General features: G+C 40.9%; 2 protein-coding genes and 1 long non-coding RNA gene across 6 annotated transcripts; 1 reads left to right on the forward strand and 2 right to left on the reverse strand.

Annotated features, from left to right (window-relative positions):
- Positions 1-21,487: 21,487 nt before the first annotated feature.
- Positions 21,488-37,483, reverse strand: kctd1 (potassium channel tetramerization domain containing 1). 2 transcript variants are annotated; one of them, XM_042497961.2, is made up of 5 exons: positions 37,066-37,483; positions 28,896-29,074; positions 27,782-27,926; positions 25,397-25,702; positions 21,488-22,699 (listed from the first exon to the last, which is right to left on the reverse strand). In XM_042497961.2, the coding sequence occupies exons 1-5, from the start codon at positions 37,072-37,074 to the stop codon at positions 22,538-22,540; spliced, it is 801 nt and encodes a 266-aa protein (XP_042353895.1). In that variant the 5' UTR covers positions 37,075-37,483; the 3' UTR covers positions 21,488-22,537. The 2 variants fall into 2 exon arrangements, with proteins under 2 accessions (XP_042353895.1, XP_042353894.1); XM_042497960.2 differs by lacking the exon at positions 37,066-37,483 and adding an exon at positions 29,868-30,709.
- A 6,818-nt stretch (positions 37,484-44,301) lies between these two features.
- On the forward strand, positions 44,302-46,099 carry LOC148188099 (uncharacterized). Its single transcript, XR_015778165.1, has 3 exons — positions 44,302-44,675; positions 44,806-44,853; positions 45,939-46,099. It is a non-coding gene; the product is annotated as an uncharacterized LOC148188099 (long non-coding RNA).
- A 2,597-nt stretch (positions 46,100-48,696) lies between these two features.
- On the reverse strand, positions 48,697-54,139 carry LOC121951353 (aquaporin-4-like). 3 transcript variants are annotated; one of them, XM_042497642.2, is made up of 5 exons: positions 54,033-54,139; positions 53,035-53,452; positions 52,787-52,951; positions 51,494-51,574; positions 48,697-49,877 (listed from the first exon to the last, which is right to left on the reverse strand). In XM_042497642.2, the coding sequence occupies exons 1-5, from the start codon at positions 54,122-54,124 to the stop codon at positions 49,626-49,628; spliced, it is 1,008 nt and encodes a 335-aa protein (XP_042353576.1). In that variant the 5' UTR covers positions 54,125-54,139; the 3' UTR covers positions 48,697-49,625. The 3 variants fall into 3 exon arrangements, with proteins under 3 accessions (XP_042353576.1, XP_042353577.1, XP_087941675.1); XM_042497643.2 differs by having other exon boundaries at positions 53,884-54,091; XM_088085549.1 differs by lacking the exon at positions 54,033-54,139 and having other exon boundaries at positions 53,035-53,565.
- Between the last annotated feature and the right edge of the window lie 6,809 nt (positions 54,140-60,948).

The following is a 60,948-nucleotide window of genomic DNA, read 5'->3' on the forward strand; positions in this document are numbered from 1 at the left end:
ATACTATGCATACATTCACTCTGAATCATTGAATTCATAAGATTGTTTTGGTGGCTCTGTCCTGCATTGTGTCCTCAGTGCTGAAAATGTTATTTATTCTGGCAGCCTGCGTCTGTAACCAAATGTCTCTGGCAGTTAGAAGCGCTCTATCTGAGGGCCGACTCCCTCCCTCCAGTGTAGTGTACCTCCAGTAAATATGTCCTCCCGACAACAAATGTCCCTGCACCTAAAAGGCCCCTCAAAAAACAAGCCTGACTTTTGTGAGGAAAAAAAAAGAATCAGTCCCCTCAGGTGTGTTCCCTCTCGCTCTTCCTCTCTGCACCTGCACAGAGTCTCTCAAGTCCTCCATGTGTCTCTCCACACAATGGAGACAGTGCATCGCCTCTGGCGCCTCTCTCCAGCTGAGAGCCACCTCTCTCCAGAGGACAGGAGAGGAAAACTGCCAGCACTAACAACTGATCCTGGCAGATAAAGGAGCAGATAGCGCGAGCAGAGAGTGCCTTGGACAAACCTCGCCTCGCTCTGGTCTTCAGTGTTGCTCTCTTTAGCTCTGAGCTGATTATGATAACAACTGTTTGGGAAAAATCTGCTGATTATGAGGAGTTTGAGCATAAAAGTGACTAATCACAGAGTGATGGAGGGATGACGTTTATTTGTAGGCCAACACAGAAGTAAACATTGCTCTGGTTCCACGGGTGGATTATGAGAAAATGAGTCCCTGGGCACAGATATGCAGAAGGCCCCACCACCTCTCCTACATAGACTTTGGTTGTTTTTGTCTCTTTGTGGGTTTTTTGCCCCATCTTTGCAGTTATGTTGCGTCTCTGCAGTTTTTTCATTTATTTGTGTTTATTTTGAGTCCTTCTGGTTGATACCTGTTAAATTTAATGAAATTTTGTAGGTGGATGCCAGGGGCCCTCTGACACTTTGGTTTTTACTTCCTGTCTTTGTGTGTTTCTCTGATTAGTTTCACCTGTCTTTTATCAATCTATTTTGTCCTTCCTTGTTAGTCTCCCCTGCACACCTGTTCTGTTTTAGTCTTGCTCCACCCCTGTTCCTGCCACACCTTCATTTGTTAGCCAATCCCTGTGTTTCCCTCCTTTTCCCCGTGCCCACCTACCTCAGCTGTATGTCGCTGCCTTGATTAGCTCCCTGCGCATATATACCTGTGTGTTTCCCTTTGTTCCTTATCAGTTATCTCTGCTGTAATTCCTATTCTGTGATCCTCCCTGTGTTCTCCTGCGTGTTCACTGCTGCCTTCACCCTAATTCTTCGTTGTTATCCAGGTTTGTTTCATTTTAGTTTTTGATTTGTGTTTTGTTTGTACTTTTGGTCACATTGTCATCAGCATTGAAGCTCGCTTTTTGTTTGCATACCTGTACTTTTGTACTTTTTCGTTTCGCATTTGGGTCCCCATCCAATTTCACCCCCTGACAGTGAGGGGTATTTACTGACATGTTTTATGTCATAGAACAAAACATGAAAGTCTCATGAGCTTGTGTTAACCAAAGACCTTATTTCAGGCATCTTACCAAAAACCCATTCCAAAAACCGATTGACTTCAGGACAAGGTATCCAGGAGTGCTAAAATGTTAACTCATTTGCATGTTTTAGGACTCATTCCTTCAGCACTCTTTTATAGTCGCACTTCTTTTAGAATCTTTATTTATTCAGTTTTTTTCAAAACCACATATTTCATACAATTTGCAAACAATGTGCTTTCAGTTACAGATGTTCTACACTGCACAGCATTTGGAAAACCCCCTCATATTGATTCAATTTGTGACCTAAGCCGTATCCGTCACCATCAATCGTATCAGCTTGACCACAAACATTGGGCTGTTTAGGCCTTTTTTTAATGTGCTGTAATGTTGTAGTGCCAGGCAGGATGACCTAGCACCAGATCACTGTACCACTCACGCTCCTGAGGGGAGCTGACTGGAACAGCAGTTAGGCGAGACGACGGTCGCAGGTCGCCCAGGCCACAGCTGGGAAGCCCCAGGCCTAAGAGTTGACCTAATGTGATTAAGTGTACATCCAGCTGCACGGAGGGAGACTGCATGAAAATAACGATACACCTGGAGAATGTTTTTTGTTACTAATGTAAACCATGTTTTATGTCAGAATCCACAAAGATAATTGGCTATTTTACTGTTTTATGAGAGCAGGCTTGGATGGATTTGCATACTTTTTTTCCCCTCCTAATTTCTCTTACTGATCCAGTCCAGTGTGTGTGGTCTATAAGAGCCAAGCTCCCGGTATTTGTCCTGAGAAAGACCTTGATAGGAATGGGGTCTGAGTGAGAGTGCTTATTTTATTCTCTTCCATGCTGCTGCAGGCTATGGCTGTATTAATGCAATGGCAGGGATCTTTGAAGTTGTGACTTTATGAGACAAAAGCTAATTTCCTTTCCTTTGTTCATTATCGAGAGAGACTTCCAGCCGGGCGGAAAGCATGCTGTGCTAATTATTCCATTCATGAGTCGTCTCCAAAGTATGTAATGGATTTCACTGGGCTTTTCACAGGTAAGCAGGGTGATGTGGCATACACACTTCTGTCAACACGCTGGTTTACAGGAATTACACATTTTAAATCCTCACGGGATAAAGGTTGTCATATCCTCGAATGCAACATCCACTGAAAGCAAAATAGAAAATTAACTTAAAGGTCCAGTGTGTAAGATTTAGGGGGATTTAGTGGCATCAAGTGGTAAGTGAGTCGAATTATCCACAGAGGTTTCCTCCTCTCCAAAACAAACAGACCAGGTGATTTAAAACAGTAAACACTGAATAAAGCAGTTACATTATAAATCAAAGTGCGTTATTTGGCATGTCAATGACAGCCCTCTGGCCCAGTACCTAATTATGTTTCTCACCTATTTTCTATTACAACTAAATATATGCTCACTTAATTTCCTAATGTTTCCAGGTTGATAGTTGATCACAAAGTTAACTCGAAATCAGGACTGATACATCGCCACACATTTACTCACGTCTCAACAAATATATCTTCTGCAGACTTATAAGACCAAAACCACTTTGCAACTCATTAAGACCTGAACCCAATTTCACAAATGAGTTTCAGAGTTTGTAGGGCCAAGTTAGGCGTGTGACATAATGGGATTTCCATTTTTCCCTGAACCACAACTTGGCAGAGCATGAAGGGAAATGCAACATTTCACATTCCATCTCTGCAGCGTTACCAGGATGCCACCCACAACACCTGAGCACTCCCAATCACAGAGCGAGAGTGCGCGCGCGTGTGTGTGTGTGTGTGTGTCCCGCCGTAGATGCACGGTATGCATGTATCCTGCCACTCAGAGTCAGATCAGACAAAAACGACAAGGGGTGTAGCGGCGATACAAGTAAAGCTATATACCTCCTCCACTACTGCCTGACACCCCTCCTGCTCCTCCTCCTCCTCCTCCTCTCTCCCTTGCTTTGTTTGTGCTCATTTCATTCCGTGTGCAGCCTCCTGGCAGGCAGGTCAAGGTTTACCCTCGCACCACACACCATTTCCCTCGCACGCCGCCCGGGGGAGGAACACTACAGGCCCGAGGCAAGGGCAAGCCCAAACAGCTCGCACAACATTGCCGCCATCACCACCTCTAACCATACTGATAGGAGGACAGAAATACTGCACTCAGAATCACACAGTTGGATCTCTGTCTTTTCTTTTTTCCTCTCTTTCACCAATTATACCCTCTCCTTTTCTCGTTTTCTCTCTCCCATGCCCTTTATCTTATTGTACATTATTGATTTCTGTCAGTAGTAAGGTATATGTCTATTAACCGACAGATTTAATAGAGCGACAATAGAAAGCTACTCATTTGTTCCCCCCGTAGTGTAAGTGTTCATTTTGAGAGTCTGATACTAACCCTGGCTAGGAGCTAGTGCTGGATTTTTAGCTGTAAATGGAAAACGCCTGTGGGCTTTTCATTTTCTGGGCCCAGACGTTCCCTTCATGGTGTCGGAGCCCTTGTGTTCACAGAGTTCATGTTTTGCTGCGGGGCTTTTTTTTATTTTGTTTTATCTCATAGCTTAGACTAGCAGGGCTTTAACTCCCAGAGGACTCCTGCGTAGCAACAGCAGAGATCAACAAAGTAAGTTTGTTTATGTTGGCTGTGTCCGCATGTTGTCGACTTATACATTTCTCAGTCTCCATTTCCTGCCTCTCCTTGCCCCAGGGGAAAGGAGCCCTCTAATTGGATCTTGTTCTAATTGAGCCTAATACTGGAGCTAACCGGAGTTGGGCCCTGTGGCTAATGAAGAGCTGAATCAAAACTAAGCACTAAAACTTTGACTCTGTGTGTGTGTGTGTGTGTGTGTGTGTATGCCTGCGTTTTTTGCTCCACATTCTATCATGAACGCATCATTACTCTTTTCGGTCTTTTGGTTTTTACCTTATATTGTGTACTGAAAATTCGTATTCTTAGGCAAGGAATAATAGGTTGTGAGTACCAAACACAGAGCAACAATAGTTTGTCAAGTCATCATTTGTGTTTTTTTTTGTTTTTTTTATGCAAATCACCCAATTAAAATTGCCCACGCACACACTTACATTTATGTTTAGCATGTTGCAGATTCTCCACAAGAGAGAGCTACTCAGTTATTGTCAGGCCAGTTTCATTCATGCTGTCCTGTGTCACCAGCAGACGTTAGAACTACAAGTAGACTAGAGCGCTGCTGGGGCCACATATTTCTGTCCAAACCTGGTCCAAGTCCGAGAGTAGTATCCTAGCCTGATCCCACCCCACAGGCATTCTTCTTTTCATGTCTGAACACGACCCGAGCCCGCAGTTAACGTAAGGTGCTGCAGCTGACACACAAAGGCAGAATTTCCTTGTGTCACTTTGACAAAAACACTAACGTCATTTGTTAATATATAACCTGGTCTCACTCCAAAGTCATTAAATATCAATGCTTGGTCAGTGGCCCTCATCGTCAGATAACCACGCACTGAAGCACCCTTTAGTAGCAGCATGAGATACGAAAATGTCCATATTTAGGTGGATTTGTTATGCAAACTCCGGACTCTCACCAGTAAGACTGCTGTTTGTTTCTCGTGTGAAACCAAAAGTCGGTTGAGTCATTTTAAAAACAACGTAGTGTGCTAGTGTGTGTAGCATACAATGCTAGTGACATTACATTACATTTGTGTCAAAATTGTTTACATACATATTTTAAAGCCACACCATGATGTTTTTTCTCAACTCAATTATGTTCTTTTGTTGCCGGAAGCTAAGAAGGTAAACCTAAAAATAAAGGTTTCTTTTTTCTTTTACCTATGTTTAAGATTATTCTAAAACAATTTCCATTAAACAAGCAGAAACTGTAGCCTACATTTCCTGTGAAAACGGAAAAAAAAGTCGAAAACTCGATATATGTAACAAGCATAAACCATCCAAATGTGACGCTGGATGGGTACATAGAGTGTGACAGTTTGATATGTAGGACCAATTAGTATTGTATGAGTTGGGAATGAGAAATATTTGTCCAATCTATCAGGTAACTTAGAGCTCGTATTGGTTATTCACACTCTAATATAGACAAATTGTTGTCACCACCTATAGGCAAAAAACATTATACAATTTTATCAATTGGACAACCTACAGACAATTAGTGTTACAGCTTTTTCTTCTTTTTTAATGGCTGCTATTGTCTCTGTTTTTCCACGTTAACTAAAATAAAATACTAACAAATTATAAAATTGTGTCATACTAACTTCCAATAGACAACAAATACAATACACTGTGCCTAAATAGTAACACAATTCAATTTGCGGCTGTAAAACTCTATATATTAGCTTCTGGACATTTTGGCACATGATTTGGGTGTTGGGACTTAGCATTAAAGTTTTCCTAACATCAAACACACGCACAGACACATACACACACAGGTACACTCACACACAAAGAGCAGATATAAAAAGGAAAAATAAATGTTTAGCACTCATTGCCTGTAGGTGGCATTAATGTCAAAATTGCAGAAGGTATTAATGTCATCGCCTGCGGGCAGGCCTTCTTTATGGAAGACATTTTGAGATGTCACTGTAGGAAAATAACAGGTGTAAATGACGAAATGAATGATGGATGAACTGCATTTAGCTGCTTTGGTTTCAGGGTGCTGGTACTGTGAATGCTGGTTTACTCTCACACTGTCATGAGTCACTGAGATACTTCAGTACAGGGGCAAAGTCCCGCCCCTTCTGGTGGGACCTCATGTCGGGAAAAGAGGTGAAATTTTTAGTCATTTAAGGGTATGCTGTCACCGCCAACTCCAAATTAAGTACATAACATTATTTATGGTGCACAAATTCATATCATATGAACCGTTGTGTGTGCATATTTGTAGGATATCATACAAACTGTTGGATGAAAAATTGGATTTAAAAAAACAGCCATTTTTAATGTTATTTGTAAGATACGTGCTTTTCCTATGATGACACGTCCGAATGTCTGCTGGGAAAAGGCCCTGTGCACATCATGCATACAAAAAAATGCTGTTAGTTTTCTTGCTATTAAGTGGCACAGGTTGGACTGTCACTGCAGCTCTGTAGCTGGATGATATTGTGTGGTTTCTGGTGCTTTGCATCAATGTCACTGTGTGTCCTTGTTCTGAAACTCACCACAACATCAGACACTGTAGCCCTGATGAAAACCCATTTTCAAAGGATTGATTTTTTCACTTATTCTCTTTCCCTCTGTCACACTAAATGCCAATCCATTGGATATAAAATGAAACAAGCCAAGCACATGCTGCAGTTTCAACAGTCGCGTAGACAACAGAGAAATGGAAATGAATGACGCCAGGTTTGCTCCTGGAGGGCGAAAAAAGAAATGACTTCTCTCTTGCCTCCAGTATATGTTTACCTATCTGCAAATCATCTTCGCTCTTCACATAAGAACAGACACATGTATACTAATAGTCAAACAAATAACCAGATAGTTATCTGTGTCCATAATGTGTTATTTAATAACATTCTTTCAACATAGGGACATTCATATCTATTTTTCCAGAGGTTTTGATTTAGTTTGCATCCATACGTCGCAATTCAAATCTTACCTAAGGACCTAGGATGGTTGATTTGGCCTCTTTTTTTGTAACTTCCTGTTTTGAAAGAACCAGACTCTAAACCAAAAACAGGCTCCATATGGGCAGTGTTTTATCAGGGTCAAACACAAAGTAAATCACATACATAAAGCTCAAGCTATCACATGTTTATTGGACACACTGACTGAAAGAAGACTGTTATATTCCCCAATTCATTATTTTCAGAAGTGGAAAGTGTGTATATTAGCAGTAGTAAAAGCAATTTATATTTTTGCAGTTTTTCTGGTATAGTATAAATAGTTTTTAGCCTGTGCAGAATTTGGCACTTATAGACAGCCTAACCACATATGGCTCAACTTAAGTCTTACTTTTTAATTATAAATCTACTTAGCTGTCTTAGTTATTATGATTACAAGTCCATTTTACACCTTCTTTGCATGGATCTTGAAAGTTATTTTGAGAAATATTAGCTGGCAAGAGGTGTTAGCTGCAGGTGATGCTGCTGCAAAGCAAAACTGTTAGCCAGTTGGTACCAGAAATAAACATGGGAATAGAACAGTGTGCACTTGGAGCATTACAGTTCAACTTTCTTGTTTTTTTCAACCGGCATCTCATCTCTACTTTTAAAAAACTCTCACTTGTAAATATTAATGGGAGCTGCCATAACATAGCTGTGGTCAAGCTTTGGCCACACATGCTTTGAATCTTTAGCTTAGCGCAGCACAAAGTGGTATTTGGTAGCTGGAATTATTCAATCTTGATCTCCAGAATTTGATGTCTCTCTAAGCGGTTGCTGTAGTTGGAGGCCTGCAAGGCACAAACCAGTGCTGAGTAGTGTTGGTGACTACCACCAGAGGGGGGCTGGGTGGAGACATAGCACCCCAGGTGGGCCGAGTTGCACCCTCCCTCCGGCGCTCTGCCATGTCTCCAGAAGGAGGAGGGTGCGGTAAATGGTTCCAGAGCAAATATAGCCTTCCAAACCTCCTGCCCCGAGGATGTAGCCTGGAGGCTGAAAGGAAGATTGGAAACAGATGAAAGAAAGAAACTTTGGTGCGGCTCTTGGTGGCTCTGAAAGCATTTTTTGTAGAAGACTCATTTGACAAACCCTTTTTGGGGTATGAACATTTGGGCATGTATAGACCTGAGCGTATACATGGGTGTGTGTGTGTGTGTGTGTTTCATACCCATTCAAGAGTGCGATTGCATTGCCTGAGTAGCCCTCCAGCTCTTGTCTTGTTTGTTGACAGTATTAAACAAATGGTCAGAAAGCCCATTACTCAGGGGGGAGTGAAGTGAAACCGTATGTGCATATGTGTGTGTGTGTATGTGTGTGTGTGTGTATGTGTGTGTATGTGCACGCGTGCACATGCACACTCTGTGTGCTTGGCCCCTCCCTGGCCCTGCAGCTTTCTCTGGGGTTTCTTGTCACCCTGTGTCTTGGAGGTGAGAGGGCGGGTGATAATTGAACACTCCCTGGCACTTTTAACAAATGTATTGAAAGGAGGAATCGAAAAACCTGTTAATGAGATTTCCCACCCCGGGCGGTGCTCTGGGTTATTATTCTTATAATTTTCTTAATCTAATGAGTTACTCAAAGTTTATTTTCAAATGTATTTCTCCCATTCGCCCTATAGGGTTCCTGTTTTATTAGCCTCTGCTCCTCGGTAGCACACAAACTTTATTAATAAATCAATTTACAATGCTTTGGAGGAGGCCCCTATTGAGACTTGAGCAGTTAGGATCTCCAACCAAACAAACAGTAAGACAGGGACTCATAGTGCAGTGTGAGTGATGGAGCACAACGTAAAATCGGACAAATTGATTTTACTTAAAAAAGTCTAGGAAACCAATTGCTTTGAAAAATGTCAGTAAATATAACTATTAATCTTAATTTATGTTTATTTTATATCTAATGGTTAAGTTTACTTATAGTTTAATTATATTAAGTTTTAGCAACTTCAGTCAACCAAGTTTACTGTGCAATATATCTGCAATCTGCTGGTTGCAAACTAGGTAATTGTCTTTGTACTTAACATGTTCTTAAACATGTTAACAAAACACAACTCACAGATCTCCAAACTTCATCATTGGCAAAATCCTCAACTTAAGTCTGACTAACTTGTTTTACTGAAGTTGCTAACACTTAGAAAAGAACAACATAATTTCCCCTGTGATTTTTAAGTTGCAACAACTTTACAACAAAATTAAGTAAATACACTTAACACCTAGATATTAAGTTCACATAAATTAAGATTTATAGTTCCATTCACTGTCCTTTTTCAAGTCAAGATTATTTCAAGTACATTTAGTCAGACTGTCAGATTTTACAGTGCAGCACCCTGTACCAAGGTGCACATCTTTACTTGGCCTTTTTTTATTTTTTTTTTATTTACCTCACAAAATGGCTCCTGGCTTAGGGAATGGACCATGAAAATGGCTGCTCTCTTGTGCCTGCAGCGCTCTATATAGATTGGAGTTTTTCATGTGGCAGTTAGGCTGCTGGGATATCCACCCCAGGGGATGTGCTCTCATTAAGGACAGTAGCTCCCGGCACTTTTTTGCACTGCTTCCTGTGGCCACTGACCTCCTTTTCACCCGTGGGCTTGCAGCTACACCACAGCTCTGCTTCTTGGTCTCCCTGTCACTCCCAACAACGCCCTGGGGGTTATCACATGACTCGAGGAGTGACTCCTGACCTGGCTGCCACCCCCCTCTCCCCAAAAAAAACCCCTCCCCTCCTGTCGGCGAGTTGCTTAGAATGATCACAGAAAGCGTAAGGGTCACATTTGCCCCCACCAAAATGGCGGTTATGTCCTTGGGCTTTTGAAGGAAGAATTTTCCGAGTTGACAGTGTCAAAACATCATGTCAGAGATGGCCGGCCTTATGTGTCATCTTAAAGCTGCAGTATTATTCATGTGGAAAAAGTTTTGAGCATTACAGTGAAACTAAAGCCATCTATCATTTCTACAATAGTCACTGAGAGCAAATTAGTGATAGAGGGCACCTGTCTCATTGGAGCCTTTACCTTGAGTTCAAGCAAATACTTGCTGCTTGAATGGACACAAGCGGCTAATAACATTGCTCCGTCACCATCCTCCCTGAGCCATTTCTGCAGCCATTTCCTCCATGTTGTGGCTCATTTTAGCCACAAGACAAACTAGCTTGCGAGGAGCACCTAAAGGTGATCTACGATCCAGACAAAGGTAGTTAATCATTGATCAAAAAACATTACTGAGGACTTCGGGCATTATAGTTCTGTGCCCGAAGTGTGCAGAGAAATATCAATAAAAATCCCCCTGATCTTTTTTTAATTAAAGGCTAAAAGCCTGATGCTCTCTGTGGCTGTTGTGCTCAAACACAAACTTTAAAGCATCATTGTCCATTTCAGGGGAAAAAATATTCCATTTTTTTATAAGCAAAACATGCACAGTATTAGTAAAGATTTTAAGAGGTAGGCTGTGGGGTGGCCCCACACTGCTGATTGGTGGATTGAGATATCAGACCAGTTCTCATCAGCGCCATCCATACTTATGCCTGCAGGCCAAACAATTTTGTCCTCCACTAGTAAGCAATTAGATTAAACTCAAACACACATACAGAGAGAGAGAGAGCCTCCACAAAACTGTGTTCCCCCTATGCAGCATTCTGCCTTCCTCAGTATGACACTTGCTTCCTCCATATGTGTGAGTTTTGTTAACACAAGGATGCGAGCAGACACACATAGATACACACACACACACCCTGTAGGTATAAGGTTCCAGTTGGTATATCTCTGTCTCTAAGCCCCAGTTTGATGCCCTAGTCTCATGGTATCCAACCCCCACTCTTTTCTGCATCCCCTCAGGCTCCTGTGTGTATGTGTGTATGTGTGTGTGTGTGTAATATGGCTACTGAACCAAGAGGGCATTGTTTCTCTCCAGCGGGGTTTCATAATTGAACGTTCACATTTATGCACTCATTCAAATGAATACTAAAAGTAGAAGTGAAGCACGTAACCATGTTCTACACTTGAATTATCCACGGCCAAATTGAAAGTCAAGATGGAACTCCAGATTATTGTTGTGAGGTATCATGCACGGCGGCTACAACGCGCTAGAAACGTTTTTTGGTGGATGCACACATGCAGCAGATACCGATTGGAGGCTTTCCACAGGAGGTGCAAACTCCAGTCAGCCCGCATCAGGTTGTGTGTTTCTTATAGGCACATGTGTGTGTGTGTGTGTGTGTGTGTGTGTGTGAGTGAAGCAGGGAAGAGAAAAGACAGCGGGCAGCAGGGACAAACCCGTCAGCCACTCAGATCACATCAGGTCTGTCGGGACACATTGGAGCACTGCGAGCCTGATGGGATATGCCCCCCAGGGGTGCGAAGCAGGCCAGATGACATACAGACACAGGGGCAGGCAAAGAAGGAAGGAAGAATAGAGGATGGCACATCCTGCTTTTAATGCACAATATGTTCTAGTAACATGCATGCAATTATGAATGGTAACCGTGACTGCATTATGTACTAATTATACAGTAACACCACAGCATCACTGACGTACAACACGCACACTCCAACACGAGCATATGCATGCATGCTCGGTGAAACCGCCATAAACATGTAGCCTGGATCTCACACCAGATAACCTACATCTTAAACAACATGGCACATATGCTAATGTGAAACGTGAAGGCATGATGTTTATGAGCTGCACATGATGCATATGCTTCTGCGTGTGGGTAAATGCACAGACACGCTTGGGTACATATGTCCGCGGGGGCAAAATGGGAAATAGACACTTCTCTTCATGCCTGTTTTTTAATTGGGGCATTTATTGTTTTGTGGTGGTGTTTACTTCATTAAATTAAGGCACATTTGGGAAAAAAATGCAGCATGTTTCAAGGTTTATATAAGCAAAATTATGCTTTCAGCCATTAAGTTGCAAATTAACATATCTTTATGACTGTGGGATATGCCAGTTGAAGATGCTTTTACATTTTCACACTAATCAACTTGACTTTAACATGTTGGATTTCAGTTTGATTTGCTTTCATCACAAATATTGTTTCCCCCCTCGGCTGTGTGTGTGTGTCTGTGTGTGTGTGTGTGCATGTGTGTGTCTGCACGTGTACTTGAGCGGAGCTGTTTGTGTGTGTGTGTGTGTGTGTGTGTGTGTGTGTGTGTGTGTGTGTGTGTGTGTGTGTGTGTGTGGGTGTGTGTACGCCTGTGTGCTTGTGCTAGTTGTCCATGGCACCTTCATGTCACCCCAACTGTTCTCTTTCTTGGTAAATCACAAAATGTGTGTGTGTGTTTGTGTGTGTGTGTGTGTGTGTGTGTGCGTGTGTGTATGCAAGGAAGGGGGGGTGTTACAAGGACAAAATGAACTAATGTTGAATATTCCGTATTGGTTTTACTGTAATTCTTTTCTAATTCTTAGTTTATTCAATTTCATCTCCTTCAGGCTGGTAGGTATGGAAATGAGGTCTGTTCTTTTTTTTTCTTCTTTTTTTTGCCTGTGTAAATTGCAGCTATCACCTCAAGCCTTTTGAACAAGATTACCCAGATGGCCTTGCGTGGTGTGCCTGAAGTTTTATTTTCCTCCTTTGCCTGCTTTTCCTTCTTGGCTGCAGGGGAAAGGAGAGGGAGCTGGGAAGCCTCCTGAAGACTCTGGGCGAGGCCAGGAGGCAGCAGCTGTGGCAAGGAGAGATCTGGGGGAAGAAGAAGAAGAAGAAGACGAAGTTGGGGAGGGAGCGCTGGGGGGTGGATGAGACTGGTGCAGGAGGCGCTGTGTGCATGTGTGTATGAAAGGAGGGGGCACTAAAATCTAAAGCTGAGAACACCAGCTATTATGAACACTACCCCCTACCTGGCTTGGCTGTCAAGGGGACCAAAATAACCCTTGGAGTACTCAAAGAGGGGGCTGATGGAGTGGATGGGAACAGGAAGAATTTTGGAGGGGGGGGGGGTTGCATTCGTGAACATGTGTTTGGACTGAGGTGTTGTTTGCAGATACAGCACACTGTAAACATGGCATCACCAGTCACATTAGCAATACTTACAATTCAAAATGTCTCGAGTCGCACCCTTAAATACCAGTTTTTTGGGGGGGGTGAAAAGCATGATAAATGGTAACCTCCTGCCCAGGTGATCATTGTTGTGCGAGTGGTGGGATTTGTCATTGGGTTTCCACTCACCGTGCCCTGGACATAATCTGCTGCTGGTTCTCTGCCCCGAGGAAGAATACGATTTTAATACATTAAGGTGGTGCCGAGATAGAGAATTATGCAGAGTTAAAGTGTTCACCTGTTTATTATTCTAACATGCAACAGCCTCCATCCACACTAATCTCCAAAAGAACACACCCCAACTCCCAGATTGCTGATCTTGGCTCGGAGGCAACGGTGAAAGGAGATTCTCACCTGAGATAAGGTGAGGAGAGGAGCGGGAGAAGGAGGAGGAGAAGCATATATCACTTTTAAAATATACTTACAAAAACATGATACTGGAGGAAAAGCTGGTGGGAGACAGTGATCTTCCACTTCTTCATCTAAACACAAGACATGCTACTTATTTAGTATGTGAATATAGTTGTTCACGGTTATATAACAAAACAAATGTCTCAGTGTGGTCAGCCTTTTCCTAAAACTGTTGGATCAAAATCCCTGTGTGTTATTTCAGCAACAGCTTTCTCAGATGCTGCTGCCAAAGAGTCAATAGTAGGCTATCACTGTTTGTTTTCACTCTCTCCATTTGTTTGTTTTGTTAAGGTTTTGCTCTCCATCATAATGAATCACCTTTTTTTCATCTTGTTCTTATTTATTCTCATGGCTGGAGGTAGAATGTGGTGGTTGATGAGGGGCTGAAATGAACTGAGCCTTAGCCTTAGCCCGGGGGCTGGCGCATATCTTAGCATAAGTGATGGCCGACCGGAGGGCTTGAGCCTAGCTGAGAGCGCCCTCAGGACAGCAACTCTGACAGATCATGTATTTATAGGTCTGTTGAAAGACCTCTATTGTGTCCCACATAGCCTCAGAGCATGTCTGTCCTCTGTATTATAAGAAAGCCGCTGGCCTTACCGCTATGATGGATGGGTGGCCCTCGAATGGCAAGCTCCAGAATCATTAGAGCTCTCCTTACATGCAGGTCTACCCATGTGAAAGGCTGGTGCAGGGCGGGGTGCTACCGGTGAGCAATACGGTACAGTTGAGACCTTTTAATCAAGGATAGGTAGCCCTTATTAATTCTCAACTATGAGTGGGAGGGGGAGAGAAAAAGGAGGAATGAAGTGAGAGGAGGGGGCAAGTTTGCTGATGTTTTTTTGCCAAAGGATACATTTGCAATTATCTCAATGGCTGAAAACGCCCTCCAGGCTTTTCCAGCACAGGTTCAAATGTGGTACCTATAGCACTTACAGGCAGCTTCGCTGGTCAGATTTCACTGCTGCTGAAAATTTCACCAAAGCCACACATTCCATCACACCGCCACCGAGCCGTACAGTGTGTGACCACGGAGGTGTAACTGAGCACAGCATATATATTAGGAGATTTTTTTTTGAGAAACTATTAAAAAAAACAGAAAAGAAAAACAGAAACTTACTTGAATATGCTCTGCAGCCCCAAAAAAAAAAAAAAAAAACAGCTTGACTTTTTCTCTGCGCCTAAAGCCTCACAAGCAGAGTGGTGTTTGAGCTGTTTCCCAATCTCATGTTCTTCTGTTACCTCTGGAGTAGAATATAAATGATTCCCTCTCAGTGTACAGTGTATGCCAAGGGGCCTGCAGCGACCATAGTCCGGTCTAAAATTCCTCACTGCAAGCGCACCATAACTCAAGGCCTGACTGATAAATAAACAATAGAAAGTGCAGCGTGTTGCAAAGCACTACCTCAAATCCTCCACTTGGAGCACTGTTACATACTACAGCCCAATCACCATGAGGTGAGAAAAGGGTCTGATGAAGTTTGGCAGATAAAATCTGATAATTTGGACAAAGGAGGTAAGCCAAGTGTAGTCTTTCTGCAGGATACATGTATATAAAACTGTACAAAAAAATGCTGGAAATGCACACTGTCAGGATCTATATTAATTACTCATAAGAGCAGAGATTTATATTTAATGATATAAAGTTAACAGAGTATGTTATTTCCAGCAAATGGGGTGATTCCATGTTCGATTCCCTTTCACTTTTTTGTTTTATTCAATAAGCACTCCATTGATTTTACTTGTCTAAGTCAATTTAGTAGTCATGGAGAGTACTCGCCTAACAGAACAGTTGTATGATGTCAGCTGTGGCTCTGAAGAGGTTTTGTAATGTGGGAGAGAATTACTTCAGTGATATCACTTGAGTAATCACACCTTGGGCGACACATTTCTAGCCACGCTTGCAGCGACAGCAATGTTGGTCAGTGGACTGATCCACCACCCTGATGAAATATGTCAACTGAAATATCTCAACAACAATAGGGTGGGTTGTAATACAATTTGTAGAGACATTTATGGACAGCAAAGAATGAATCCTACACACTATGATTTGCTTTAAGCTGTTTTGTCCTTTTGCAGCATTTTTGTGTAGTACAGCTGTGCTAGTTTTAAGATACAGTTCCCAAATATATAGCCTTATTTCAAGACAATGGTACTAGCATTTGTAAAATATTTCTCCATTTTGACAAAATAACTCTTAAATTTTGTATATCAGATATCTGTAGTTCTTTGGATGAGATATTTTTACCTGTTACAAACAAATCTTAAGAGAAATTTTCCTAACTTTAAGTAATACTTTTCTCATTTTATTGCTTTTTCCCCCTTGTTTTTAGAGTTAACATTTTTGCAGTGCACCCTGTTTTGACCTGGCATCAATATGCGTCTCAGGTGATCTGATCACAACTGGTGTTACGGCCCTCCAACTGTCTTAGAGGCCAACATGGCCAGTCTCATCAGGCAGCTTGCTGACATGTGAGGGTCATTAGAGTGATTAGGCTCACCTGGGCCTTCACAGGCTATAAAAGCTGAGCAAGTTGTTGACTCGTTCTCTCCCCTCCTCCAGCAGACATCCACCCTGCACCTTACTGGATCAGGCAGGAACAGGCTCCTGCTGACTTTTGCAATCCCCTTACTTTTCCTCTCGGTTTTAGGCATAAACTGTACGAAACAATGGACGTAGCTACTGTGATGTCACCCATTGTTTTGTGGACTTCAGTTTTGACGCCTTAAGTTCTGTATTTTGGCTGTCTCCATCTTGGTTTTTGGATCCAGAAGTGACCATATTTGTATGAGAGGGTAGAGGTGTGGAGGAGTGAGGAGTGGATCTGACTCACAGACTGTAGCCACACCTTGTAGACAGCCTGTTACTCAAAGCAGCACCACCCATGAATATTAAACTGTAATATCTCGAAGTGTAGTACTAAACCTCTGGAGCATTCACACATAATAATAAATAATAAAGGTGGTGTGGTGGTACAATTATTGGAGCCCATTCTCACTCCCCACTTGTCAAATACTGCCAGTCATGTCAGTCATATCGCATCAGGCACTGAAAAAGGCATCTTTCGTGATAGTATAATACACACCCAGCAGCAGTAGTTTGTAAGGCTGTTGGCAATACTGTAATATAAAGAGCTACAGAGTCCCTATATGCCGGGCAGGAGTGAAGTTGGGTAGATCCAGCAAACCCAGAACTTTCACCTGGGAGCCCACTATTCACTTCTCGTGTGAATGTTAAGCCAAACCATGATGTTTTTTTAGAAACCTAACCTTGTGCTTTTGTTGCACAAGGAAATAAGCATAAAATGATTTGTTTAACCAACATTTTAAGTGCATTTTGAAAACTTTTAAGGAGCAGAAGCTGTACATTTCCTGTGAAAATGGAAGAGTATTTTGAAAAGACACAAACAGGCGTGAATTGACATGGCATCCCAGAATTTCAACAACAGACGCAGGAGGATACCTTTCGCACATCATATTTAGATGTGAAGGTCCACTAACAAAGCGATGGTGTGTGACAAGTTGGGATGAAAAAACACAAGCTCTTTGGAGTGAAAAGGGATATTGAAACGAGCCGTCCACCTCTTTTGTTTCTTCACTGTCCAGGAAACTGTACTTCTGCTCAAATATCTTGTACGGCCGAACTGACACAACCACCATGGACGTTATCAAAGCGGACTGGGTTACAATCTGTTATACATTAAAAGTGGATTATTACAAGTTGCCTTGGGCTCCTACAAAATAAAAAACTTGGGGGACATTAAGGATTATGTGTTAATGTGGTACTGCAGAAACAAAAGGAACAGGGATTTCTCTTTTTCATGCTGCTTTCTTAAAGAAGTTCAAGCCCGTGATCCCATCAGTGCAGGTGCTGAGCTCCACTTCTTGTATGTAGACAGGCTCTGTTTTACATTAAGACTTCTATAACTCAAGCAAAGCCACTGTGACACATTATTCCACTAGCGAGTGTCCATTTGAGATATTATCCTACCAGCGATTGTCCATCTAAGAACATTTAAAGCCCCAAAGACTGTGCAGGCATTCATCACACAGATGAACTAATTTCTCCACTAGAAATAATGGCGAGAAATATGTGGCCATTATATTATAATAAAGGTATTTATGAGCCTTCAATCTCACAGCCTCACTATGAGATATCTTTGAAAATTTGAAATCAGCTCCTGAGGCTTAGGGAGGGGGAGGAGAGATGGGAGAGAGGGTGAAAGAGAGAGAGACAGAGAGAGAAAGAGAGAGAGAGAGAAATGGCAAGGGAGAGATGTGGGAGTTGTGTTTTGCTTTTTTGCCACGGGTTACATTTATAATTATCTTGCTGGCATAAAATGGCCAAGGGGCTTTTTCAATAAAGGTAGGAGGCACCTACAGTACAGAATATTACCTACAGATCAACACAGAACAAGAGAGAAGGCTGCAGATAGAACAAGACTGAATCCAGAGTACAGAGTACATCATCTAATATGTGTCTTTAGTGAGGACATTCGCTGGGGACAGTGGCCACTGCTTGCACGTTATAGAAGTGAGCACTGTGAGGGCTGATGATTTGAAGACGAGGTGAATGAGTCCATCCACTGACCTTCACTTGTGGTGAGTAAGCAGAGCCCGCGGAGCGAGGGAAAGATGGCCACGTCCACTATCTCCAGGCCCTACGTTGCCTTTTGATGACTGGAAATAATCACTAGAGAGAAAGCGAGTGAGAGAGACATGATCACAGACTCACCACAGAAGAGAGGAGGATCTCAAATTACTTTATTCTCCTCAAAACCCTCTGTCCTCTAAAGGACTGGAAGTCAGCTTCTTAATACCATTCATCTTTTCTCCAACCGGCTGTGTCCGGAGAGGAGGATATCTCTAATTCCTTTTCAAGTCAGTCTGAATCCAGGAAGTGAGAAGAGATAGGGCTGGACAGGGTCTCATTATACTCAGGCTGCCCCACAGGTAACAAACTTAAAAATCACATAGGGTGCACAAAAGTACAGCTGAATTTTAAACTGAATACATGTTCATTCTCTGTCTCACAACACCCTTAACAATCATTTATTTCAAGAAAACATGACTATTTTTTTCATCCTCATCTACAGGGGTTCATGCAATACTGTAGAAAATAATGGACGTAACTACGGTGACACCAACAATTGGTCCGTGGGCTCCGGTTTTGAAGCCTTTAGTTTGTAATTTGGCTATCGCCATCTTTGAATTTTGGAGCCAGAGGTGACCATATCTGGGCGAGACGTTGATGCTGGTGAGGAGCGAGGGTCTGTGGGGACACCTTGAAGACCGCCTGTCACTCAAAGCAACCACCGTTGATTATGTGTAACTTTAAGCCTCAGTAAAATTTAAATGGGTGGAAATTATGAAAATTCCCCCCCATGTACAGCTGTCATGAATGTTGAAATTACTATAGCGACAAAAAACGTTTTTGTACCAGGCTTTTTCTGCTGTAAGTTGGGTATTTAAACATGGGGGTCTATGGGGATTAACCAGCTCCTGGAGCCAGCCTCAAGTGGCCGTTGGAACTGCAGGTTTTCGCACTTCTGTATTGGCTTCATATATCAGCCCTAGAGGAGGCTGTTTGTGTTCATAGAAAAAGAAAAAAACACAGATAAACAGAAGAATCTGATTCTAAAAATCATTAATGGTATGTATCACAGGAAAGAACAAGAAATATATGCTTATTTGCTTTCTTGAATTGAGTTGATAAGACAAGATGATTATCACTTCCATATCTGTGCAATACAATATAAAGCTAGCAGCCTGTTAGCTTAGTTTAGCACAAAGACTGGAAACAGGGTGAACATTAAAAAGAAATCTGCCTACCAACACTTAAAAAATAACTAAAATAACTATTTAACATGTTATGTCTTTGTTTATATGCACACAAACCAAAGTGTAAAAATTACAATACTGTGGCTTTACAGTTTTGTGTCAAGCTATGCTAACTGGCTGCTGGCTGGGACTTTACATTCATAGTAAAGGAACTAGAGAGGCATCAGTGCTCTCATGGCAAGAAAGTTAATAGTAATAGAGTATATTTTCTACAAGTTCATGTATTCCTGTAAAATCTTTGCAAGTTAAAGATATAATATGTAACTTTTCCACATTAAAATGTATAAAAACAACTAGACCAATACTATATTTTTTGTTGAGGTGACTTATATTATCCCAGAAGTTTCAAACAGTGTTCAAAACCAGAGAAATCTACAATTTTCATTAAAGACATGGTCTGTGTCATTTGGTCACCGTCGCCTGTCACCAGTATCATATCCCCTTTGCAAATGCATCAGGGTGGTTGTCTGCCAGAGGCTGTCATAAAGTTGACACGGTCAGAGAGTTCATTTTCCTGTTTATTTTGCTACCACCATTTCCTGTTTTATTTTGTATACTTACCCTTGTTTCTGTCTCCCAGATCCTGCTCCTTGTGTCTCACCCCATCCTAATTTACCTCACCTGCATCTTGTTAACTCCGTTTGTCTGTGTATATAATCCCTGTATGTTCTCCCTCATGTTGGCAGTTTGTTGTGTGTTGCTAGTCTCCTTGTGTATGACCATAGTCTGCCTTTTTGATCTTAGTCTCAAGCCTGCTCCTTGTTTTGATTTGTTTGCCTGAGCCTTTTAATTACCTGTGCATGGACTTGGACTGTCATTAAACCCTGCCTAATCATATCTGCCCCCGTTTGAGCTGTGCATTTTTGAATCCACCATTCTCCACTCCGCTGGTTAAAAGTGTGCTTTTTTTCCCAGTTTTAAGCCACATTTTTGCAATACATTTATTAGATGTTGGTCATTTTTAAGTATATACGTTTTTATTGGATGAAGGATTTTAGTCTTTGAACATCTGGATCATAGTTGTTAGAGAAATAAGTTGAGTAAATGTTAGTGGCAGCTCAATTCTGTGCTGTGCCAAACTGCATTGGAGAATCACTGATTTTTATCATGAAACTGCTTGATTCAGTGTTTTTAACAACATTGTTTTAAATGGGGAAAATACTCACATGATACTGTAGATAATTTGTCTCCTGGTAAAAACCTCATCAATGAACACTGCAGGAATCGTATCCACTAAAAACAGCATTGCTCTGTCTTTTGTTACTGTTTTGATTAAGAGACTCCTACTAAGTGTGTATATTGTACATTTTATGATGGTGGTGTTTTAAATATTTATCAAGTTGTATTTTTTCCATTTGAAATTAACAATACTGACAATTTGCTGAAAACATGGGGGGAAAATGGTACACAATGTGGGTTGAATGTGGGTTGAAAACATTGATCCATGAGTGATACATATTGCCTGTAACACTTGAAAGCCGGGTTGAACTTTTATCTCAAGTCTGCTAACTCTAATAGTTTTAGCTGAGTGTTGATGTGTTTGATGCCTGCTCCATGAATAATTTGATTTTATGATTGAGAGCAAAGCATTGCTGTGTACCACTCACAGTTGCACCTCTAGCCTATGAGAATAACAGTCAGTCAAAAGGGAATCTAGGGCAAAGAGGCCTTGAAGGGGACACATATAGCATAAACCGTAGATAGCCAAAGAAAGTGGAGATTCTGCCAAAAGGGATGAAGACAAGACGACAGGGCTCCGTGTGGGATTTCACTTTGGATTTTGGCCCTGCAGGGATATGTGGAAGCACAACTGACAGGACTTGCGTGGAGAAGTCGGCTCCATTCAATATAACTAAGTAAAGAATGCCCCATGTAGTCACTGATGCACCAGCATAAATCCTCCAAGGTACAATATTGCCTTGGCAAAGTTAGCTTCACCTATCTGGCTGTGGAGAGCTAAAACACTACATAGTGTGAAAGATTTGGTTGCCACTGAGCGCATTCAGGATGCTCGAAAGAATCCTAAGAGGTAGGATGGATGCAGTAAAGTCAAATTTAAGGAATTACCATCTAGCTATGCAGACATGTGAAAGCAGTCCCTTCAGCGATGCAAAAACAGTGAATGGACACCATGACAACTTTAGTTGAGATTTATTTCACATTTTTTTGCTACATTCCTCTTTACTCAAATCTAGGGAGCGTAGGTGGGTCAGTCATCTTAGAAATACTTTATATCCAACTTCATATCAATCTGTGCTACAAGTAAAAGTGGTCTTGGAGTGGGTAGTACAATAAGCTTTAATCTGTTCAGTCATGTCTGAGGCAACAAATTTGCTTTAAAAAGATTCAATGTAAAAAACACAAACACATATACAATGAAAAAATTTACAGGTCATGACTTGGAGGAATATTATGATCCAATTAAATAAGTCCCAAAGTAGCACACAGGGGTTAGTAGTTCATACTCCCCAGTTAGGCAAATGGTGTGACATAATAATTTACTGAAAATTTTTTGAACTGCTGCATATAGGATGGTCTTTGATGGTTAATTTTGATGATACTAATGTCAACAATATTTAATGGAATGATCCAATAAAATAGCTTCCATTAAAGTAAAAAAAAAACAAAACACTTCATTGGTATCACAATATTCAATATCATGTGAAAAAAGATGCTTTGCGGAAACTAACAGTTTATGACAACTGAGGCATTCTGTACTGTAAGCAACACATTAGTGACCTTTTTACAGCGGGGGATGAAAACAGCCAATTTGCCAGTGACACATCAAAATCAAGTCACCGGCGACAAGCTATGCAACATACTACATATGCAATTTAATTTATATGGGTATAATAGAAATCATATTAAACCTAATGTAGGCTCCAAGTTTTAAAACAAACTTTGTTTGGGGATCCAGCGTATATAAATCCTTTTTAAATTGGTTTATGGGGGCTAGACATTCACAAATGTCTTTGCAATCTCAAACTTATCAAATGTCTTGTATCTTCTTATGGCAAAAAAATCTCCTGTTGTACCTCATTTTTATTTTCTAGATGGTTCTTGAGTTTAAGAAAACAAAAACATCAACAAGGAAACGAAGAAAAACAGAGTCCACAGAGCTCTGCAGCGTCAAGCGTTTGGCTGCCACAGAAAAGTCTAGCACCTCCTGCTGCTCGGGAGGTTTCTAGTCCAGCTGCTCCTGCTTTATCCTGTTTGAATTGGATCCTCGCTGACTCGTCCTCCTCAGTTCCCTCCTCAGGACGTACTCGCTGAATTGGGATGAGTCCACGCCTCCGCCGCAGGAGCCGGCGATCTCGAAGCCGCGTTGTTGGAGGCGCTCTAGAACCTAGAATAGGTGGGATGGGATAGAGGGAGGAAGACGTCAGTGGGGAAAGCATCATTACCACCCTTTATTAGCACATATCTTTGATATTTTATGCCACTGATGTGACCTTTAACCTTTTGTTTACTTACTACTTGTCTACGAGTTACATGTTGCCGAGTTAGTGCTAAGTCTAGCATTGGAAACAGCTCTGGGAGTAAGCTGCAACATACGGCCTGTGACGGGAATTTGGATGAGACTTTCACAAAACCAAGAGCCTCTCATTGTGCCTCATGCCTCATTTTCATTGTTTTCTTCTGTACATGTGTGTTTGCCTGCATGTGTGTGTAGTTGTTCCTGATCTCGCAGCCTCGCAGACATCTACAGACCGTGTCCAGGGGGGCTGTAGGATCACATTCCATCGAAGAGGCCCCAGGGAGCTGTGAGGCTTTCTCTCTGCCACTTGGCTCAGTGCGGGCTGCTCAGCAAAACCCCCTCTCCCCATTTCTCCCCAGCCCCCAGGCCCAAGCCTCCGCCAAAACTACAAAGGTCCCCCTACTGCTGGCAGCTCTCTCTGCCCCCCTTCCTTCTCTCAAAACCCCCGCCCTGCCTCCATTAGCCGCAGATACAGCATCCACCGCCGGCGTGCTTTAATAACCAAACAGGATTATGGGCCCTGCCTGGGGACAACCTGCCAGGGAGCATGCTCACTCTCTTGCTTGCTCTCCACGACTCACACACTTCAGAGACGGGTTTGTTTGTGTGTTTTTTGGGAGGGAGATGGAGATTTGACTTCCTCAGATGGAGACACAGTCCAAATCATTGTGAAATCTTTTCAAATATGCCTCTCCTCCATCCTTTATTGATGCGTATCTGAGGATTCTGCCATCAATGAATTAGTGAAATATCAATATGTAATCAGGGAAATACAATATTGCCAAATACAGGCTGAATATTGAAGAGGAATTTAACATGTTTTTATGCATGTAGAAGTTTTCTTTTTAAAGTCTTGTTTTAGCCTAACAAATATAGTTTTGCCTCGAACCTATCACACCTCAGAAAGGATAATAGTGAATCCTTCCATACAGTATACAGAAGGATATCTTTGCAGTGGTGCCCCCAGAAATTTTTCATAGGGGAGGCCAGAGGGCAACAATGAAAATCTTGGAGTGGCACACAAAAACTAAAAGTCATAACTCAATTTCTAGGATTCTATTACACTATTGAAATTTATAAATAGTTGAAACCTGTATCAATATGTGATTTAAGGAATTGTATACACATACATATATACATTGGTTTCTTATTTTACAGTTAATGTTACTAATTATCTGATATGAATAGACTAATAGCAGTGCAATCGACATTTTGAGTTCCACAGCAATCCTATTTTAATGAGTTATGCATGTGTCCATGTTAGACAATTCATTGCTCTTCAAGTAGGCTGGTTATAATGTTCCTTGAAAAGCCAAATATACAGCTTTAATTTGAAGGAGTACATTGATTATAAAGAGCAAGCATTCACTGGAAACAAACCTCAAGATTAGGGGAGACTCATGGGTATCAATACTACTACATACTCTCCATACTCTCATTCAGATATCTTATAAAATATAGCCAAGCATTGGGGCGTTATTTATTCCCCATCCCAACAAGCTATGCTGACATGCTTGGTACCAATGGATGGCCTAGGTCAACATATCAAAAGTGACAAAAGACAGAATTACACCCCCCAGAATTACCCCCCCACTTTGCTTTATTTTGCTGTCGAACCACAAGCCTGTGCAGCCTCAAAAATATTGCTGGTATTAAAGCACTTATGCATCTGGTCTCGGCAGAACTACTATTTGGTAATTGTACTGAGGCTGTGTTATACTGATTTGATCATTGGATACTACAGGCCAAAATATGTGTAGTTTCTTGGCTTTATTTTTATTTTAAATTGAGCATTGATCCAACAATCCTCTAAGACACTCGGGGGAATCATGTTATATCTACTTAAGTGTTCCACTGCATCCTGAATTGCCCACTTCCTCTTTCTTTTTGCCAATTTCCCCCCAGTTTGCACATTCATGTGAGTCTCCAGCATGATTCAAGGTGTCAGCTATTCCTTCACTTAATAGGTTGAAAACCACCATTAACCCATTTGACATCCCTTCTCTGCGGGTTGGCACGAATACCCACTTGAAAGAGAAAGTTTAAAACAATATTATGGATTTAAGTGTAAATGCTTTTCATCCACATGGAACACAGAAAGGCAACTGTGTGCAATGAGAAGACGATATTATGAGCATTGCAAAGGGATGCATGATATTAAAGCTGACCATCTCCCAGCTCCAGAGATGAAGTTGAAATCATTATTCCGGTCAGATCACAGAAAAGTAAAGATGGTGGTAGACTTGTGTAATGATGGCTTGCTAAATTGATGCTTTGATGAACTCATCAAAGAGCTTATTTTTCCTCAAGGCTGTTCTTGTGACTCGATTAGATTAAAAAAAGATAAGATTTTGCAATCAGACATCAGTAAAATTCTAAAAGTCTACAGTGTAACAGCAGATGAAAAAGTTGAATGAACAGATCATCACCTCAGTCAGTTCCTTGGGCATACAACTCAATGTGAAAATATAGAGAAACAGACTTTATCTAACTTTTGAGTGTTTATACTTATAGAGAAATGCTACATAAAACGCTCAGTGTATATGCCCACAGTGTTCCCATTACCTGGACGGAGTTAAGGTGGCAGTAGCCATTGAGTGGGAAGCGGATGACGTGCGTGGAGTCATGGTTCCAGCCAGCATTGACAGAGTTGCACATGACGTCACCAATTTCCGGAAACACGTCTTCAATCAGGGCCTTGTCACCGCTGAGCGTGATCCTCTCGCCCAGGTCAGGTGCAACACGCACCACCAAGCACTCACAAGGGCGCGACACCCGGCCCAGCTCCTGGTCTTGGCGCCAGCGCTCCAGCTCAGCAAGCATGGGCTGCAGCTGGAAGTATCGTGCCTCCTCATACAGCAGACTGTAGTCCTGTAAGAGACGGTAAAGACGGTGTTGACATCTTAGGATATTATGTATATTTTATTATGACTCTGATTTAGTTGAAGTAAACCCAAACTTCACCCAGTTAGATGTGATAATATGCTGTTTCTATGAACGCTAAAATTACTGTGTATTTAAACGTAGTCTGGTAGGTTTTGCGCAGATAATTTTGGGGCTGTTCATGGTTAAACAAAAGGGATTTACTCTTAAACACACAGGTTTATCTATGTAGGGATCCTTTTCATACTGCTGTCAGACACTTGGAACAATATTCTGAGTCTGTCAGCGGCTCAACAAACAAGCACTGTTAGTGGATATGAATTGACCCAACACAAATGCCCTTAGTGGTTACATTGCAGCCTATTCGTAGGTTCCAGCTGCAGCTCTCTTGTTCAATACTGGACCACTTTTAAGAATTTTTGTTCCCATTGGCCACAAAAACATGTTAAAATAGGTCCCAGATCGAAAAACATCCAAGTTACGCTTTAAGCAACGAGTTTTATCATCAGTATCAATTGTTTTTTAAAGAACAGGCATTGGGCTTTCTGTTGGCCTACAGGTTGACAACACTGACCATGAAATGTCTGATCTCTAATTTGCTGTCAACTCGTTACTGTCTCCTGTCTAATAAAGCCTAAGATATGCAAACAATACTTAAAATGGATTACATTAAAAATTTAATTTCAGTACTATTTTAATATTAATCCAGTGACACTTTTTTATACCTGACAAAATTTATGGAGCAAATATCATCACGGTGAATAAATTTGTTACACAAAAACTGTGGGTTTAAAGGTTTACAGACAGTCAAAATGTTGAATATAAAATTACGAAATAAGAGCGTGAGTAGTATGTGACTCACGCTGGGTCATGAGGTCAACACTGGAAAGATTATAATGATTATTATGATTAACAAAACTCTTTCCAACATACTTTGCCAGTTTCATTAATACAATGTTTAGAAAAGGCATTCTAGTTTGAATGTTTTTATTTACAGATACTTAATATCCTAATCATCCATAATCTCTCCTGTTTATTCTATTGTTTTTACATAAAGCTCAGGAATTGCCCCATGCAATCCTACAAAAAACATTTGATGTATATTGCACACAAAAAGAACCCAACTGTAGGTAGGTGGAAGCCTAAATGCAGCTCACAGTGCATATTGCTACACTAGAGAGCAAAATAACCAAAAAACAGAGTAAGCTAATCATTTTACGGTTGTGATTTTCTTTCTAATGTGGATCCAAACCAAAAAAGAAACTCGAAAACCACCGTTCTACATGAACGAGCAATAAACCCAAGCGAAGACACCATTCAGCAGAAATTACAAAAGATCCAGTGTGGAGGAGATATAGAGCGACATGTAACACAGGGTTGCGTGGGGTAGAGGAGCAGATCCTTTACCCGCAGGACTGCAGGGCCTAAATCTCACCACATTCGAGTTTTCTCATGCTCCTCTCGAAATCTACTCAATGTGAATGTGGCCTTAGCGTGAACTTGAGCCTGTCTTTTGTCTTTGCTTATTTTAGCTGACATACTTTCCCCTGATTGAGTCACACTGTGGACAGTCCATCAGATAATGTGGTTATTTGTTTTCTCTCAGGCTAAGTTAAGTAATTACTGACTAAATGACACATAAGAGTAAAAAAAAAAAAAAGGAATGCTAATGTGTCACATACAGTGAGACTCACCCTGGATGGACACTTGGCTTGAGAACACAGAGCGCTGATGAAATCTAGCACATGCAATGTGGTCGAGGGCGCCAGCACATTTATTTATTTGTCTTGATGCAAGCTTATTGTTTTTCTTACATATCTCAAGAGAATCTGAGGCCACTATGAGCTGGAGGGGACCGAACTGCATCTCGTGATGACTAAATGCATTATGATTGAGCTTTGTTTGCCCTGATAGTCTGTCTCCGGCATGGGAACCGTTTTCAGCAATTCAAGGAGGACGGGCGACCAAAGGCATTCCACGGCCTTAGCATGCATTGTGTGTGCGAAGTAGTAGGACTGCTGACTGGCTGATGGGACTTTACAGTTTCTAGGATGGACATCCACTCACTTTGAAGTCGTCTGGGATGAGGAGCTTGGACGTCCTGAGGAAGTTGAGGATGTAGCGGAACATGTGTCCATCCCTGTCAATGAAGTAGTGCTGCTTCAGGCTGTCCAGGACTATAGGCTCTGTGCCATCAAAGAGACGACCAATTCTACCCAGAGAGAAGGGAGGGGTGGGTGAGGCAGAAAGGGAGGGAGGGAGTGGGACAACATGTCAACACTTCCAATCTTAAATTCCTTGATTCTTGCATGCAAAAGCTCATAAAAGTAGTTCTGAACAAATTTTATGCATAATCTTTATACTACTCTTAAGATCGTGTTCCTTGCACCTTGTATAGTCAGAAAGAAAAAGAGAGAAAGAGAGGGCAAAAATTTATACAGTGAAGCAAGAGCATGTGCAAAGGGATGTGACTCACTCATTTTCTCGAGCTCTGAAATGTTTTTCACACCTTCGCACAGACATGCACACATTATGGAGCTCGATACACGCATCAGAGAAAGAAAGAAAGAAAGAAAGAACGGAAGAATGGAAGAAAGAAAGAAAGAAAGAAGGAAAGATTAAAAACAGAGGTGGTCTTAAAAAGGTCAGGGCCAGCTGGTAGCTGGTTGCCTGAGGCAGGGTGCCAGTCACCCTCAGGCCTGAGCTCGCAGCGACAGTGCGGCCTCCCAGCCTCCAGATGGCCCCATGCCCTTTGGCCCTTTAGTGCTGCTGTGACATCTGTCAGAATAACCAAGTTGCTTTTGTCTGTGCACTGCATTCTGCACTCCTACAAATTGTTTATCGCCCAAAAATAACTGCTTCACTTACACAAGGAAACATTCTGTGACACTACCTGATACATGCTGCAGATTTTTTTTGGGGGGGTAGAAGGAGCAAACATTTCATTTATACTCCGTCAAGATATTTCGGTGATTTGACGGGATGTGACATTTGACTGTTTAATGTCACAGGATGACATTAAACATTAAACAGGATGACATTCTGACGCTGACTTATAAAGAAACTCCCTGTAAGCCTCTAGATCTGCCACAACCTCGTTCACAGTTTCAAGAAAAATACTAGAAAAAACTTTATCACCGTCACACACTTAAAATACAGATGCATGATCGAGCAAACTCACCGGGATTCTGGGAATTTTGTTAAGGTGGCCAGACTGCTAGTGTACATGTGCCCGCCCACATCAATGTGCACAGGGGCGTTGGACTTGGTGAGCTGTGCAGGTGTTGGGATGCCCTGGTTGCTCAAGGGAGACACTGGTGACCGTGTGATCATGGGCCTGGACATGCTGGACCTATTATCCTGCAAAAAACACAACACAAGGGGGGGACATTACAGTGCAGGCAGGTAAGACAGATGGAAGCAGTCTGTTTTCATGTGTATATCAAGAAAAAATACACAATTATGACCACAAGGGGCTTTAAAATTAAGATTTCGCTTTTTTAAATTTGGAAAAAACAATTAAACACAAAAATCTTTCAGTAATACAATACACTCCACAGTCAGGAGTAAAAGAGAAGATTTTCTTCTCTGCAAGTTGGAACAGCCTGACCTTGACCTGAATGTTGCCACAATCCACAAGCATCCCACTCCTGTGGGCCATAATCTCCAAAACCAAATTAATTTGGAGCATCAATCTCATAGTCTTGGAAAATGAGCAATAATGACTCTTGATTTGAACACTGTAATAGGATTTGGAGAAATTGTCGCCTGTTAACCTACAAACACCATTAAGGAGACAATTTGTGTTAAGCTCTCAGAAGAAAATTACCCCCACCCCCCCAAAAAAGTTTCAGACCCTGAGTGAAGATGGGGAGAAAATATCCCACTATAGTGTCTGTGACACACAATTACTGCGGATTATGAGAGAATTAGATAATAAAAACATTTTCTGGAGATGATTAAAACTGAAAGCAGGAAACAGAGGGTGCGTGCAAATAGCGTGCGCACTCTTTTTAAGGGCATCTATTCACGCTGCATTCAATAAAACCTAAGTGCCACTTTGCTCCTGAAGCAGCAGCAGAGGAAGAGACGGTCCGACCCCAGTCTTATAGTAAATGTCTTTTTCTCACAACAAACAATATCGGACTTTTACCTGCGCCGGCATCACTGTGTTTGGAGAGGAAGTCACCGAGTGGTCATTTTGCTTGAGAGATGCTGCGGGAAGCGGCTCTCCTCTCACTGCGAACATGAGTGAGGGCTCCCTGCACTCCGCCGCTCGGATCGGGAGCCGTTTGAGGGAAGCGTGCACGGACTCATCCACGGAACTGATTGGACGCGGTCGCTTTCTCGCTTTCTGATGCGTTAAGTCCATGATGTCCGTTTCGTCCATTATCGCAGCGCAGACGTCGTCGAGGTGAGCGGCGGAGAGGACGCGGAGGGCTTTTTTTCACCTGCCAAATGTGGAGAGGCGTGAAGAGAAAAGCGGGATCGCGAGCACACCGGGGGGAGAGCGGCGCCGTGGCTGTCACACGGAGCAGCTTCTTTGCAATGGCTGGGAGAAGTCAAAGCCCCCGACAACATTAGCATTGTAGCGCCTGCGGCTCTTTTGGGCTGTCGCTGTTTCAGTGGCAGGTATCTGCGTCGCATTTTCAGATTAAAACAAATCCTACACAGCTAAAAAAAAAATTAAAATAAATAAAAAATGAGCGTCTGGTTCATGCGTGTGGGGTCAACGCGCACATCTGGACCTGCAGCTGGCCTTTGCCCCCCTTTTTGGAGCTTTGTGTCTGCGCCCTCCTCCTCATGTTGCTGCCCATTGTTCAGCTTTGTTCAGCAGGTCAAACCCACAAAGTTCACAGAAAAAGACATCCAAGTGGTGACCAACCCACTCTGGGCCCCTACATTACACCCTCCACCCACAGACACACATCACTCAAAAGCACCTGACTGATCATGATCTTTACAATCACACAAAAGCAACTCTTTTTATAATATTTGCAGAGTATTTATGTGACCTCATGTACACAAAGAAACAAGTATCAGAACCAGGGGCATTATGGGGGGGGGGGCAACTACCCAGAGGGCTCTTGAAAATACTGGTATAAAAGGTTTGGTTTTCTTTTTAATTTTTACGTTTTTATGTTTACATGCAGTGAAGTCAAGCTGCAGTTAGCTGGATTATGCGGATTACTGTCCTTGTTCCAGTGTTACAAGCACTGGAGGAGAATTGATCTATTGATGGAAGTATGTCCTACTCCACCACGGTAGGCGGTGATATGCCTCCTTTCAGCTAGTTGCTATTGGACCCTCTTACAGTTTACCTATTATGTCACATACAAAACAAGTTAGCAAGTGGCAAAAGGGTTGAATGTCAAACAGTGAAAACATGGATAACTGTTCGGCACTGTACATTTCGTACATACACTACTCTTGATTTTTTGCCTTTGTCTGGTTTTGTTTTCTTCCTTTCTTCTTCTTTTGTTTTTTTCCCCAGCTTTCTTCTATGAATTAATGCTGTTCGACTTTTGGATCAAAGCACACTGAGGGTAATATGGAACATGCAGTTGAACAGTCCAGTTGAGGCATACACATGAAAGAGTAAATTGACCCCCAACCGCATTATCTAGGTGTGTTAGTCTGACTTTGAGAAATTGGGTTTAGTATGATTACAGGTGGATAAATATTTTAACATGTATTTTAAAAGTCCAGTTTTTGTCAGACTAACACAATAATTTGACTTTTTCTAACATCATGTAAACATACTGGGTGTATGTCTGGCGTTAAATGCCATTGTGTCCCTTTGTATCATTCTCTGTCCTCTTTCTAAAATCAGAGGTTTTTGTTGGTCCATGAACGCAGCACAAGCAGAGCTGTCCATGACTTATTTTTTTCCTCCACAGTAGTTTGTCACTCATGGGGTGGATAATTCATCTGTTGTTCTGTTCACAGCTGATCAGATCAAATTGATGGATGAGAGGAACAGCTGTTTGTAAGTTAAAGTAAACTTTTAGACCCAGCAGAACTTCCAGTGTGGAGCAACCCTGTATCGACTACAGGAGACAAACTAACAGTTTAAGAGGTAAGAGGGTGAGGCTGGACCTGGTCTATTGTGTGACATGCCAGCAAAAAAGATACACTGAGATGCAAAAATATGTTAAAGAAATGTATTAAAGAAAATGGATCAACTCATAGTAACGTGCACAAACTCAAATAATCACAGTGATCAAAGAAAGTGCGGTCAACAAAAAATATAGTGACCCATTCACCCTCTCTCCTATCAACCCAACACAGGTGAAAAGCAGAAACTAATACAGATTATGAATTTCACTGCCAATATCCATGTGACCCAACTCTGCATATTCCAATAGCTTTTTCTAATGAGTGGTCCAGCTCCAAAAATCTATTTGTGGTGGCACATGTTTTAATGTGTGGGAAAACCTGCAAAGCAATTAGTGCAATAACTAAATTAAAATTGGCTAAATAAATCAGGTGAAAGACTATAAAATTGTGGATGCTCTCTGAGGCCCCCCTCACCCCTGAAAAGTGCTAAAGCCAAGTGAGTGACTGCTTATGCTGCTAGAGCACCAACGTACACTGTCCTAAAAAAAAGGGAAATTTGGGTTCATAAAAAGAAAAGAAAGAAAGAAAAGGTGAAGAAAGCAAACTGAATTTGTGAATATTTCAAAAATGTGTTTGATAGACACAAGGATCAAGAGAGGAAGGGCAAGGGCCCACAGAGACTGTGACCAGAACATCCCTCCAAAAAAGCAGTCTGCCCCCCACAGAAGACACAAGCATCCTTTTGATCACTCTCTCATTGGCTACCAAACATCTGAGTAACTGTGGCGTGTAAACACCACCTCCGCTGACCACATCAGCATTGCAAAACCACCCTGCTAATGATCACAGAGTATAAAACCAACACCACAACATGTCCAATTGCTGTTAAAAGTACTGCCACAGCACTCTCCTGGGCTGTTTTTTTTCTTCATAGAAAATGCAGGGAATCCACAAATTTTAATAACATTCAGATTAAAATTAATTAGTTCAACCACTGGCCTTAAAACATCCACATTCCTGCTTCTCATTGGCAGTGTGAGTTTCACACCTAGATACCCAATTAGCAATTAAGCTTGCCTTTGAGTGTAGGCCTCCAATGCGGTGTGTGATCCTGGTCTGATTTGCATGCCGCTTGTGCACGCGCTGATAAGCGCAGGCAGCAGCCATACATAGTTTTAAAATTCAACTCCAGAATCCCTCGCAGAAGGCAAAGGGGCCTGGAGGGCAAAAGAGAGAGAAATCACATGGCTGCTCTTCAAAAGGGGACCTGTGTAAGGCAGCCGGCAAAGTGCGTGGGATCACACTCAGAATGCAGGTAATTTGTTCCCTGACTAATTTGTGGAGATGGTGGTGTGTGTGTGTGTGTGTGTGTGTGAGGAAGAGAGAGTGAGTGAGTGTGTGAGAGTGAGTGTGTGCCTGTGGAGAGTAAGTTCTGAAAACAGCTTGGTGGAATTGGATTTCCTCAAAGCCTTGTCATCGCAAAGGTGGATTGAGTGTAAAATCTGTAAGGCATTATGGAAAATTGCAGGGGAGAGAGAAGAGAGAGTGAAAGAGAACTGGTGGTTGGGTGGGTGGTGAAGTGGAGGGGGGGGTGGCGGGTTTGTGAGAAGGAGCTCTTATATCACAAAATCATTCAGAGTTGTTGGAAGTAAAGATACATGTGTCTCTGGCCTTTTCTTTGACCGATGTCAGCATCACATTTTCGCATTTACATTTTTGTCTCAAGGACAGTTCAAAGGTCAGCACATCCTCACAATCCATAAGAAAGCACAAGATGCTCACAAACTGGCCATCAGCTCCACTGCAGATCTTCCTCACCTGCACTTTTCCTAAAGGACCTGTTGCCATTTCGAATTGGGCCAGTGGTGGAAGAAGTATTCAGATTCTTTACTTAAGTAAAAGTACTCATACTACCCTGTGAAAATACTCTGTTACAAGTAAAAGCCTTTAATTGGAAATGGTTATGAAGTAAAAGTAAGTATAATAAGGAAACTGTTCTTCAACCATGAAGAGTGAAAGTACAGAATGCAGAAAAATCTTTGAAAAAAAAAAGCCCAATCTAAAAATTATTTTAAAAACTGAAAAACACCCCCAAAACTCGAAATCATTAAAAAGGAGGAAAAAACTAAAAAATCAAATTTATAAAAAAAAATGAAGAAAAAAGAAGAAAAAGCATAAAACAAACTTAAAATTATGAACAAAATTGAAAATTACACCCCCAAAACTCAACCTTAAAAAATAATTACAGGAATAGACTCGTCAAAACCATTAGCAATTAATTTTCTGTGAATATACTAATTGATTAATTGACCAATTGTTGTATATGTACTTGTATAAACTGTTTAGAATTTAATTTACAACAAACGTCATATGGTATAAAGCTTTCTTATGTTTTTATGCAAAAATCTTCACATTTAAAGAAACCAAAGCTATCTGATAAATGTAGTGAAGTAAAAAGTACAATATTTCCCACTGAAATGCAGTGGAGTTAAAGTATAAATTAAAATGAAAATGAAATAATCAAGTAAAACACAAGTGCCTGGAATTTGTACTTAAGCACAATACTTGAGTAAATGTACTTAGTTACATTCCACAACTGAATTTGGCACAGTGCTTCAAAAGTCTCCCATGCGAGGGCGTTTGTTCCCAAAGTTTCCGTCCTTTGTGAAGCAAGTCTTATGTGTGTTGGGAATTTGCTCGTTTACCAGCGTGTGTCATTTTGTTGCACCACAGTATGAACAAACAAATCTAAAACAGGCACAGTGCATCAAAAAGCCTGGAGTATTTGGGCTGCTCCAGTTACTCCTGTTGTTTTTTCCATCACTGGCCTCAAGTCTTTCAAGCCTTTTATGCAAAATCATCATCTTCTTTACATCTCAAGGAGCAAACACTATAGCTTTGCATCTTTAAAAAGCTAACACAGGGTATATCACCCCACAACTGCTCCCCAAAACTTTAGGAATCAAGTGCCTGTCTGCCATCGCAATATCAACGGCCCTGTTGGGATCAACATCAGCAACAAACTAATTTTCCATCCCACAATGCAGCTCTCCAATGTTTCGACATATCGCACAAGACACAATTAGCATTTCAGATCAGAGCATTAACATTCAGTTGGAGGCAGGCAGACTGGTATTTACATAATCTGGATGGGTTGTCTCTGCTTTGTTGCCTGTGGCCATTTGTTTCAAATGTCCACACACAGACAACTACAGACTTTGGGTTCACTTCAGTCACTGCCGGCTGGAAACGCAACAAAATAACAGGTAGTGAGGCCGTAACAGAATGCTCCAAATAGACTGTGTTTGTCTGGTCAGGTGTGTGTCACTTTGGATTTTATAAGTGGTCACTGAACATTGTATGGTAAAGCTCCCATGTAAATAAATGGGTCAGTCATTATCATTAATGTTTTTGTTTTTTTTTAAGAAATGCACTGACAATATCTTGATGAGGACAGAGAACATTGCCTGACATGTCAATCTCACAAGTCATAACTTCAGGCTGATTATATTTAAAGCCTATTTCTCAGTAAAAAGCAGTATGTGGTGACAAATGTAGTAGTGTTTTCAGTGTGGAAACTACTTTTTTGTTTCAAGTATGGATAAGGAGGTTGTCCTGCAGAAAAAAAAAAGTTACCAGAGGAGAGCGACCTTGCTGACCTGTTCCTGAGCTAAGAGAAATGTGATTTTCTGGATAAACCACTTTTACAACTACAAAGTAAAGGTGGCAAATAAGAGAAATAATGTATCTAGATCATCAAATCTGTGGTAACGAGTCCGCAGAATCAACAATGTCACAAAACTCAAGCCGCTCTGGTAATAATCACTAAAAAAAGCAATCTGAACTGATGCAAAGTTACTGATTTTAAATCCAAACCAGTTCAGTGCTCCATATAACTGTTCCCTGAGATTTATCACAAGCTTGTCTCCTTCAACATCTCTCTTTGTGGAGTTACTGTAGCAGTGCATCAGCATGACATCACAGATAAGGAAGTGTGATCAGCGCTGGGTTGCTGCAGGCTGTTGGAGACAGTGGTGCATGTTCACTGCTGGCACAGAGCAAACTGTCCTAGGGCACAGGAGTGGCATATGAAGTACAATAACAGTATTTCTCTGAGGGGTTCCAATTCAGCAAGAAAAGCACCTTTAACTTGGAACTGAATTGTGTTTTTTAAATATTTATCTTTTAACAGATCAGTGTGTTTGAGTGTGATCTTACTGGGAAACAGATGTACAGATGCTGTGCATACAGTCAAGTAGTGGAGGCGTTTTGTTATTGCAGCGCCATCAAGTGATCAGTCCTGACAAGTCAACATCTCATTCTGTTTATTCATGCGCCCTCTCAAACTGGTGAAACTGGCTTTCATTGCAGGTGACCCAAACTTAGAGGGGTTAGTTTATAATGTTACATTTAATAAACGTCTTTTAAAGTCCTCCCTGCGGCACAGTGACACAAAAAGTCACCAAAATCTGTGTTTTGTTTAGGATGTGATCTATATTTTTACAGTTTAAACTTAATGAAGCTCAGCAGATGTTTATGTACGCATTTCAAGCTCCTATAGGTGAAATAGGACCAGATTATTACTTGGAAAACTATATTTGCCGATTCGCAGTCGGACCTTGGAGTTGATTACGCACGGCGCGGTCAGAGCCAAGAGAGGAAGAGGACAAAATCCGCTCCTATTTCTGTCTCCGTTTACATAAATACGATTCTCTTAACACAGTCACGGCGTGTATTAAAGCATGATTCACAGATTCTGCATTGACGTGTGTAAAAAGGTACATCCTGTCTTACAGAATAGGAAAAAAACGCCTGCGGCAAAATTACTCCACAATGGCGTCTTTCATTAGAAGATCTGGGGCAGCCAGGAAATAGAAACAGTTTCGCGACAAAGACTGGCTTCAAAAAACACTTCGTGGACACGACGAAGGCTGGTTTGAGTAAGTTAGGAGCAAGTTGTGGAGCACCAGCGACACGGAGACGGCGATGTGTGCGGAGCTGAAACGCGCCAGGAGCGAATTCACACGGTGGACACAAGTGGAGTGTTTGCCCGACAAGATCGCAGTGTAATCCGCTGTTCGTTCACACACACGCACCAAAGCTTCGTATATCGCAGCCACGCGAATACATTTGTACAGTAACTGAGGAACAATAGCCAGGAAGTGGTTAAATATTTTTTAAAGAACTGTACCGCTCGAATCGCTTGGCACATGCGTAAAAGCTGCTGCGCCTCAATGTCCCAGTCCACCCAGCCTCGGAAATAATAGCAAACCAAATAAATCTCCGCTTACCTGAAACATAGAGCGGCATAAAGTAGCTTTTTATGCACCTTTTCCCTCCGATTTGGCCCACGATCTGCTTCTCTTCCTACACCAGTGAGAAATGCAATAGCTTGGCTAAGGTAGACAGAACAAAATACAGAGAATACTTGCTCCAGGGCTCCGAAACCCCTCAAGGCAAAGATCAGGATACAATTAGCTCATGTCTCTGCCCCAGTCTAAACCAATCTGCAGAATAAAACTCCCAGCAAAGGAAGAGATCACAGCAGCAGTGCCTCAGTCTTTGTTGAGTTTATGTTTTTATAAAATCAAATAAAGAAATCTTTTTTTTCTTGCATTTACAACACCCTCACTCCTCCTGCCTCCAACTTGCCTCCCTCTCGCAGAGAAGCTGATTTTAATCGTTATGATTAGTTTTGATGTAACGTTCCCCGGGGCGATTGCTACAAATGGATGGAGTGTTTCTTTGCCAGGGAGGAAAAGCAGCAGATGATGATAATTATATAGATTGTTGGTAGAGTCCTTTGATTTTTTTTCTCCTCTCTCCTTCCCCCTCAAACATCTAACCTATCTAGTCTTTAACACATGCCATCCATGTGCAATAGGACAACTTGTTGATGAGCCTGGAAATCAACTTATTAATTTAACGGAGTGTGCTTAATGAAATTCGCACTCCTTTGTAATCTTTTCGCTCTCTTTTTCCTCCCTTTGGACAACCTCCAAATGACGTCGTTGTATAAATAAGCACTTGCAGCTTGCCTTGCCCCAATCAAGTCTGAATCAGTGCCTGGGGGTGATGTGCGAGCTCATTTCAAATGTTCAACCATGCATGATTTCAGGAAGATTGAGGCACTTCTGAGGCTTTTAGATTTACTTGGGGAATGCAGTCAGCAAGAGCAAGTGCACGTTTAAAGTCACTCCTTTTGTGAAATTCCTTCATGTGAACATGCATAAATATTCTGAGTCCAGAGTGCTACTTTGCGCACACAGATGTGACAGTTATTTCTTTACATTCTCACCAGTTATCCTCACAGTCACACACAGTGGAATAAGACTGGGAAAAAACCCGCTTTTGCGCCCCCTACTGTTGAGAGCGTCCACTTTTTTTTAGCAGCAGCCATGAGATCAAATCAGTTCTGCCATGTTTTTGTAACATTAACCAACTTTAAAAGCAGGACAAAAGAGAGAAAACATCCAAATATTTACAAACAGACTGAGTATTTTAATGTTTGTCCAGAAAGAAAACTGAGTCCAAGTTTGTTCTCAAGTTCGAGTGCCACGTGAGGGACCAGTGACTGATGGATGCAAGCACACAAACAAAAGCATTTTCCAGTTCCTCTCATCAAAAGAGTTTCCCTCTCACAGCATCTTTCTGAGATGATAAACAGAATTGTTTTGAGGAAAAGCCAGCTATCCCCTCCATCCGATCCAAGGGCCATTAAACTTTCCACTTATTTGACCAGTGTGTCCCACAGGAAAACAAACACAGGATTAAAGTGTTACTACGGAGTTATTTGCCCCAGAGGTTACTGGCTGGCGCAGGATACACCCAGCCCCAACTATCATCCCACACACACACATTTTTATGCCATTAGTCTGACAAACTATAGTGAGCACAGAACGCCCCCAGGCCTTAAAATCCCATGCGTTACCCATTTTCCACACAAATGGAGCCCATTCACAATGGCATCCACTCACTTCAGTATTCAAAATATGCATCAGATGTTGTTGAAGCTAACCAGAGGTGATCTGAGAGTGCATGTGGTGTTTGATACCAAAAAAACAAAGCCATTGTTCTGATGCCGCTGCATGTGGAAGGGTTAGTATTTTCCTTGGATCCAGACCTAACTGCTACAGCAGCAACAGCAGGCGAGCGCTGGCTGGCTGCACCATATTTTGGTGGACAAATTATCCAGATTGGTTGCAGATGTGAGTTTGCCCCAAACAGAAACTGCCCTGCCTGAATGACATCATAGGGATATTAATGCATACACAGGAGAGAAAGAGAGAGAGGAACCCTGGAAAACTTATTCTGCTTGTTGGAAAATTCAAAACCGGACACAAAAAAAAACCTTATTAGTTTGGTTATCCATTTTTTTCTGTCTCAACTTAACACTTGAGGCAAGACTATGTAAAACATTCCTCCTTTTACAAATTAAAAGTTCCTCAGCAATAAAAAAACACCCTCTTCAAATTCACTACACCATTTCCAGCTACTGCCCAATTTGGTTTGGTATGAAGGTGAAATCAGGTCATTTGCGGCACTTTTTGGTAGATTACCAAAAAAGAAACCCCACCTAAAACTCACTCTCTCACCCTAAATACTATCTTAAGTGTTACTTTTACAACTTGTTATGGATTTCTGCTATAAACATGCTGCCAATTAAAATAATTTTGAAACTCTGGACCGTCATATATGTCAAAAACCCTGAATTTACTCTCATGACTCATTCAGGTAAAATGGGATAGTGATGTTTGTTGTTTTTTTTAAATTGTTAAAATTGATTTATCAGCTCATTTGTTAATTTATTAAATCATTTATGTGACCTGTGGCTGTTTATCAAAAATATTGTCTGAATATCCTGCCATATTTTCTCTGGTCTTGTACTTCCTGTTACCTTGGTGTCATTGTCTGAAATGGACATGTACCTGTGTAACAATTATGGCTAATTCTGAATCAATGTGGCTGACATGGACTCATAATCTCAAGTATTTTTTTAAGTGACAAAAATGCTAAATATGACAAGGTGCTTAATATGACAAGGTGGCACACAACAGCATAGGTTGTGATTCAATGGCATAAAGTATTCATTACAAAATCCACATGCGACATGGTTTACCTGGCAAGTTCTGAGATCAGCCTTTTTATTTTTTTAATCTTTGCTCTGCCCATAATAGTTATCTTAGACCAAAAAATTGATTGTTTCTTGTGTAGGACATTTGTAGCAACAACTCAATAACATGTTCAGTGGTTGGCTGCCAATATGTACAGAGCCCAAGATGTAAAACCTCATTTGTCCCATTTTACCTCATGTCCAACATAACCTGACCTCAACCAACCAGGGGCTTAGGTGGATACTAAAGATCTCAGGGATACTTTGCCGATTTTCAAACAGGTTTGTATCATAACAATGTGGGAAGCAGCACAGATTTTCCTGCTCTTCTCTCAAATAAAATACACTGAATAACGCTCTTCACTGGCTGTAGGGCCGTTTCTCAGACTACAGATTGTACTTCTGCATCCATGGACACAAGGAGCACACAGACGGGGGCGTGGCCAACTCCTCTCTCGCTCCTTTAAATGCAGACCAAACTCTATCAAACTGTAAAACTAAGTAGTGCTGATTGAACATAAACCAAGATACTATTACTGTGTTGCCTATTTCTAGGCTTAAACTTTTTTAAAAACATATTTTAGCTACTGTTTAACTGTAGTTCCAGACTGTTTGTCACCAGCTGGCCGCCATATTGTTTCCTGTACTACTGATATGTTTATTTGGGGTCGTGTTTACTGTGTTCATGACCTAAGTTCATTTCATGTGGTATTTACGATCTTGTAAGTGAAAATTTTTTGGAAGCTTCAAGTTTACGATTTGTGATGTATTTGCTGACATTTTCAGAAATGGCGCAGGCCACAAACTCTATTTCTAGAGGGATGGTAAGTTAATATATCATAATTTTAGTTGTAAAGAGCTGTTCTCTGTAAATTTATAATATGTTTGAGGAAAATACTGATATCCCCAACAGCCTCATCTTTTCCATCTGACACTATGCCTTTGCATTGCCTGCAACAAGTGACTTGTTCACTAGCTTGCTAAATTATCAGTCTCTGTGGCATCTAGATGCCGACAGTAGTGTCCATGTTGCAGTTGCCTGGTAGATGTGCTCTGTTTTGAAAACGGTTTCCCATTTCATAAATACAAGCTCACAAGTTCCATTTGAATGCAACAAAAATTGCCAAACTCTCAATATGTAACCCACCAGCGGGAATGTTTCTTGGACACTGCAACACAGTGCATTCTGGTAGTTGTAGGCTCTCAAACAAAAGCAAATTCCACAGCCCCTTTTCCCTGTTTTCTCTGGTCATGTAGCACCAGTTTAACAAGTATCTTCATCCCTCCACTGCATACACAGCCTAGTTTTATGAAAAGACTGTCTCTAGCAGTGAAGTGCTTCTTTAAATATATATTAGATAACAGACATCACTAAGTCCAGTTTCTGACTAACCCTGATTTAACTTTACTTATGCAACTGTTCGACTTCATTTTAGCATTTGTTTCATCCTGTACATGTCACTGAATTGGCTTCAATTTAGCAAAGTTACTTCATGTCACCTCAGTGCTTGAATTCAACCTAATTTTAACACTGAAACTGAAAAACTGGTTTCATCATCATCACTTTAACAATAACGTAGTCCATACTTTATGGCATCTGGATGTGTATAACAGGAAAAAAAAGACACTGCTTTGCTCAAAACACCTTTATGACCTTCATTTGTCAAATATTATTATTTACCCAGCCAAACAGGGTGAACCACCTTTGCACCCAGTGATTGCCATCGGCCCTCTAGCCCCCGCAAACCAGCCAGCGTGGACTTAGAGAGATGGTGGTTTCGCCTCAGACCACGTTAATAACTGCTGCTATACTTGCCACACCCCTCTAATGGCCTGTGGTTATGTAAGGGAGTGGGATGGATAAGGGAAAGTGCTGAAGCTGCTCCAGAGCCTGAGTCAATCTGCCCTGCAGGGTTGCACAGTTTTAGGCCAGAACTGTTCATCAAATATTATCTTTGGCACAATGAAATTTAGCTCTGGAGAATGACTCTGTAGTCCAAGTCCTACCATCCAGCATGGCCTTGGAAGGCTCAGTATTAAGGCTGGTGATTATGTGACAGAGGAGCTCCTTTGTTCAGCTAGTAATAGCAAAAAGTGAAGACAACCAACAAGCCTGTGCACCATAGTTGTGTCTTTGTTCATGAGAAACTTCCAACATGCAAACTCTGGGGAGCCATGCATGTACATGTCTCTGACTCACTGTTACAATGGGGTTATTACAGCTTACAAAACAAGCATGACGCACATGTCAGAATCTATTCTGCTCATAAAATAGTTTCTCTTTGACAAAAAAGTAATCACAAATCAAGTTTTGATATTGACAAGCCACTTTTTTTCCCAGAAAAGATGAGGATCCCACTTTGTACGGGATCACTTGCAGCCCCATTTTTCAACTTACCTTTTAGCCCCAAATGCACCCATCCCACCCACAGTGGACGGAGGAGTCAGTGACACCACTATGAGGGGAAGAGAGACAAGAGGAGGGGGCTGCTTGGGTAATGCTGGGAGGCTCTAATAAAATGTAATCCTATTATATGGTTCCCACTAGAGGGCAACAATAATAAAGGTTTCCCTAATAACACGAGCAGACCAAACCCAAATGGAAAACAGCTCCTCCGGTCAAGTCCCACACTTGTACATATATCCTCTCATTAACCCAATTGCTGTTGGGCCACATTACACCGACAGGCCTTCGAGATTTAGCCGTGATGGCGAGGCAAGAGTTAAGTCAAACAAATGTGTTTCATCAAACTGCAGTTTGGGCTTCTCTGCATAAAGGAATTGAGGGGGGGGGGGGTGGGAGGTAGGGTGAGTGAGGGAATGTGTGCGGGTGGGAAGTTAGAAACGAAGCCCCCCTGAGGAAACCAATCAGAACTTCTCCACCCGCCCTTCCTCTGTCAAAGCCACCGGGGTCTCAGGTGTGTGTTACATGAACTAATACCTCCCAAACTTGATTGTTTGTGTTTGAGTAATCAGAGTTTTGCAAATTACCATTTTGGAAATGATAGTCACATCATTGGAAAACAAAATCACAGTACAGTAGAGGAACACCACAAACTAGGAATTACAAGGTAAGACTCAATAGCTTAGTGAACTTCCAAAAAATGATGACATTGTATTGTTTCTTGTCAGCCAAACTGAGTAAAATACAGTACTTGGCTGCTGTTTTAGCAAAGTGTTGTTTGTAATGTGTAATATACATACACACACACACACACACACACACACACACACACACACACATCTCTCTCTCTCTCTCTCTCTCTCTCTATATATATATATATATATATATATATATATAGATAGATAGATAGATATGTATAGTGGTGGGATGATTTTGATTTTGACAGGGCCAGCAGAGAAGCAGACAAACAAATTTGTTTGTCATAACTAAATTGAAATGTACCTGAAATGTATCTGTATTCTTGTCCAGTATGTTATTTACCCACAAAACAAATACAGTTACTTTCTCATGGGGCTGAGTTAGGGTTTCCTATGTCACTTAAACGCATCACAGCTGACTTCACACTTTAGACTTTGCTTGGTTTCAGGCATAGCAGCATTTATGTTTAACTGATTAAACCGAACGGTAAATCATAAAACACCAACGTCAGTTTGTCACTATTTTCAAGTCGATCTTATTTTATCAATAAATGTTAAATCTAATATTGACTGTATGAAAGCTGAGAGTGATTTTGCCTGTTAGCATGGTAAAAGTACCTACTAGAGGACCTTCTACATCTAAAGTACAGGTGTTTCTTCGTGAATAGATGAACGTATAAATTACAGAATCATCTCTGTTTGAAGTTTCAGGTGGGCATGAGGTCTCCTGAAATGTTAATGGTGTTGTTAAGGAAAATATCAGGTCAATAAACAACGTTTTAGGCTATGGATTGAGAGTTTAAGACGCTCTCAATGTGAGCTGACGGAAACGCGCGTCAGGCATACGCCACTGTCTGTGACGTAGAACGTAAGGCTCCGCCCCCGCCAATTTTTTAGAGTCTTTTTTTTTTAACCAAAATTTCTTGTAATTTCAACAATATACACTGCATTCAATATGTCAGGTTTACAAAATTCAACAGTATAAACAATTTATAATAAAACAAAACATATGCCAGGGTTACAAAAATCAATAAATAATTGAAAACTTTTTTTTTTTTTTCAGTTAATTCAATTAAATAAATTTAAATAGTCAAGCCTCTTAACAGCTTTGGGGTTTGAGGAGGTCCGAATAGATTCTGAATATTGCTGTAACTCCAATAGAAACAGTTTCATCAATGGCTTTTTGGGCGTGTATTTACATTTATATGACATTTAGCTAAAATAATAAGCAGTTAATTATGAAGTATTCATTGTTTTTTAAACTTTTTTAGAGTCCCAACTTTAACCTGGCGGGTTGTGACGTCAGCGAACTAGCTACGTGCTGGTGGGAAACACAATGGCCGCTACGTTAATGGCGACTGCCGACCTGCTTCAAGTGCCTTTTTTTTTCAAGGCGACAAGAAGACAGTCAAGAAAGAAATAATTACAAGAGGAAGACATACACCTAAACAGGACGGACTAACTGAGACAAGTCTTGTGCGACACTTCACCCAGAGCAGCCATGAGTGGCTAACAGTTAGCACCGAGCGGAACAAGCTAGTTTGCTAGCCGTGTTTACTGTTAGCACCAGTGAGGGGACGTGAGGTAGCTCTGGTTTTAACAGCATGACAGGCTTCACCGAAGCAGCTGTCAAACATCAGGCCTCCGAGCTTCATCCCATGGCGGTGGTACATCTAAAGACCTTCGGTGAGTCCAGAGTGGATTTACAGGTTGATGAGCAGCTGTGATGTGAAACTATTCTGCACAACAAGAGAGTCAAAAAAAAAACACCGTGACATTTTGAAACGCCCGTGTGTCTTTTTCTTGGGATATCAAGAATTATCTTTCATGGGACACCAAGAGGGAAAGGAGTCACTGAAATAAGGTAATTACTTGGAATTTGCTATCAGACTGTTTTTTTCTCTCCAAACACGAAGTACTGCATTGTATTTTCTACAATATTGTGCTTTGTTAAGGTTGTATCTGGCAGTGTTAATATTGTAATAATATTTACTGTGTGGAAACGAGTTTTCTGTCATGTGGTGTTGGTGTGCATTTGGCAGCTGAGAGACATGCTGGATGATTTGATGGTGGTGTTGCAATCGCTGCTGGTGGTTTGCGTGTGTTGCGGTTGTTCAAAGTAAGTTTTTGTAATGTTGATGCAGTAGTGCATATAATGCATGCGAGCGTGATGATGTGTTTTGCATGTTACACCAGGTTGCAGTACAGTACAGAGAACGTGTATAATGCATACAAAAACTCATCAAAACAAAATAACTTCTTTAGCCTGCAGTCAATATTTAGTGTGAAACATGGAATCATACAAAAGGCAGCTCAAACTATCAACACTGAGCTTTTGTCATGAATGCAACCAGGTGTAAACACACTAAAGATTAGTACTGTAAATCTCATTTTGTCTGCCCAAGAGAGTGAAAGACATGCTGAGTGGAAACTATATTTGCAACTTTAGCCAGTTGAAGTTCTTGTTTTTCTGAAATATTTGCATTTTTACTACTGTATACATATTTCCTGTATGTTCTAGCTGTATTTTAGTAGACACTACTGAGAAATAAATATGTTTTATCATTATACCTTTGCTAAAATAACAAAATTCAAGGTGGCCAAGCACAACACTATACTTAGTTACAGAAAGCAGGAATTTCTTTGCAAAGGAACAGTGGAAGTGACTTTCTTTGTCTGACATTAACAAGAAATCTCTCTACTGCAAAAAGACGTAAACACAAACTCTCATATTTATATGATTTGATAATGTAATGAATGAGTTATTCCCCTTCCGAGCTGTCTCGCATAAACGCAGTAAAATATTCATCATAAGTGACAAGGTGAGTGAGAATATCAATCATATTCTCAAGACAGCTTGAGTTATTAAGTGAGCCAATGTAACAGTATTACAAAACCCAGAATAACAAAGTTATTTATCTCTCCCTCTGCATGTGTGTGTATGTGGAGCTGTGTGTGTTTATGCGTATGACAGCATCAGACACAGACAGAGAGAGAGAGTCGCATGCCTTCCTGTTCCTGTACCACCCTCCAACCCCAGAGCCGCAGACTCAAGGCAGTTTCCAGAATCAAACAATTTCACGCAGCTACTGGAGGAGGAAATGAACTGAGCCCAGAGCAATAATAAAATTATACAAATGTTATTACAGACTCGCCTGCTACTGTCCTACTTTAATTCAAATTTGGGCACTCCAGGCGGTGCTGGTGGCAGAGACCTTCCTGAATAAATCAACATTAGCTTACGTCTAAATTATTAAGGAAGTGGGAGACTTTCTTGTTTATAGTATGAATTATTAAACAAGTGTTTAACGCTGTTTTTCTTCATGAATCCCCAAATATTAATTGCTAATGATCTTTAAGGTGTGTGTTTTATCTTTTTGCCCCTTCTGTTGTATGCTGGGGAATTGAAAATCTGTTTTTTCAAGTCACAAGAAATCTGCCTGTTCTTAGTTAGATAAGATGCACTCTGAGATATACTTCGCTGGCATCTGTATAATGTGCAAATGAAGCTCTAGTTATAACAATATCCCCGTCATATAGGCATTGTTGGTATTTGCAATGGCTGGGGATGTAAATGAGTGAATTATGGAGGCAGCCACTATGAAGGCTGTCCATGTGTTATCAGTTTTCTGCTCAACATCTCGCTGATAAGCCGCGATGTTAACAAACAGACAGCTGAAAAAGTGCTGGTCTGTCATCTGCTGTCACTTTTTATTTGCCTTATCCTAATTGAGGTGTCTGCGGCAAGCCTTTGGAAGTTTGTCAACACACAGAGAGGACATTTTCCTAATGACATTGTTGGATTTGATTGGCACTTTACAGCATCTGCTCATTTGCGCAAGAAAATGCATCACGCAGAATATCTGTATGCACACAGAAGCCACATATAAATACTTTTACCTTCCACCACCAATAGTTCATCACAAAACCAAATTCCAAGTCCAACGGGGACCGCTCTCCTCACCTGTCTTCCCCTATTTAATCTTCAGATGAGCAAATGCCGATAAATCAAAACGGAGTGAGCACATTCCCCCTTCGTCTGTCCCAAGAGGAAATAGTCAATGCATGAAACATCAGATTTATGTACTCATTTATTTGGGCTATAAAGATGATTAAAGGGAGCTGAGAGGGTGCTGGCCTCGAGCCACTGAAGCCTTAAGGGATACAGGCAGCATGCCTGCAGGTAAAGGATAGTGCTGCTGAGAAAAGCAGTGATGTCCATTTTCAACTCCAGTAGGCCTTGAAGAACAGCATTTGTTAACATCAGCAGTCTCAAACAAATGTCTGCAACCTTTATGTACAGAAATGTGATCCAGTTCAATTCAGGCAGCATGAGTGATAACAAGAATCCTCTCACAAAATTGTAAAAATGCTAAGAATACCAAGGTTGGAGGTAAAAAAGTACTTCAGTACTTGAGCTCAGGCTCCTGTTGGAGCTTCCTGTTATAGGGCTGTGCAACACTTAATCCTCCTGTGTAGTTGTGAATTAATGGCCTGGACCAGTTTCAAATGAAATGTGGCTCAGACTTATGAATAAAACTGACTTGTGTCTACCCACGTTTGCAGTGTAACCTGTATATCCAAGGCTCTTGGCTGCCCTCCCCTGGAGAAATACAAATGGGAGCATCATTGCACAGCAGGCAATTCACACTGTGACCAGTAGGTGATACTGTTGTCTCACATAAACTCTGCACTCACATGGGGAGGAAGGTGAAATGGGGGGGTGGGGGGTTAGTCCATGGAGTAGGAGTAAAAACAATTTTGATTTAGTATCTGAATTATACTGGCTTTCCAGCCTTGCAAACGCAATATAGTTGCACCATGTAGACAACTTCAGTTGATGCGGCAGGATCAGTGGAGCTGATCATTTCCTCCACGTTACAAAAAAAAAAAGATTGAATTGCACCTGTTCTTTTAGAAAAGGAAATAAAGTGCAGACATAACAGATCACCTCTATTTCGTAGCACAAAGTGGTATCATTTCCTGTGCTTGCCGCTGATGGAATGAGATTACATGAAGCTATTCTCAGAGACTTAACTCACAAGGAACACACATCCTGGACATTTATCTGGCCATGGGGAGACATAATCTAAAGGTAGATGAGCCGATCCATCATTGATCTGAACCTTTCCTCTCCGCAGTGGCCAGCTGCTACTGCCAGAAACAAGTGACTGAAGTAAGAGGCCTTGTAGAGATGGTCACTAGATTACTTATGATTGTGTGAAAGGTGTAGGTTTGTGCATCTGTCCTGATTGCAAGTTTCAAAACAAGTTAACCTGTTAAAACCTAAGCACATTGGCTTAATCTCAAATCAAAAACATTGAAAGCAATAAACAACTTCATAAAAAAGTAGCTAGGAATTAGTAAAAAAAAACAAACAAGCCCCAAAACCCCAAGAAATTACCTGAAAATGAGCACACGTGCAAAGAAAATGTGTTTTTAAAAAAGAAATAGCGCAAAAAGTGCTAAAAAAATGTAAAATTTAAATGTAAATTATTTGAATTTATTGATTATTTATATAATAATATGCATAATATTTCTTCAAATTTTCAGTTAATTTTTTTGTCAGCTTTTGCTAATGTCCTGCAATTTGCAGGGCATCCCTTGCCAAGTTGCCCGGTGGTTTTTTATCCATGTTTTCAAAAGAGGGTTTCAAAGGTTTCTTGTGAAAGGTGTCTGAACTTAACACAAGAAACTGATGTTGATCCAGGTTTAAAAAGGTTTAATAAGCCAGAAAGAGATCATTAATAGTAACTTAGTATTAATAAAAACTTTATTTTTACAACTTGATATCTTTAACATATCTGAGCACTTCCAGTTTGAGCATAAAACAAAAATTTGAACTTAAAATCATAAAGATAGATCAGTCAAATATCTTATCAATAAGTTAAAAACTTAATTATGAAATACAACTAATCATACAGAGAAATAAGAAATGTTACAAATCTAGATCTATAAATCACAATATTCACAAAATAGAAAAAAATAAAATCATTATGTAACAATAATAATAAACAGCCAAAAGTGGAGACAGAGTTTTACAGAAAGACAGTGTTTCCATATGAACTGGTTGCTTCCCTGACGAATGCACTGAAAATAGAGCGCGCTGTAATACATCTCTGATAATAAAGCTGGTCAGAGCTGCCTTACATTGCTTGGGACCTGTAATGTGCTTAATGATTACAGGGAAAATCTCCCCCTGTTATTACATATACAGTACACGGACCAAATGTGACACTAATCCAAAAATAACAAGCCTGCATTTTCTTCTTCACTTCTCCAATTCAGCGTGATGACCCCACATAATTGGTTGACCCCCACACATATTTCCCTAACACGATGTATTGCGGGCTGTCATTCTGCAGTGTGTGTCGCATGCCAACACTGCTACAAAAATCGTTGAGGGAGGGCCTCGGGAGGAGTATTGAACAGGTTGTAGATGTTTGTGGGATTGAGCCATAACATCATATTAGCTTTATGACAATGAGAGTAATTCAGCCTCGCTGGGAAGCCTCGTGGACAGAAATCATATTCTGCTTTGGAGGTTGGGGGGGGGCAAGTTTGAGATGAATACTCCGAAGTTTTGATTGTCATTCTGCTCTACAGATTGGTCTCTATTTCCAGTGCACGTGATAGTCATACTGAAGACAACACTTCCCCCGTGGAGTCCTGGAAAGCATCCTTTTTCTCAGCTTTCTCCACATCGATGGTGTGAATGGATCCCGGCTTGATGGCAATGTCGTCTGTCTCCACTTCCCTGTATTTGCCTGATGGGTCCTTTTGAAAGACCTGCCCCAGTCGCTTCTTCATCTCAGGGTCAGGGCAGTACAGGTACTCGTACAGACCAGCCGCCAGGATGGCGCCCAGCATGGGTCCCACCCAGTACACCTGCCGTAAAACAACAACAACAACAAAAACACTTAATGAATTAGCTTATTAATCATCAGAAGTGGACCATGTCATATTCATGCAAGTCACAAGTCTTTTCACTCAAGTCCTGAGTCAGGACTTTAGTCAAGACAGGCAAGTCCTGAGCCAAGTCTCAAGTCAAGGAAAGAAAGTCCAGTGTCAAGTCCCAAATCAAGACAGACAAGTCTCAAGTTGAAACTGACATGTCTTAAGTCAAGTCCAAATAAACTTTGAGTTTCCAGTCCAAAATAAGTGGCAGTGTGCTCTTCACCATAGGTAATGGCGTTTAAACAACAGACTAATATTATATTGAATTTATAAAAATCATGAATTCTTCTTAAAAAACACATTTAATTTCTGACCCACACATTTTGCATACTGCAATCCAATGACCACTGCGTAGCTACAGTATGCAAACAAAATCGTCTGGTATCATTTTTTGGCATTAACTGATTTGCGGCACACTTTTAAAATAACATACTTTTTAAGGTAGGAAGGTATTTTTGAGTCAAAATGCTCGAGTCCGAGTAAAAGTAAAATCACAAGTTTTTTTTTAAGCCCTTATGAAGACCTGCGGTTGTCAAAACATGTTAACTCTTTTAATGATTTAGCTACAGTAAAGGCTTTTTAATATTTCCTTGCACGTTTATATATTTTTGGAGTGCCTGGATTGAGTTCCTGTAAAAGTCAAGAGTCATATGTGTCAAGTTGTAAGTCGTTCTTTATTTTGCCAAGTCGAGTCTTAAGTCATCAAATTTGTGACTCAAGTCTGACTCAAGTCCAGGTCATGCGACTCAAGTCCACACCTTTGCTAATCAGCATCCATTGGAGATACTTTTATTACTGTAGACATAATGCAGCGCTGACTGCCCAAAAGGTCAGCCTTAATCAGAGGCAGGTAGATCAGTGTCCAAGAGAGGACACTTGTGAATATGACACCAGCCACAGTGACAGTTACTGACAGTGTTACACCCTTGCACATCACCCAATACACACTGACAGCATGCTGTCTGCAAATAGCTCAGTAGAAATAATTGCCCGGATACAAAAATTCATGCAATTTTACACCGTTTCTAGTGACATCTCATTATGTAGCTGGAGGATAAAATGCTGCACCGTGCATTTACGATTTGCTGCCACTTCTTTTGCTGTGTAAAGCCATAAATTTAAGGCTCTTGTGTGTATGATTTGACACCACCTCACTGGGTTTTCTTTTTGCATTTACTGATATAAATGAAAGACTATTCCTTGATTGTATTTTTAGGTGACAGCTGTTTTAACTGTTATGGCAGAGGTACTGAAAATGTGACCTTACCAGGTTTCAACCTGGCATACTAGCCTATACTTTAGTAGAGCTTAGCCTCCTCAGGACATCACCATTAGCAGCTGCAAATGACTTTAGAGCATTTTGGCACAGTACCATAGCATTTGAACCAGTGAACTGATTTATTGTGCCAATGTAGCGCTGATTTATTATAGTAGAATACTTAAACATACAGAAATTTCCAGTCAAACTGACTCAGGAGTGACTGGGTATTAATTTGGCCTGCAAACTCCCTGAAGAAAGATTATCCTCTCACTGAAGTATCTCTTACCCAGTGGTTCTCGAAGTTGAGTGTGACCAGAGCAGGCGCAAAGGATCGAGCAGGGTTCATGCTGGCTCCTGTATATGGGATCTAAAAGACACATAACAGCATTTTCATCACAGTTCTGTATAACACTATCACTAGAGACATGTTTTTAGGTATAGCGCTCTCTTGCTTTGACTCACAGAGCATGTCCTATACTGCAAAACATATAACTCATGCAAGTCATGATAGGCATTTGCTAAACAGACCTAGGGAGAGATCAGTTGTGCAGCGCGAAAGAGATAACATCTATTTCCCTGTGCATTCATTTGCTCTGCAGGGCTCAGGGAGCCCCAAGAGATTGGTTGCTATGCGATGGCAGCCTCCAATAAAGATGTGCATGTGGGTGTGAATCAGTGAGAAGCGCACAATATCACACATTGAAGAATAGATGCTTTAATGCACCTGCTCTTTCTCAAGAAGCATCCAGCTCTCAGTGGGTACTAAAGGGGCTCACACTTGGAACTAGTCTTTGTTCTGAAACTCTTTAATGTGGTGTGTTGAATTTTAGGAGATTTTTAAGATGAATCTTTTGAATCAGTGTTTCAGCAAATAGGAGGAACAGGAGGCATCTACTGATATGTAGATGGGGTTGCAGGAGATTTTGAAGGTTGGTGTGCTGTAGTTGCATATTTTGTAATTGTGTCTGGGTAATCTAGTTGGCCACCCTCCGAATGGAGAATTTGAGACAGGTTGAGAGGCCAAAGATTTTTTTGCAGATACTTTTGAAATTGATGCAGATACTTTTGAAATTTATGCCATATGACCAAGGAAAAAAAGAGAAAAGGACTGTAACTTTTGATTTTGCTAGAGGTTGAAAACCTACAAATACTGTAAGTCATGGTGCTGTACTAGACTAATGACCGCTCCTGCTGGTAGATGATGAATTGCAAACTCGTCCATTTGAGACAGCAGCATCCAGCTGGCAACAAACAGATAAACAGTGAGCTAAAATATGTTTCTGAAAACATTCGAGGTGAGAAATATGTTACACAGTAACAGAATCCTGATTTATATTTTCCTGGTGTGGTGGCATGGGTTGTGGGCAATATGAAAATGCAGACATACAGCCTGCAGTTTGAGCCGTAGCCCATGGGCCAAAAAGTTTCACCGGGTAGGCACTGTTTAGGTTGAGTGAAGTTTACCACACTTCATCTACACATACTATCCATGTTGTTTTGGTACAAAACTGGTTACAAATCCGAGAAGTATCCCTTTAACTGCCATTTCATATTATCTGACTTACTGGAGGGTACTTACTGCAAATAGATGCCCAATTGCTACAGCAAAGCCAATAGCAAGGCTGGCAGAGCCTCCTAGGTCCGTGCGTTTGGGATCGCAGGTGGCGAAGACAGTGAAGACCAGTTCAAATGTGATAAGGAGCTCCACAAGGAGGCCGTGTCCTAATGAGAGGTTGGAGTTCACCTTGGAAATACAAGATTCTCCGAATGACCTTCAATTTTATGAAAACATGTCATGCACACCAGTAAAACTAGTCATCTTCTTACCGTGGTCACACCGAAGGACCCCCTGACAGCAGTAGGTGTGACAAGGTAGAGGATCCCCGCTCCTGTAATTCCTCCCAGGCACTGAGCCACCACATAGAACAATCCCTTTGCCAAGCTCAGCTTTCTTGTCACAACCATAGCTGCGGTGACCGCCGGGTTAATGTGTCCACCGCTGATGTGGCCAAAACACTGCACCATGGTGGCAATGCTCAGGCCAAAGCAAAGGGAGATAAGAACGAGGTCAGCCGGGGGAGGCTTCTCCTCCCCCGCAGCCCAGTTGATAGTGGAGCCCAGACCGAGAAGGACAAAGATGAGAGTGGCCAGGTATTCTCCAGACACGGCCCTCCAGAAGTCCTTGGTCCAGATCCCTTTAAATGCCACCATTATGCTCTGACAGTTACACCAGGACAGGAACCTCCTGGCAAAAAGAATAATGAGCAGAATGATTAGCCTACTTATGTATTCCTGGTGTGTGCATGTGGCTGGAAATGTACTGAACCCTATCAGCATGGCCGCCTCTGGGCACAACATTTATAACTCCACCAGAGGTTTAAGCCAGTGACTTTCCATCAGAAAATGCCATACAGAGCATTCTTTAAACATTGTGTACAGGGGCAAATCATCACACTTACAGTCAAAGCATACAATGGTTAAACTGCTGTCACTCACTGAACTTTAACCAGGATGGAGGAAAAATTAACATCTTTTGGTTATTAATGCTAAAGAGAATGGTATGCATAAATTGAAGCATCTGTTATGTTATTATACATTGAGAAAAGTACTGAAAATTAAAATGGAAACAAAGTTGCGTTGATAACTTAAATAGTTTCTATAAAGGCTAAAACTTACCAAATGGAATAACGTGCTCTCCCTCTCTCTGTCCCCGTTGTCTGTGATTTGTTTTCATTCATAGGTCCTGAGTTATTCAACCAGCAGAGACATCTCTCCCCTCATCACATCTACAAGTTGAAATGGCTGTGTGACCCTGCAGTACTTACAGCAAAGCAGCAGGTTGTGTGAGAGCAGGAGTGAAGCAGAGAGCAGGTCTGTCAGACGAACATGATCCACACATTGTGCCCCGGGATTGCATCCAGCAGCTTTATTAGGTTACTAGCTGGGCATCACCTCACGGGAATTAAACGGGCTGCACAGGGGGAGGAGTCGTGAGAATTGCTTGCTGTGCAAACAGTGGCACTGTTGCACAAAGTGCGACCGCACAGTGACTCAGTCAGCCTCAGCATCTTAGTCATAACAGAGGTTTGAAAACACGCTGGAGTGAGCACAATATTTACTAAACCACTGCAGAACCACACATTAAAGGACCATTTTGTCTATTAAAAAAACGTACTGACCATTTTAATTTACCAAAATATGAAAAAAGAAACAAATTATAGTCATCCTAAAGTTATTTTAGAACGATAACAGATTATAAAGCAGGTGATAAATATTGAAGATGCTCATACTATTTGATAAACATCACAGGTGGGAAATACATTAAATCAACTTTTCAAGTAGATGTTAAGGTACTTGTACTTGTACTTTTACTTGAGTATTTCCATTTTATACTACCTTATTCCCCTTCTGCACTACATTTCAGGAGCAAATATTGTACTTTTTTTACGTAATTGCATTTATTTGACAATTGTAGTTACTTTAGAAATATGTTTTTTTAGTGAAAAGTTGCTTAACCTCAACCGTCATTAAAATTCTTCATACATGTTAATCAGTCATGACTATGCAATAATAAATAAAATACTGTACCTTAAACCTTTTAAAGGGACTGTGCTTAATAACAAGGACTTAAAAGGAGCTCTTGCAAATATTCAGAGAGTATCTAATTTAGAGATTGTCTACACTCGGCTCTCAATGTGGAGGTGCCTGAGGAAGCAGCTGATGTTGCTGTAAGCTGAACAGTGCTAACAAAGACAACAGTTCTGACAGAGCTAACGGTGTTAACCGAGGGAACCAGAGGGGGGATCATATACGCTTTCACAATGACACTATCCCAATATCAGCAGTAATCAGTACACAGTGGAGAGTGATGGCGATTAACTATCCAGTGGGATACACACATGGGACTCACATGTATGGTTGGAAATTAGCACCATCCACCTTGATGTGTACTTTTTACTAAAGTCACCTCATAGTTGAAAAAAAGCCAGCAGTCTTGTTATTGTGCAACAGGCAGGATCTGAGGATTAGTTTCAACAAAGTCCTGGTTTACCATCCAGGTTTGGTGGATGTGTAACTTGAAAACCATAAACCGCAAGTTTACGTCTGTGTTGAGAAATACGCAGATAAAATTCCATATTTCTATTTTATCTGGATCAAGTGGTTATGTGTTTGCACATTAGCAAACACACGCACACACGTTGTTTTTCTTCATCAATTGTTCCATGATAAGACTCCAGTGAGAAACGTGGCCTATTTGGTATGAACGGAAAAATAAACATGTTATCGTTATGGTGATCAAACAGTATCACGATTAACTCAGACTGAAAGAAAAGAGCCTCCCTCCTTTTTTACGTTTGCCTGTTTTCATCAGTGACGCTCCTTTTGGGGTTAATGTGACCTCTACATAAGAAAGTAAATAAATAAATGCAGTGAAAACAACATAACTGTATATATTAGGGATGTTTTGAGACCTTTCACAGTAATTGCTAGAATAGGAAGAACAGCTTAACAACTAATTCAGCTGACTAAAAATAAACTACAGCGCTCCATTATTTGTCAGTTCAAGTGCCAAAAGTGGCACTGTACATTAATTTCCACAGGCATAGATCTCAGAGGGGACACAGACGACATGTCCCCCTGAATATTTAGAATGTGTGCATTTGTCTCCCCCAATAAAAACATAAAAATAGCATAGGACTTTTATTTTGACAGAATTATAGACATTTACAGCATAAACTGATGCAAAAAAATCACCAGAATGCAGAAAATTAAGTATTTCATGCCTAAAATTTTCTTGCTGGAGAAACCCTCAACCCCTCCCTGTTTCAAATGCTTCTACGCCAGTGTTAAATGTTAAAACTAAACCCACACCCTTGGTAACTGTGGCTATAAGAGCACTGTTGCTGCATATTTCAAGTGTTCTTTTTATATTGATCTTCAGTAAATATGTATTACAAACATGAAAAAAACATCACCAATAATGCAAGAAATACCCAATGTTGCAGTGTGCATTTGAGGGCCATGCTTCCCACAAAATCACAACACACTTACCTCCTTCCTGTGTCTGAGGGAGGGAGGGGGTGGGGGGTGGGGGTGTCTTCAGCTCCTTCAGAAAAAATGTCAAAAGTGTGAGAGCTGCCAAACTGAAACTATTTTTGGTGGAAGCACTTTTTTTCTTCTTTCACACTTGCATCTGTTTCACATGCCTAACTGGATCACGACTTTTGCTGTGAGCCAAAAAAAAAAGTAAATTCCCTGTTAGAAGCCTGGTTCTGTTTCGCCTGTAAATCTTAAAACCTCCTGAGGAGTTGTGCATCGACTGTCAGCAGGATAATGAACAAAACTGGACAAGTGACTTATAGTGTCACAATCTAAAGATGTTAAAGCTTGTTTTATTACATGTAATTTTGAATTGGATTACATAATAAACCCAGTGAATATTTAGAAATGAATGCACCCTTTAGCACGTTTCCATTTTCAAAAGGTAAAGTTGCCTGATTATAAGACCGATTTTTTTTTAGATTGTAGATGTCACTTCTGTGATTATATGAACAGCAAATAAGCCAGTCAAATAATATCTTGGCAGGACAAATTTACATTATCATCAAAAATACAGAGTTCTTACATTCTGTGCTTTGCATTGTCGTGAAAAACTCATGTATCTGTTGTATCTTTTGATGAAGCTTTGAAAAACAAATTCAGTGTTTTTATATCTGAAGTAGATTCCTTGAAAGCTGAGCAGTTGCATTTCAGACTAAAGAGTACATGAAATGATAAGAAACAGCACATACAGAGCAATCAGTGGACATGCTGAGTGATTGTTGTTTTGGTTGCAGGCTCCAAAAAATTGTGAAGAGAAAAAGTCTGATAAACTTTTTATTTGGAGCCTACAGTGTATAGACCTTCTTTGTGACCCACAGAAAAGGTTTTTTGTTTTTTTTGTCTTTCACCAGTTGGCAATTTGAGGGGGTACGGGGGCGGATTTCATCCTCTTGTTGGCAAATTGACCAAAGTATGTCCCCCTTGTTAACCTGCCATTACTCTCCATCCCAATCACATTAATAACTTAATAGACTGCTGTAAATGGGAGATTATTAGCTTTCTAATGATATTAGTATTGTTTTTGTTCTTTAAATACTAACCAAAATAAGTCATATTACATAATGACTGTCATCAAACTACGATATTGAGAAAAATGCCTTTAAAGTTTGCAGTACGGTGGCCACAAAGAAACACCAGATCCCCCTTCCAAACTGGGACCTCATGCTGAGGCCTACTATGGGCTGAATAATACACGAAAAAGTTAGGGACACTTTTATTTTATAGCCACAAGGTAACAAAAACAAATGACATACATAGTTAATGATGGACTTCAAAAAAACAATAGACACAATTTGGAATTTAAAAAAAATAAAAAATCATTTTGATTCTTTTGTTCGATTGACCCTTACAGACAAAATGAATATAAATAAGCAAGGACTGGACACATATTTGGACTTGAGGACTGTACTGAGGTAGGGAGTTGGTGAATGATTTATACTTTGGTGCTCATTGTTTTGTAGCATGTCCGTATAGACAAAAGTTTAATATTAAACATTCATATTTTGATTTGTGATGCTACAATGTGTTAAAATAATGGATGTAGCTACCGCAGTGTCACCCATTAGTTTGTAGACTCCTGCTTTGAAGCCTTGAGATTGGCATCTTGGCTGTTGGCATCTTGGTTTTTTTTGAGCCAGAAGTGATCATATTTACACAACAGGTCGGAGCTGAGGAGTGGAGGCGGTTGGATCAGACTCAGAAGCCAAGGTGAGGCCTTGTAGACAGCCTGTCACTAAAAGCAGCCTTGGCCTTGATCATGCATAACTTTAAGCCTTGATAAAATGAAAAAGGGTGAGTTCTATAAAAAAATCCTCACCCCATACAGCTGTCATGGCTGGAGAATTTAAATAAAGTCGGGCATTTTTACATGGGGGTTTATGGAGATTGACTTGGAGCCAACCTCATGTGGGCATTCAAGGTTTTAGTGCTTCTGCGTTAACTACTTTTTTCACCCCCCAGAGGTTGACAGTTGGGCAGTAATCACAAGTTGCTGATTTTCTCTTGTTGAAATACTGCAATCAAAAAAACTGGTTATCTATTAGCAGACACCACATTTAACTGAACTAAAAACAAGTTTACACAGCTCCATATTTCTCAAATATGTGCTTGTCATAGAGAGGTGGATTAAGTCTTCCAGTTAGACTTGTTACTGATTACCTGTGGTCCAAACGGGACATCTTAAACTATAAAATCGTTTTGTGAAACAATTGAATAATTTATTAACTTTTCGTTCAGAGAGAAAAACAATCCCTCATGTGAGAGCTACAATACTGAGCAAAACTGTCAGTATCTACCTCGGTCTCATTTGTGAACTAGGCAGCACATGTTCAATGATTCACAAACCCAACACATACTTTTTCTGTGTGACCAAATTTAATGATGCATTCAATGACCGTGTAAATGACCTTGCGCTGAAAGGGCAGTCCCTGGAGTTTTCATGCGTTAATGTGTTTCATGTGTTAATATTTGTCTTAAAGATCCTTCATGCTCCTTCAGGCCAACATAAAAGTTTTGTTCACCATCAAGCAACAAGAAGGTCAAAAACAAAGTAAAGGTGATATTAGATTTGGTGATAAGAGGATTAAAAAAAGTGCTGCAAAATATGACTTTTTCAGCACACCTTATTATAAAAAATATAAAGGGTTTTTTCCTCTCCATATGAAAATAGAAACTAAATAATAGATCGTACCAAGGCTTTCTTTCTTATCTGTATTTTTTAAATTTTTTTTTTACTTTGAGGGCACCAGTCCTCATGACGTAAATAAAATACAGTGACCTACGTTTGTGAGCACAAAAATATTCCATTACATTTTTAAAATAAATGGATGACCATTTTGTCATGCTGCCAACACTTAACCTTTGCTCTAGATACTTCACTAACCTTTGCTCTAGATACTTCACCTGCTCTCCTTGGGATGGGCATGAAGGTGGTAGACGTTAACTTCTAGAATTTCAGCGCGTAGACGTACTGCGATGATATCATGAATGCATACTGCTAGCAACTGTGCATCACTGTCACATGATCCACCCCATGATAGGAGTGAAATATTTTTGTCATGTAAAGAGGAGATTTTGCAGTCTCGATTTGGATGTAAAGACATGTTACTCGGAAAGATATATTGTCATCACTCCTCACTCTGCACCAATGCCAACTTGTATCCTCTTGCAACTTTAGCTGAACACAAGGGAGGGGCAAAGAGTTCATCGAAGGAGGGTTTTCTTTTTGCATCCCTAAAATAAAAATCCCCCATCCCCAATAATTTTCATACATTTTAAGGGGCAACTCAAAGGGACAGTTCAACCCAGAATCCAAAATATATATTTTAATTCTTTCCTGTGGTGCTAATTATCAATCTAGATTGTTAGTGAGTTGTTAAATGTCGACATATCAGTTGTAGAGATATCTGCCTTCTTGCCAGTTTAATGGAAGTAAATGGCACTCGGCATGTGGTGCTCAAAGCTCCCAAAAAATACATTTGGAAAAACTCAACAGCAATGTCTTTTTCCAGAAATTATGACCAAGTTACTTCAGATAATCCACAGACCTTGCTGTGAGCTGTTTGATGTAGGAACTTTTTTCTTTCCACTGAACTTTGCACTGCACAGAAGAAAGTATGTATTTACCCAGCAACACTGATCAAGCTAACGTCGTAGCTCAGCTGAGGAGAACACCATTAATGTTTACCTCACACGCCATTGGTAGATGAAAGCTCTCTTCTGTGTGGTGATTTGGTTGCAGGTGTAGTTCAGGAGAAAGAAAATAGTCGTTAGTAGTATGCCTAATATGCTACTCAAGCTGGCATACTATCCCATGTTGTTAAAAGAAGTCAGCATTGACTTTGGGCTATTTTCTTCTGAATCAGGGCCCCGAGCCAGGTTTGCACAAATCTACAGTGAGATGGGAATCAGATCTGAACGCACAGCCTGTTCTCATTCCAAACTTGTAAAATAGCACCGCTTTGACAGTGCTTTTGGCGTAAGTGCGTGACACCAAAAGGCATTAAATACAGCTGGACGGCGAAAACACAGACAGAAACAACAGACTTGCGGATTCCATTGTTCACTTCCCATGTGATTGGGTTTTTTCTGCACCTTACGATGTGCCCTCTTCAACCTAACAAATCCATCCAAGCCAGCATGTGCATTTATTGCTATGTGTTGTTGTTGCCTGAGCATAACCTCGTGCCACGTCATTTCACCATGTCCATTTGTTGACATCATGGTAACAGCATCCTGGAACATAAAAAGCAGACGCAGAAGGATACCTGAATTCTAATATGTAGGAGAGCATGTCTACTGCAAAGCGGCTGATGAGTTGGGATGAGAACATGCTGGAACATCAGCATTGATGAACGGCTCTGGTCAAGTATATGTCAAAACAGTTTGTCAGCTACGATTAATGCCCGCTACAGACTAGTTCACCATATGTCCTCCATCAACTGTACCTCACCCTACAGAAATTGCATAAATCCAAACCTGACGTCTCAGAATTGTGCTTAAGATGTGGTGTAGAGACCCGCTCCTCTCTGTACTGCACCTGGTTCTGTGCAAAGGTGAAGCCTCAACTTTTTTGACACCTTGACCAAGATCACAGGAGTTGCCCATTAGATCCTGAGCTTTGCCTACTAAAGAACTTCA

Source organism: Plectropomus leopardus, chromosome 12, assembly GCF_026936395.1.
Source record: "Plectropomus leopardus strain MGB_pleo_1.0 chromosome 12, ASM2693639v1, whole genome shotgun sequence".
Taxonomy (NCBI): Eukaryota; Metazoa; Chordata; class Actinopteri; order Perciformes; family Serranidae; genus Plectropomus; species Plectropomus leopardus.

Excerpts from the sequence above, each read along its gene's own strand:
- kctd1 (XM_042497960.2), bottom strand. The coding sequence starts at position 30,104 with ATGGACGAAACGGACATCATGGACTTAACGCATCAGAAAGCGAGAAAG. Across the intron at positions 27,927-28,895 it reads ACAAAATTCCCAGAATCCCG|AATTGGTCGTCTCTTTGATG; the intron begins GTGAGTTTGCTC and ends CTCTCTGGGTAG. Across the intron at positions 22,700-25,396 it reads GCCACCTTAACTCCGTCCAG|GTTCTAGAGCGCCTCCAACA; the intron begins GTAATGGGAACA and ends CACCTATTCTAG.
- LOC121951353 (XM_088085549.1), bottom strand. The coding sequence starts at position 53,565 with ATGTTGTGCCCAGAGGCGGCCATGCTGATAGGGTTCAGTACATTTCCA. Across the intron at positions 52,952-53,034 it reads GGTCCTTCGGTGTGACCACG|GTGAACTCCAACCTCTCATT; the intron begins GTAAGAAGATGA and ends TGTATTTCCAAG. Across the intron at positions 49,878-51,493 it reads TCAACTTCGAGAACCACTGG|GTGTACTGGGTGGGACCCAT; the intron begins GTAAGAGATACT and ends GTTTTACGGCAG.